Source organism: Odocoileus virginianus, unplaced genomic scaffold, assembly GCF_023699985.2.
Source record: "Odocoileus virginianus isolate 20LAN1187 ecotype Illinois unplaced genomic scaffold, Ovbor_1.2 Unplaced_Contig_21, whole genome shotgun sequence".
NCBI lineage: Eukaryota > Metazoa > Chordata > Mammalia > Artiodactyla > Cervidae > Odocoileus > Odocoileus virginianus.
Window position 1 is genome coordinate 504,654 of NW_027224338.1, and position 72,089 is coordinate 576,742.

Here is a 72,089-nt window from a genome sequence, read left to right on the forward strand (position 1 = left end):
AATGAAGCTAAGTAATGGATTTCCAATGTGCACGCACACACACACACTCACTCACTCAAACATGAAAGGTAACATTTGCAATAAAGCATACTATAGTTCTAGTTCCAGCATTAATCAGAAATCTCTTACTTGATTTCTTTTTCCTCTTGAGTATGGATGCAGGCATGCAGGTTAGAAATTACATGTATGGAATGAGCATATTCTACCAACTAAAACTTTGATTTCTGCCCTCAATAGGACCATCTCAATATATGAGCACTATTGCTAGAAATAAGTTGTCCACAGTAAAGGGAGTACATTTAAATCTTTAAGGTGGAATTCCTTTATGACAAGGATATTAACCTTGCACCCTTATGAGCAAGCTGATAAACTATACTAGGAGTTTGGGTTTATCTTTAAAATCACCTTCTAACTAGGTTTCAGAGGATCTGATGTAAATGATAGGTATCTGAATCATGTAATGATAAAAGAAACAAGATGCAATGCAGTTCTATCATACTTTTGAAAGATTTGCTGTTTCCCTCCCTGATAAAGCCTTACATATGAAACATTGAAATTAACTCAAATTCACATTTTTCCCTCTCTCATACTTATTTAACCACAAAGTTATTAAACAAACTAGGCATTTCACCTTGAAACAATAGCAAGACTGAAAGGAACATAATACTATTGCAGTTACAGATAAGCTTCACCATACCCTTGCACAAAAAAGACATAAGTACAAACATCAAAGTCATAACTCATTTATTGAATGAATAGTATATTTAAGAATACCAATAAAAGGAAACTAATTTTGCAAACTACAATTTTGAAAATAAAGCCAATATAACAGGAACAAAATATACATAATATGAGAGGAATGTTTGATTTTGACCCATAATGCATTCCTTATCTTTACAATAACCTAAATGTCTGTTAGAACAAAACTGTATACCTTGGTCTAACTTTAGTGCTTCTTAAAAAAGCAACAACATTCTAGAACACTTTTCTTTTGCTTTGAGATATTTAAGATTCACACATTTGTTCAAGTACATAGATTCTGATTCAACAGTAGATCTACATATCTTGTTATTCTCTTAATATCTTGAGTAACATGTACTCCTGAGCAAGTACTATCTGAAATTCTAAAACTGCTGATCCTTGAAATAAAATGTACTTCAGTTGTGGGTTTTTAATAAATTGAGATGAAAGTAAAACTCACCCTTCCCACCCCTCCTCCCCCCAGGAACAAAGAGCTCTTATTAAAGTATAGAAACTCAAGTCTATCTTTCTACTCTAAAGAACATTTCTTACTAACATTTCTGGTAAGGCAATAAATGCTCCAGAATAATCTTCAATATATGCTTGCAAAGATTACACTGTTTAATATCGATAACAAAAACGAAACAAAAAAAAGGGAAAAAAGGAAAAAAGAAAAAAATGCTTCAAAATTTTAAGCTAAAATATGCATAAAGGACAGTCATGGCAGTATTTTTTGAAATGATGTAAATGTTATATACTTATCAAATAATGTCATGCTTATTAAAACTACAGTTAAGGACTTAAGAGATGAACAGTAAATACACTGCTGAGGTCCATTTTTCTAAATATTCATACCACAATGTAATTACTACCCAAAAGATGATGATGCTACTTGGGAACATAAGTACTGTACAATTTTTACATTGTAAGGCACTTTTACTCAGCATGTGACGAAAACATGGATAGAGAATCAAAATATTGGAAGTTTACAACCAAAGGTGATTTTTCATGTGACTTCAATTTACACTTTAATTTTTAATGAAAGACTGTTTAGCCAATGACACCACAGTGAGAAAAATAGGTAGCCAGCCACTTATCTAGCCAACCAAATGGTAAAGTGCTATTCTGGTTGCTAGTGGCAGAGAAAGGGTTGAAGAAACCCATACAAAGTCATACACTTTATTACATAACAAATTCATTAACTGACAGCTATAGTATTTGAAGTCCATTACATGATTATTGACTGGCCATTATTACCCCTTGGCACCTTCCATTTTTCCTAAAAATATCATTACAGTAGTTGTCCAAAAATGAAGGTGCTCTATTATTCCATGGGTAAGTCTATGGCACACAATGTAAAAATGATCTAGACACAGTGATTCAAAGATTTAAAATAATGGGTTTCAAGCTGCTGTAAGGAAATAAAGTACAGATCCTTTGGGAAAAGTCACATAGCTTGGTAAACAAACATCTAGATCTGTCGTTGCACTTCAAGTCATGGTGAATTTTGAAAATTCATCACATACATACACAAAAAAATCCAATGGTATATTTAGAGCAAAAGGAGAACAACGTATAGGGCAATCCACTACTAAAGCTAGTTTCCTTCTAAAATAATAAAAGATGGTTAAAATAAAGCAATCATTGAGTCCCTTGATTTAAGTAAATGTGTGAATACACACTTGACAAATGTGACTTTAAGGGACTAGCAGTTAAAAAAAATCAGTCATTAAGCACAGTGTAATTTTCCACCTGTTACATTTTTAAAATGCTTTTCCATAAGCTGCGGAACATCTCAATGTACAGTCAAGTTAATATGTTTACTTCTTGTTGGCTAATCTGCTTTAATGTGGTAGGTTAACTAATAAATCAGAAATCAGAATCCCTACCCTTGATACTGAGGTGTTATGGTAATATTAGGCAGAACACAACTAAAGTTTTTTGGTTTTGCCACAAAGAAATAGATAAATGTGCTTCAGCAGGTAAGTGGAAGAAAATATCACTAGCTAGAAATGCCAGTGTGAAAATCCTTTCTAAAAAGCTGGGTTCTTAGGCTTTGAAAAACAATTCTGATGATCAATAAAACAATACCGAACGTTACCAGAAGAAAAATAGGTCACAGAAGCCTATTTTATAGATAAGCAAAGCAATGAATGAAAACATTAAAAATATTAAATAAAGTTTCTAAAATAGTGGTCACAAAATTAAAAATAAATACTGTTTTATGCAAAGACTGTTTTTTTTTAAATTGTACAGCACATGAGACCTCCTTACATACTTTGGGCCAATATATGAAGTGTTCCACAAAAACACGGCACTTGAGAGGAACAAGTTTCAGACATGGTGGCTAAAGTCCTTAGTAAGTGGTAACCCCTTAAATCTTAAAGAGGTTTCATTTGCTGTTGCCAAATGTTAGTTTAAACTTGAAAGGATCCAATCATTTTGCTAGAAGCTCTTTGTATGACATGAAAAGAGAAGAGGTTTACTGTCAAGAGAATTTTGGCATAAGCACTGGAGCTCAAAGCTTATAATAACCAGTTGCCCGAGTCCATGCTGGTCAGTGAGAACAACTTTAACAGGAACCAAATGAAAAGCTTTAGCACACTTCTTGGAAGAGGTTTTTTAGCATGTGCTGTCAAAGCCAAGAGAAAAAGAAGGTTCTCTTCATTTCTAGCCTCCGTTACTTGAGCGTGGAAAAAAAATCCAAAAATTCCCATGTGTTGCCACCAGAGGCGTGTTTGCACTGTAAAGTGAAATTTGCTTACATTTTCCCTTGAGTATGAATCCACTAAACAAACTTAGACACTCTAAACAGTAGAACTTTGTTCAGTCCAGAAATATAGCTTACTTCATTTCAATGTCTGCTTTAACTGTTGACACTATACACAGGGTTAATAGTGTTTCAATTGCTTCCCAGAAACTGCAAACTACAGCTACATAATATCAACATGTCAAACTCTGCCATCTAGTGAAGGCTCATAAAACAAACAAGATGCTTTTAGGCAGTTCAATGAAGAATCTAAGAGTTGGGCAGTAAAAAGTTACAAACCCTTTTTGATTTTAGAAAACAGTGAAAAAAGAATAGTAGTTATGGATGTCTTATTCATTCCCAGTTTTCTAACTCTGTCCCATGAACCTGTTTAAAAGATGATAAAAAAATGTAAAATATGATGCTTGAGGGGAGCACAATAAATAAAATGTTATTGAGGAGTAAGAATATCTTATTGGTTTGACACTACAACTACATTTATTGATAAAGTGGATAGCTTGTTTTTACAGTTACAAAATCAGCTAGTTAAAAGAAAAAAAAACTATGCAAGCCTACACATCCTCAGCATTCTAGTAACATGCTTAACTAAATATAATAGCATTAAAAAAAAACCAAACTGCACATTATTAGTTCAATATATATTTATCAGTGTGTACTGTATTCTGACAACACAGCCAATATAGTTAACTTTCATACCTAGTTTCCATTAAGCTGCTGCTGAGTTAGTTGTTGCTGATCAATTTCTACTTTTCCTCGGCTTTTACTCTCTCGTTCTTCATCTTCTTCATCTCTCTCATCATTTCCACTATGATTTTTACAATATAGTCTACAATGATGAAAGATAAAAATCTCAAAATGTTTGTCATTATTGATGAGAATATATTTACATCATTGGTGGATGAGGTTGATGCCCATTTAAAATATGGTCTTCTCATCCATGCTTAAAAACACTCCACAATTAGGTAAAGGTTCATTTCTATTTAATAGAAAGGAAAGCACTCTATTAATGAGATACAAAAAGTTCATCTGAAATAAAACCTCTGGTTTAGAATGAAAGCTACCACAGATGTCCAAATATAAGGCAATTCCTCACTTTGCCCAATGAGATTAAAAAGGTTTTCAGCCAACATAAAAATATCAATTTTCAGTATATATGTGAAAGTGTCAGTTGCTCAGTTTTGTCTGACTCTTTGTGACCCCATGGACTGTAGCCCACCAGGTTCCTCTGCCCATGGAATTCTCCAGGCAAGAATACTGGAGTGGGTAGCCATTCCCTTCTCCAGGGGATCTTCCCAACCCAGGGATCGAACCCAGGTCTCCTGCATTGGCAGGTGGATTCTTTACCATCTGAGCCACCAGGGAAGCTTTACTATTGGTGCTTTACCATATACGCACCAATATATTTTGCATAATCGATCATCTTCACCATAGTCAAAGAAGGGTGGGGGATGATCTGAGCTTAGTTATAGGTCAATTATACACAAGATGACAAGATGGAACAATGCTTAAAAAATGTTCAGTAGATGCCCTCTTGTGGGCAGCAATGGATAAAAGATGATCACGTAAGAATTCATCTGCCACAGACAATGTGAGAGTAGCTTTAACATGAAAATTTCTAACAAGTGAGTAGAATAAACGGCAGAGGTGTGGTTGGGGGGCAACAAGGATAATTGACTTATGACATAGTTTTGCTCATCACTTTTTATTCTTAAAACATTTTCAATAATTTTCAAAGAACTATGGAGAATCTCTACTCTTCAAACACTGCACATTAGGAATCACTTTTTTTTTTTTTTTCTCTTTTTTTACATGTATTCCCCATCCCAGTCCCCCCTCCCACCTCCCTCTCCACCCGATCCCTCTGGGTCTTCCCAGTGCACCAGGCCCGAGCACTTGTCTCATGTACCCAACCTGAGCTGGTTATCCGTTTCACCCTAGATAATATACATGTTTCAATGCTGTTCTCCTGAAACATCCCACCCTCTCCTTCTCCCAGAGTCCACAAGTCTGTTCCATACATCTGAGTCTCTTTTTCTGTTTTGCATATAGGGTTATCGTTACCATCTTTCTAAAGTCCATATATATGTATTAGTATATTGTAATGGTCTTTATCTTTCTGGCTTACTTCGCTCTGTATAATGGGCTCCAGTTTCATCCATCTCATTAGAACTGATTCAAATGATGACTTCAAATATCAAGAGTGAGACTTCTATATAGTGTACCTGTGAAGTATCATCCTCCGAAATGCAACCTGAATCTAATTAAGCCATTGAACCAAGTTATAAATACAGGAAATACAGAGGGGTAGGAAATGAGGTATATGAAACCATCAACAAGCAAATAGATAAAATCTAGAACATGGCGCTTTTCCAGGACAACTTATCAGGGTTCTTCAATAAGTAGGAGGAAAAGGCAAGGGTGGAGTGGGGACTGTTCTTTATTGACAGACTTAAGAGACTTGGCATTAAATACTATGTAAGGACTGTGAATTTACTGAAATTTGAACAAATCAAGGCCAAAAGAACATTTTCAAGACAACTGGGGAAAGGTGCAAGTGGACTGGGTATAAAATGATACTAAGAATTTACTGTTAATTTTTTAAAGTGTGATAATAATCACATAGTGATACTAAAGTATATAAGGATAAAATGACAGAAGATCTGGGATTCTGCTTTAACATACCTCAAAAAGAAAAAAATGTAGATGAAACAACTGTGGCAATAGCTTGGTACCTGCTGAGACTAGGAGTTGTGTAGTTTCAGAAATTTTTATAACAGAATTTTATCTAAAAGATAGCTCAAAAAAAATTAAAAAAATAAAAGATGAGCTCTTTCTTTGTTAGAAAAATATTAATCTTTTCTGGGATTATTTTTCACTCAAGGACTATTTCCCATAGGCCTATTATGTGTCTTTCCCCCGTGTGGACACCCAGTCCACAGGTGTCAGCCAGTCAAAGAAGATCTCTGCTGTCGCATAACTTACTATTTTATGGTGGGAAGCTGAAATTTTAGAAAACTATATATTTATATAGCTTAGAAATATAATAAAACAGGATACAAAGATCACTGTATAATCTTCCCTGGCCTTTTTAATATGAATATATTCACGATATATCCATCCTAAAGGAAATCAGTCCTGAATATTCATTGGAAGGACTGATGCTGAAGCTGAAACTCCAATACTTTGGCCACCTGATGCAAAGAACTGACTCATTTGAAAAGACCCTGATGCTGGGAAAGATTGAAGGCAGGAGGAGAAGGGGACGACAGAGGATGAGATGGTTGGATGGCATCACCGACTCAATGGACATGAGTTTGAGTAAACTCTGGGAGTTGGTGATGGACAGGGAGGCCTGGTGTGCTGTAGTCCATGGGGTCAGAGTCAGACACGACTGAGTGACTGAACTGAACTGATTCGTGATCCAGAGAGGACTGGTAAAGAAAGAAGGGAAGGAAGCCATTTCATGCAGAAATATTCCTCCTTTCATTTCCTCCTATCTGCCCATTCTTCTCTCCCCAAACTACTCGGTTATGGATTTATTTGAACTCAATGGGCTCCATGAAAAAAGCTAGACTCCACCTTCTAATTTTAGAAACAAATTTCAATGTGAAAAAATAAAAAGAACATTTCAAATCATCATAGATCCCAGTCCAAATATTTTTGTTCAGAGATGACCACTGCAACATGGTGTTCTAACAACTAAAAAAAACACCTAAATGTCTAAAAGAACAGATTAAACAAGCTAATACACCTATTCAATGGAATACTAGACAACCATTAAAATGGTGATGTACTACTGTTTAACCCATCACAGAAAAAATGCCTCTACTAAAGATACAGGAAGAGAAAGGCCATGAGAAAATACTCAAGGAGAAAATAGCTGAAAACTTCCCTAAAATGAAGAAGGAAATAGCCACCCAAGTCCAAGAAACCCAGAGAGTCCCAAACAGGATAAACCCAAGATGAAACACCCCAAGACACATATTAATCAAATTAACAAAGATCAAACACAAAGAACAAATATTAAAAGCAGCAAGGGAGAAACAACAAATAACACACAAAGGGATTCCCATAAGGATAACAGCTGATATATCAATAGAAACCCTCCAGGCCAGAAGGGAATGGCAGGACATACTTAAAGTAATGAAAGAAAATAACCTACAACCTAGATTACTGTACCCAGCAAGGATCTCATTCAGATATGAAGGAGAATTCAAAAGCTTTACAGACAAGCAAAAGCTGAGAGAATTCAGCACCACCAAACCAGCTCTTCAACAAATGCTAAAGGATCTTCTCTAGACAGGAAACACAGAAAGGTTGTATAAACGTGAACCCAAAACAACAAAGTAAATGGCAACGGGACCATACCTATCAATAATTACCTTAAATGTAAATGGGTTGAATGCCCCAACCAAAAGACAAAGACTGGCTGAATGGATACAAAAAGACCCCTATATATACTGTCTACAAGAGACCCACCTCAAAACAAGAGACACATACAGACTAAAAGTGAAGGGCTGGAAAAAATATTTCACGCAAACGGAGAACAAAAGAAGGCAGGAGTCGCAATACTCATATCAGATCAAATAGACTTTCAAAAAAAGAATGTGAAAAGAGACAAAGAAGGACACTACGTAATGATCAAAGGATCAATCCAAGAAGAAGATATAACAATTATAAATATATATGCACCCAACATAGGAGCACCGCAATATGTAAGGCAAACGCTAATGAGTATGAAAGAGGAAATTAATAGTAACACAATAATAGTGGGAGACTTTAATACCCCACTCACAACTATGGATAGATCAACTAAACAGAAAATGAACAAGGAAACACAAACTTTAAAGGACACAATGGACCAGCTAGACCTAATTGACATCTATAGGACATTTCACCCCAAAACAATCAACTTCACCTTTTTCTCAAGTGCACACGGAACCTTCTCCAGAATAGATCACATCCTGGGCCATAAATCTAGTCTTGGTAAATTCAAAAAAATTGAAATCATTCCAGTCATCTTTTCTGACCACAGTGCAGTAAGATTAGATCTCAATTACAGGAAAAAAATTGTTAAAAATTCAAACATATGGAGGCTAAATAACATGCTTCTGAATAACCAACAAATCATAGAAGAAATCAAAAAAGAAATCAAAATATGCATAGAAATGAATGAAAATGAAAACACAACAACCTAAAACCTATGGGACACTGTAAAAGCAGTGCTAAGGGGAAGGTTCATAGCATTACAGGCTTACCTCAAGAAACAAAAAAAAGTCAAATAAATAACCTAACTCTACACCTAAAGCAATTAGAGAAGGAAGAAATGAAGAACCCCAGGGTTAGTAGAAGGAAAGAAATCTTAAAAATTAGGCCATAAATAAATGCAAAAGAAACTAAAGAGACCATAGCAAAAATCAACAAAGCTAAAAGCTGGTTTTTTGAAAAAATAAACAAAATTGACAAACCATTAGCAAGACTCATTAAGAAACAAAGAGAGAAGAACCAAATTAACAAAATTAAAAATGAAAATGGAGAGATCACAACAGACAACACTGAAATACAAAGGATCATAAGAGACTACTACCAGCAGCTCTATGCCAATAAAATGGACAACTTGGAAGAAATGGACAAATTCTTAGAAAAGTATAACTTTCCAAAACTGAACCAGGAAGGAAATAGAAGATCTTAACAGACCCATCACAAGCAAGGAAATCGAAACTGTAATCAGAAATCTTCCAGCAAACAAAAGCCCAGGACCAGATGGCTTCACAGCTGAATTCTACCAAAAATTTAGAGAAGAGCTAACACCTATCTTACTCAAACTCTTCCAGAAAACTGCAGAAGGTAAACTTCCAAACTCATTCTATGAGGCCACCATCACCCTAATTCCAAAACCAGACAAAGATGCCACAAAAAAGAGAACTACAGGCCAATATCACTGATGAACATAGATGCAAAAATCCTTAACAAAATTCTAGCAAACAGAATCCAACAACATATTAAAAAAAATCATACACCATGACCAAGTGGGCTTTATCCCAGGAATGCAAGGATTCTTTAATATCTGCAAATCAATCAATGTAATACACCACATTAACAAATTGAAAAATAAAAACCATATGATTATCTCAATAGATGCAGAGAAAGCCTTTGACAAAATTCAACACCCATTTATGATTAAAACTCTCCAGAAAGCAGGAATAGAAGGAACATACCTCAACATAATAAAAGCTATATATGACAAACCCACAGCAAGCATTACCCTCAATGATGAAAAATTGAAAGCATTTCCCCTGAAATCAGGAATAAGACAAGGGTGCCCACTCTCACCACTCCTATTCAACATGGTTTTGGAAGTTTTGGCCACAGCAATCAGAGCATAAAAAGAAGTAAAAGGAATCCAGATAGGAAAAGAAGAAGTAAAACTCTCACTGTTTGCAGATGACATGATCCTCTACATAGAAAACCCTAAAGACTCCACCAGAAAATTACTAGAGCTAATCAACAAATATAGCAAAGTTGCAGGATATAAAATTAACACACAGAAATCTCTTGCATTCCTATACACTAACAATGAGAAAACAGAAAGAGAAATTAAGGAAACAATACCACTCACCATTGCAACAAAAAGAATAAAATACTTAGGAGTATATCTACCTAAAGAAACAAAAGACCTATACATAGAAAACTATAAAACACTGATGAAAGAAATCAAAGAGGACACAAACAGATGGAGAAACATACCGTGTTCATGGGTTGGAAGAATCAATATTGTAAAAATGGCTATTCTACCCAAAGCAATCTATAGATTCAATGCAATCCCTATCAAGCTACCAACGGTATTTTTCACAGAACTAGAACAAAAAATTTCACAATTTGTATGGAAATACAAAAAACCTCGAATAGCCAAAGTAATCTTAAGAAAGAAGAATGGAACTGGAGGAATCAACCTGCCTGACTTCAGACTATACTACAAAGCCACAGTCATCAAGACAGTATGGTACTGGCACAAAGACAGACATATAGATCAATGGAACAGAATAGAAAGCCCAGAGATAAATCCACGAACCTATGGTCACCTTGTCTTCGACAAAGGAGGCAAGGATATACAATGGAAAAAAGACAACCTCTTTAACAAGTGGTGCTGGGAAAACTGGTCAACCACTTGTAAATAGAATGAAACTAGAACACTTTCTAACACCATACACAAAAATAAACTCAAAATGGATTAAAGATCTAAATGTAAGACCAGAAACTATAAAACTCCTAGAGGAGAACATAGGCAAAACACTCTCCGACATGAATCACAGCAGGATCCTCTATGACCCACCTCCCAAAGTAATGGAAATAAAAGCAAAAATAAACAAATGGGACCTAATGAAACTTAAAAGCTTTTGCACAACAAAGAAAACTATAAGCAAGGTGAAAAGACAGCCTTCAGAATGGGAGAAAATAATAGCAAATGAAGCAACAAACAAAGGATTAATCTCAAAAATATACAAGCAACTCCTGCAGCTCAATTCCAGAAAAATAAATGACCCAATCAAAAAATGGGCCAAAGAACTAAACAGACATTTCTCCAAAGAAGACATACAGATGGCTAACAAACACATGAAAAGATGCTCAACATCACTCATTATCAGAGAAATGCAAATCAAAACCACAATGAGGTACCATTACACGCCAGTCAGGATGGCTGCTATCCAAAAGTCTACAAGCAATAAATGCTGGAGAGAGTGTGGAGAAAAGGGAACCCTCTTACACTGTTGGTGGGAATGCAAACTAGTACAGCCGCTGTGGAGAACAGTATGGAGATTCCTTAAAAAACTGGAACTAGAACTGCCATATGACCCAGCAATCCCACTGCTGGGCATACACACCAAGGAAACCAGATCTGAAAGAGATACGTGCACCCCAATGTTCATCGCAGCACTGTTTATAATAGCCAGGACATGGAAGCAACCTAGATGCCCATCAGCAGACGAATGGATGAGGAAGCTGTGGTACATATACACCATGGAATATTACTCAGCCATTAAAAAGAATTCATTTGAATCAGTTCTAATGAGATGGATGAAACTGGAGCCCATTATACAGAGTGAAGTAAACCAGAAAGATAAAGAACATTACAGCATACTAACACATATATATGGAATTTAGAAAGATGGTAATGATAACCCTATATGCAAAACAGAAAAAGAGACACAGATGTACAGAACAGACTTTTGGACTCTGTGGGAGAAGGCAAGGGTGGGATGTTTTGAGAGAACAGCATCGAAACATGTATATTATCTATAGTGAAACAGATCACCAGCCCAGGTTGGATGCATGAGACAAGTGCTCGGGCCTGGTGCACTGGGAAGACCCAGAGGAATGGGGTGGAGAGGGAGGTGGGAGGGGGGATTGGGATGGGGAATACATGTAACTGCATAGCTGATTCATGTCAATGTATGACAAAACCCACTACAATACTGTAAAGTAACTAGCCTCCAACTAATAAAAATAAATGAAAAAAAAATAAAGATACAGGAAGTGGAAAACAGGTTATAAAATATTATATATAAGGAAGTTTTGTTTTTATAAATGTATACATGTAAATAATCACATAAATGTCTAGAAGAAAACATTCCAAAAGATTTAAAAGTTATCTTTGATGCTAGAATTAAAGTTGATACTAAGTTTTATTTTTATCTATAGTTTCCATTTTCTTTCTGAAATGAAAATGGATAACTATTGTGAAAATAATATCTAAATAAAGTTAAAATTTAAATACAATAATTCTCCATATATTTGATTTTAAATATGTTAAATGAGCTTGTTATTTTAAAATATTACTGGGGGACTACCTGGTGGTCCAGTGCCTAAGACTCCATGCTCCCAATGCAGGGGTCTGGGGTTCAATCCCTGGTCAAGGAACTAGGTTTCCTATGCCACAACTAAGACCCAGTCCAGCCAAATAAAATAAATAAGTAAATAAAATTAAAAATAAAATATTGTTGGCTACTTCAAAAATAATGTATTGCTCATGAACTATATAAAGGAGAATATAAAATTGTCTCTTCTCCTTCCCTATGCAATGAATAAGAGGTAACAACTAGTACATTTGCTGACTATGCTCCTAGAAATTTTTCTATGTATAAAAACCATGCGACTTCCCTGGTGGTCCAGTGGTTAAGACTCTGCTTCCAATGCAGGGAGCATGGGTTTGATCCCTGGTCAGGAAGCTAAGATCCCACATGCTGTGCAGTGTGGCCAAAAGCAATCCTATAATGTGATAGGATCCAAATATAATTTGGACAAATAGGCTTTAAAAAATCCACATATCTTATATACATGTATACATATATCTTGTATGCATGTACTTTTCATATGCTAAAATAGAATTATGCAACTTTTTCCCCCTGACTGTAAATACCTCTTTCACAACTCTACACATGGCTCTACTTTACTCTTTAACTGCTGCATAGCATTCCACTAGATGCTTGTATGTACTAAAATTCATTTACTAAGTCTCTTGATGGAATTCTGATCTTTTTCTTTCTTTCTTTTCTTCTTGCTATTGTAGGTGAAAAGTTAATAAAAATATTTCCCCTTTCTACATGAGAATTTCACCTTTGGTTAACTCTTTAGCTTTGTTCCCCTGGCAACTTAACAAATATTACTGTGTCACTACTTTACTAATCTACGTTATCCCCCAATGGGTAGACTATATCTGGACTGGGGGCTTCCCCGATGGCTCAGCGGGTAAAGAATCTGCCTGCAATGCAGGAGACACAGGAGACACAGGTTCAATCCCTGGGTCAGGAAGATCCCCTGGAGAAGGAAATGGCAACCCACTCCAGTATTCTTGCCTGAAAAAAAAATCCCATGGACAGAGGAGCCTGGCAGACTATAGTCCAAAGGGTCACAAAGAGTAGGACACGACTGAGTGACTAAGCACATCACTGAAACGTTAAAACTTCTCTAAGCAGAAAGCCTCCAACTCTGTGAACATTTCCCTTTCTAAAATTAGTTTTAATGGCGTCCAAGTCCTTACTTGGATGAGCGTGGCGGAGAGGAGCTACCCCGCACCCAAGGTCAGGGGTGGTGGCGAGAAGAGCTACCCCACACCCGAGGTCAGGGGTGGCGGAGAGAGGAGCTACCCCACGTCCGAGGTAAGGAGCAGCGGCTGCACTTTGCTGGAGCAGCCGTGAAGAGAGACCCCACATCCAAGGTAAGAGAAACCCAAGTAAGACGGTAGGCACTGAGAGAGGGCATCAGAGGGCAGACAGACTGAAACCACAATCACAGAAAACTAGCCAATCTGATCACATGGACCACAGCCTTGTCTAACTCAGTGAAACTAAGCCATGCCATGTGGGGCCACCCAAGATGGACGGGTCATGGTGGAGAGGTCTGACAGAATGTGGTCCACTGGAGAAGGGAATGGCAAACCACTTCAGTATTCTTGCCTTGAGAACCCCATGAACAGTATGAAAAGGCAAAAAGATAGGACACTGAAAGATGAACTCCCCAGGTCAGTAGGTGCCCAATATGCTACTGGAGATCAGTGGAGAAATAACTCCAGAAAGAATGAAGGGATGGAGCCAAAGCAAAAACAACACCCAGTTGTGGATGTGACTGGTGATAGAAGGTTCGATGCTGTAAAGAGCAATATTGCATAGGAACCTGAAATGTTAGGTCCATGAATCAAGGCAAATTGGAAGTGGTCAAACAGGAGATGGCAAGAGTGAACATCGACATTCTAGGAATCAGTGAACTAAGATGGACTGGAATGGGTGAATTTAACTCAGATGACCATTATATCTACTACTGTGGGCAGGAATCCCTTAGAAGAAATGGAGTAGCCATCATAGTCAACAAGAGAGTCTGAAATGCAGTACTTGGATGCAATCTCAAAAAGGACAGAATGATCTCTGTTCGTTTCCAAGGCAAACCATTCAGTATCACAGTAATCCAAGTCTATGCCCCGACCAGTAATGCTGAAGAAGCTGAAGTTGAACAGTTCTATGAAGACCTACAAGACCTTCTAGAACTAACACCAAAAAAGATGTCCTTTTCATTATAGGAGACTGGAATGCAAAAGTAGGAAGTCAAGAAACACCTGGAGTAACAGGCAAATTTGGCCTTGGAGTAAAGAATGAAGCAGGGCAAAGGCTAATAGAGTTTTGCCAAGAGAATGCACTGGTCATAGCAAACACCCTCTTCCAACAACACAAGAGAAGACTCTACACATGGACATCACCAGATGGTAGACACTGAAATCAGACTGATTATATTCTTCGCAGCCAAGATGGCGAAGCTCTATACAGTCAGCAAAAACAAGACCAGGAGCTGACTGTGGCTCAGATCATGAACTCCTTATTGCCAAATTCAGACTGATATTGAAGAAGGTGGGGGAAACCACTAGACCATTCAAGTATGACCTAAATCAAATCCCTGACTATACAGTGGAAGTGAGAAATAGATTTAAGGGACTAGATCTGATAGACAGAGTGCCTGATGAACTATGGATGGAGGTTTGTGACATTGTACAGGAGACAGGAATCAAGACCATCCCCAAGAAAAAGAAATGCAAAAAAGCAAAATGGCTGTCTGAGGAGGCCTTACAAATAGCTGTGAAAAGAAGGGAAGTGAAAAGCAAAGGAGAAAAGGAAAGATATACCCATTTGAATGCAGAAGAGTTCCAAAGAATAGCAAGGAGAGATAAGAAAGTCTTCCTCAGCAATCAATGCAAAGAAATAGAGGAAAACAATAGAATGGGAAAGACTAGAGATTTCTTCAAGAAAATTAGAGATACCAAGGGAACATTTCATGCAAAGATGGGCACAATAAAGGACAGAAATGATAAGGACCTAACAGAAGCAGAAGATATTAAGAAGAGATGGCAAGAATACACAGAAGAACTGTACAAAAAAGATCTTCATAACCCAGATAATCACGATGGTGTGATCACTCACCTAGAGCCAGACATCCTGGCATGTGAAGTCAAGTGGGCCTAAGGAAGCATCACTACAAACAAAGCTAGTGGAGGTGATGGAATTCCAGTTGAGCTATTTCAACTCCTAACAGATGATTTTGTGCAAGTGCTGCACTCAATATGCCAGCAAATTTGGAAACTCAGCAGTGGCCACAGGACTGGAAAAGGTCAGTTTTCATTCCAATCCCAAAGAAAGGCAATTGCCAAAGAATGCTCAAACTACCGCACAATTGCACTCATCTCACATGCTAGTAAAGTAATGCTTAAAATTCTCCAAGCCAGACTTCAGCAATACGTGAACCATGAACTTCCAGATGTTCAAGCTGGTTTTAGAAAAGGCAGAGGAACCAGAGATCAAATTGCCAATATCCGCTGGATCATCGAAAAAGCAAGAGAGTTCCAGAAAAACATCTATTTCTGCTTTATTGACTATGCCAAAGCCTTTGACTGTGTGAATCACAATAAACTGTGGAAAATTCTGAAAGAGATGGGAATACCATACCACCTGACCTGCCTCTTGATAAACCTGTATGCAGGTCAGGAAGCAAGTTAGAACTGGACAGGGAACAACAGACTGGTTCCAAATAGGAAAAGCAGTACATCAAGGCTGTATATTGTCACCCTGTTTATTTAACTTATATGCAGAGTACATCATGAGAAACGGTGGGCTGGATGAAACACAAGCTGGAATCAAGATTGCCTGGAGAAATATCAATAACTTCAGATATGCAGATGACACCACCCTTATGGCAGAAAGCGAAGAAGAACTAAAGAGCCTCTTGATGAAAGTGAAAGAGGAGAGTGAAAAAGTTGGCTTAAAGCTCAACATTCAGAAAATTAAGATCATGGCATCTGGTCCCATCACTTCATGGCAAATAGATGGGGAAACAGTGGAAACAGTGGCTGACTTTATTTTTCTGGGCTCCAAAATCACTGCAGATGGTGATTGCAGCAATGAAATTAAAAGACACTTACTCCTTGGAAGGAAAGTTATGACCAACCTAGACAGCATATTAAAAAGCAGAGACATTACTTTGCCAACAAAGGTCTGTCTAGTCAAGGCTATGGTTTTTCCAGTAGTCATGTATAGATGTGAGAGTTGGACTATAAAGAAAGCTGAGTGCCAAAGAACTGATGCTTTTGAACTGTGGTGTTGGAGAAGACTCTTGAGAGTCCCTTGGACTGCAAGGAGATCCAACCAGTCCATCCTAAAGGAGATCAGTCCTGGGTGTTCATTGGAAGGACTGATGTTGAAGCTGAAACTCCAATACTTTGGCCACCTGATGTGAAGAGCTGACTCATCTGAAAAGACCCTGATGCTGGGAAAGATTGAGGGCAGGAGGAGAAGGGGATGACAGAGGATGAGATGGTTAGATGGCATCACCGACTTGATGGACATGGGTTTGGGTGGACTCTGGGAGTTGGTGATGGACAGGGAGGCCTGGCGTGCTGTGGTTCATGGGGTCGCAAAGAATCAGACACGACTGAGCGACTGAACTGAACTGAAGTCCTTACTGGCAACACACACAGGTTAACCAGGAGACGAAACTTCCTCTGTAAACTCTGCCTCTCCCCAAATAAAAGCAAAATATTTAAATTCTCTAAAGAACCACAGATAGAAAATGGAGAGCAGTTTATCATTGGAGACCTAAACCTTAATATAAATATTTTACTACTAGTCTCCTTGTGAGGACTGAGCGGACAACAGTGTAAGAACATGTATGTGCAAAAAGTTTCATTGCATTATTAGTGATAGCAGCAATACCCACTAAGGCATCTTCTTAGGTTCTAAGATTCCAACAAAGATATGGATCTATCTTCAGTGATATTTATCCCTGGGCCAGTACCATACTATTTTCACTACTATACTATATGATTGGCCTTGATATATAACAGGAAGATTTCTCTTCTCAATTGCATTAAACATTTTCTTGGCTTCATGTGATAAAGATTAGTTGGCCACTCCAGTATTTATCCCTGCCCTTACCTACATAGTACTAAACCATATTTTGTTTGGGTAGCAATGTGTCCACTAAGTGTATTTCCCAGATTCCTTTGGACATGTGACTAAATTCTGGCAAATGAGATGCTGAATGTATGGAAATTTCAGGAAGGCTGATTAAAGCCTGACTCAGGTAGAGCAACAGCAACTTTGTCCTTTCATCTTCCTTTGCCCCTGTTTCCTTCAGCAGACGGCAATGGGAAGAAGGAAATGGGGACCAATGATAACACTGAAAAGCTGCCTACCACACCTGCATTGCTTTCCCCTGGACGTCTTTCAGGAGAGAAACAAACTTCTATCTTGTTTAAGTTTCTATTTCTTTTTCCAGTTATATAAGGTAACAATCATTACTAACAGCAATACTACATTTACTTTTTTAGATAAAACTATCAAAAAGTTGGATTTAATTAAAATTGTATTAAAATATATAACTTGGGAAGAACAGGTATCTTTCAAAGTTGAGTCTATCAAGGATCATAATATACTTTGTCATTCACTGGGGTCCTGTGTAAGATGCTATTTTTTAAAACAAAGTTAACCTTTGGTATATGTGTGTGTGTGTGAAGAGGGGTAAGAGTTGGGGGGGGGGAGTGGGAGACAGTTTTCCTTTACATTTTTTAACTAGCTATTTGTTGTTTAGTTGCTAAGTCGTGTCTGAGTCTCAGTGACCCATATGGACTATAGCCTGCCAGGCTTCTCTGTTCATGGGATTCTCCAGGCAAGTGTACTGGAGTGGGTTGCCATGGAACTGTGGGGGTTTTTTTGTCATGGAATTCTTTTTAAAAATTCATCTCATATTCAGCAGCCTTACTGAGTGAGCTCTTATAAATTTTTAATAAATTCAGAGTTGATTTCTTTGGATTTTCTTGGTAGACAATGAAATCAGTAATATTGACAATTTTTCTCCTTCACAATATTTACTATACATTTTCCTTCCTTTCCTACTTGTACCAGCTTAACCCTCCAGAAGAACAGTGAAAGTGACATTGGTAGTTGGCACCCTTGTCTTGTTGCTGATCTGCATGAAAGTGTATTGGTATGCTGCTGCTGCTGCTGCTAAGTTGCTTCAGTCGTGTCCGACTCTGTGCGACCCCATAGACGGCAGCCCACCAGGCTCCCCCATCCCTGGGATTCTCCAGGCAAGAACACTGGAGTGGGTTGCCATTTCCTTTTCCAATGCATGAAAGTGAAAATTGAAAGTGAAGTCGGTCAGTCGTGTCCGACTCGTTGCCACCCCATCGACTGAAGCCCACCAGGCCCCTCCGCCCATGGGATTTTTCAGGCAAGAGTACTGGAGTGGGGTGCCATTGCCTTTGAGTGGTTCTCAATTAGAGATGAACTTGAGAATCACTTGGCGAGTCATAAAATACATGGTTTGGGCCTCAACCTACTATGAGGATAGGGCCCAGATATGACCATTTTTAAAGAGGGCTCTCTCCACCTCCAGAACTGAAGGATCAGTTCTGGTTAAGAACCATGGTCCTTTAAAGTAAATGCCAAAGCAGCTGTTTTTTCCTCTTAACACTCTTAGCTTACAACCAAGAGTACTTTTGCTACCTTACTTTAAAATTCAGAAATGGATGTTGAATGGTATCAAATGTCTTTTCAGTTTCCACTAGGAAAGTGCTAGGATTTTTCTTTATTAATTATAATAGGTCACATTCCTAATTTTGAATAATCTTTAAATTGTTAGACTACAGCCCTGGATTTGATTTTCTCTAATATTTTATTTTGGATTTTGGTACATATATTTATAAAAGTAAGATCAGTCTCTAGTTTTTAAATTTCTGTTGTTAAATGGTATCTTTGTCAGGTTTAGTGTCACAACTATGCAAGTGTTACAGAATGAATCAAGAAGTTTTCCATTTTTTGCTATGTGCTGGACTTTTAAAAATAACATTGGAATTATCTGTTCCTTAAAGCCTTGATAGAATTTATTCGAAAAACATGTGCCTTTATTATTAAGCAAAGTTTGGCCAAGTTTATAATACAGCATTAGCACCTCATGCAGTCACCCAAATGGCTTGGTGACTGCTGACACAAACTGCTCTGTCCATGAAGTAGTTGACTCTGGGTCATTGGTTTATTGCACACTGGGAATGTGAGACCAAAGAAGTCCTTTACAACTTGCAAAGACAAACCAAATAAATATTCAAGGATCCCTATCAACTTATTCTCCATTTGATTAAACAATAGGAACCATTATAGATTCATATTGATACCACTAGTCCAATGCAGCACAAGGTAAGGAGAAGACCATAAAAAACGAAGGTAACATGTAATTCCAAATCTCCAAACCTTACTCTTTCATCAGTCTTCCAAGAGTACGTTTAGACTTCTATCTTCACAACTACTATTCTAATCTACCAGCGATTCTCACCTGGACTTTCAGCAGTAGCCTCCTACCACCATCCCTCGCCCACCATTTGCACCCTGGCTTTTGTACCATCTTAGGGCCTTGCACACGCTGTTTTCTCTGCCTAGAACACCTTCCCAACATCCACATCCATTTTGCCTTTCATATCTCAGCTCAAGCACTATTTCCTTAAGGATATTCCTAGACACTCCTCCACTACAGACTAGGTTAGCTCTTCCTTGTTATATGCTGTCACAGCACTTTGTAACAGAACTTTTACATCAGGGGTCCCAACCCCCACCAGTACCAGCCCATGGCCTGTTAGGAACCAGGCCACACAGCAGGAGGTGAGCGGTGAATGAGGAAACCAAGCTTCATCCGTATTTACAGCTGCTCCCCATTGCTTGCATTACCACCTGAGCTCCGCCTCCTGTCAGATCAGTGGCAGCACTGAATTCTCATAGAAGGGCGAACTCTACTGTGAACTGCACATGCAAGGGATCTAGGTTGCACACTCCTTATGAGAATCTAATGCCTGATGGTTGGAGGTGGAGATGAGGTGGTGATGCTATTGCTGGGGAGTGGCTGCAAATAAAGATTATCATTAGCATGATAAATGTAATGGGCTTGAATCATCCTGAAACCATTCCCCCCACCCCCACCCCCAGTCCACGGAAAAACTGTCTTCTGGTTCGGAACCGGAAAGCTCGTGCCAAAAAAGTTGAGGACCAATGTTATACCATTTATAAAGTTTGTGATTGTGTATTTATTTATGTGGCCATTTGATTGATATGTTCCTCCCACTAGATTGTGAGCTTCCATGAAGACACAGTCTGTGTCCATTTTGATCACTGTTGTATGCCCAGCTCCTAGCCCAATGCCAGGCACATAAGAAGCATAACAAACAGTGGATAACCAAATGCTAATCCAGCGATGTCTAGGCAGAGGAAAATGCCATTGCAGTACTCATACAGAGTCCTCAGTATTCTATACTTGGCTAAACATCACCTAAGAAGAGTGAGCAAGTAAATTAATGTCATCTATTTAAGGGCAGTTACTTACTGACAAGTTTAGGAAAATGGACAATTGTTGTTCTCTTACTTGTAAATTCCTCGTGACATATTTTCAATGTATTTAGCTTTGTCTTGTACTCCACAGTGGTAATGGTAAGTCTTAACACAGGCTTTTATTTCACATCCAATAGTAGCACCGGGCTGACTGCAAAGTGTACATTTCTGTTTAGGGGAAGAGAAAGAATAATTATAAGCAGTATTTCTAAGTTTATGCAATCTTAGTTTTTCTATTTTAGCCATATTTCAGCAAGACATTCCATGTTACAAAGAAAACAGCCAGTTTTTCTATTGAAGGAGAGTGCACTGAACTTCTAGTATAGCATATATATTAAATAATGTTGCAATCTAAATCATACTTTGACTTTCTAGTATGTAGTCACCCCTGATGTTTCCATTATTTAACTCTACTAACCATCAGCAATCTGACATTGAAACACAAAAGGAACACTCCTTAATACTGGTAAACACACATAAAAAATATGTTCTATATTTTAGTGGTTGGCTTCTCTTCCCTGCAATCAATCCCTTTCTTATTATGACCAGGGGGAAGAATGAGAAGATAGGAAAGCAATGCCCCCCAGAGAGGGATTGCTGCCAAGTAGGCAAAAGGGCAGAAAGGGACTAAGGGGCTGAAATTCTTGTAAGACTTAAGGTAATTGTTGGCAAAAGACTTTCATAGTCAAAGAAGTTTGAGAAATGCTAGTTTTAAACAGATTACTTGATTGCAGAACTTCTGACAGCCTTTCCTCCAGGAGGGAGGGTAGAGTAAACAGTTTCCAAGTTTATTGAATTCCAGATGCCCTTTTAATTTTGGAGCAGTGGGAGAGCATCTTGATAGAGTGATTTCCTTTGGAGCACACATGAGAAAATGCTAGGTTAATGCTGACACTAACAGTCAACAATGTAGAAGTAAGCAAGCTGATCAAGAGAACTGAATTGATATCCTAGTCACCTATTTGACTTCAGATGTATAACGTAACAACATTGCTCAACATAATGTGATTGTTTTCCCCTTTATTTTTTTTTAGTACTCCACATTCTGTTTTAAAGGAGTTTCCTTTTTTAAAAGAATAATCAAAGTATCAAGAAAATGAACTGGATTTAAATGGAACAGATGATATCAATAATCTTTATACCTCCAAAAATGAAGTTCCACAGAGAAAAAGTCATTTCTAATCAATTCAGACAAAGATCAACAATGTCTGAAACAGATCAAAAGGGAACTTCACAATGGAGGGATTGACTTACCACCTGAATCCAAGGATCAGACATTATGACCTGTCTAATGTGATAAAATATGGACAATATAGTCCCACTTGTGGAGTTACCCCCCAAAATGTTGAAAACTGAATCTAATCAGTTTTTTACATCTAACTTCCACTTTAAAAGAAAATCTGGTGGATAGAGGGACAAGTTAAATGGCATTGTGAAAAAGCAAACAGACAAATAAAACATGTGGGATGTTCTATAGGACAATTAATTCATTTTCTTCAACAAGTCAATGGCATACAACAAAACAGAAACAATAAAGACAGGGAGGACGAAGTGCCCTAAATTACTTAAGGGATATGTAACAACCAAATGTAATGTGTGAACCTCCTCTGATTCACACAAGCCAACTTTAAAAAGATAGCTTTAAGACAACTAGGGAAATACAAATACAAGCTAGGTGTTAAATGATACTGAAGACTCACTGTTAATTTGTAAGTTGTAATAACATTGTGGTTAGGTAAGAAAATGCCCAAGTTTTAAGAGATACATACAGAAATATGTAGAGGTGAAATGATATGAAGTCTCAGTTCTGCTTTAAAATACCTCAAGCAACAAGAATAAAAGGCATAGATGAAATGAGTACCACAAATTCTTGATAACTGACGAGTCAAGGTGATGGATAGACGTGTGTTACTAGTCTTTCTAATTTTGATGTTTGAAAATTTTCACAAAAAAATTTTTTAAATAAAATCATTTCTAGAGACAACTGCTGTCTTAAATATTTTGCATTCCTAGGACATTTTATAATATTCATAAACTGTAAAGGAGTAACTGATCAAATAAAGATGCCAATATTTCTTAAAGCTATTTATTAGTAATTCAGTATGTTTAAAAACATTAGACTTAGGCACATTTTATAAAGGAAACTTTAAAGCTATGATAAACATATTAAGAGACAACTGTGTATGTGAACTTTAAACAGAAAGCTCTGAAAAAAATCTTTTCCTTTTATTTAAAAAAAAAAAGAATGAATAACAACATGGGGAGGTTCTCAATACTCTATTGGGGTCATGAAATTTTTCTTAAAAGCGAACTTAAACAATTTAACATTTTAAACTTAATAAGGTGTGTCACATTCACATCCTCATTTATTTTATTAAAAGACTCTCAAAATACCCTGAAATATAAATCTCCATATAATTCTCTTAAGTAATGAAGTTACATAGAAAGAAGAATAACTTTCAGTAACATCAGCATCCTTTATTATATTACAAATGAGTCAAATATATACTTTGCTTTAACACATGAACTACTTTATATTAAAATTTTTGGAGACTGGATGAATTTAAGATGTGTTCTAAATTTAAAGCACAAAGTCAGAAGAGTAACGTTGCATAGCATAAACATAAAAGCACAGACCATTCTTTTGCCTCGTTTAATCTCCTGAAGTACAGTTTTAATATCAAAATCTCCAAATTCTGCTCTCGAAGTTGTGGTAAGCTGAACGGTGCCAGAAGAAAATAACTAGAGAAGAAAAATGCAAAAACATGTAATATTCAGAATCCTTGTGAGAAAAAGATTAAACAATGTGTGCAAGAATGTGTTATATTATTTTAATATCCTGAGAAAGATGACTTTTCCTTAATCAAGTACTGACTCAAATATATTTTTAATCTATCCACATGTCTGACTAAAATATAACTCAAAATAAGAACAACTGAATAAAACTAATGTTGCCAGTAGAGAAACAATATTAAATGCTTCATTAAACAAGAAGAGTTCAGCAGTGTCATCCTGTCATCTCAACTATTTTACATTTCCACAAAGTTTAAAAAAATAGTTTCAAATGACAAATTTCAACCACAGATACAGATAAGAATCACCCATAGATTTTTTTTTCAAACTAGACATGTTTGGGATCTACTCCAGGGATATATATTTTGGAAAAACCTCCTCAGGTAAATTTGATATGTGTCTCTGATTAAGAACTCCTGAAATAAGTAATATAATTTAAAAAAAATTTTTGGCCATATCACATGACTTGTGGGATCTTCCTTCCCTAACCAGGGATTGAACCCAGCCCCTTTGCAGTGAAAGTGTAGAGTCCCAACCACTGGACCAGTAGGGAATTCTATAAATAATATAATTTTTAGAACCTAACCATCAATGGGATGAGTAATTTCAATACAACCTATTTCAAATATGCTTACATATACCATATGTCAGACCTGTATCTAAGGATGCAAAGATAAGATACAGTTTTTACCCACAAGGAATTAAGGCTCATAAATGAATAACTGCAATACAATGTAAGAAGTATAATAAGAGAGATTTTTACCAGGTTATAGTGGAGTCTAAACATAGCTTCCAAGACAAGTTTATAAAGGTGATGTTTTTAGTTCTAAGACTGTTAATTATGGATTATCTGGAACATAGTAACTACAATCAGGATTACTTTAAATCCCACTAAAATCATAAACACTATATATTTTAAAATCTAGAGTCTATGAAGATTTGGGATTATAGAACATAATCTAAAAGAGACACTCAGAGGGCTCAAACAAACCTTGTGTGCACCAGGACCCAGAGACCCCACAGAGACTGAGACAGAACTGTGTTTGAGTGTCTCCTGTGGAGGTATGGGTCAGCAGTGGACTGCCGCAGGGGCAGGGGCTCTGGGTGCAGCAGACCTGGGTATGGCATAAGCCCTCTTGGAGGAGGTTGCCATTAACCCCACCATAGAGCTGCCAGAACTTACACAGGACTGGGGAAACAGACTCTTGGAGGGCACAAACAGAACCTTGTGCACCAGGACCCAGGAGAAAGGAGCAGTGACCCCACAAGAGACTGACCCAGACTTGCCTGTGAGTGTCCAGGAGTCTTGGCAGAGGCATGGGTCAGCGGTGGCCTGCTGCAGGGTTGGGGGCACTGAGTGTAGCAGTGTGTGCATGGGACCTTTTGAAGGAGGTCGCCATTATCTTCATTACCTCCACCATAGTTTGGCCTGAAGGAGATAGGTTCTGGGTGTTCATTGGAGGGACTGATGCTGAAGCTGAAACTCCAATACTTTGGCCACCTCATGCGAAGAGTTGACTCATTGGAAAAGACCCTGATGCTGGAAGGGATTGGGGGCAGGAGGAGAAGGGGACGACAGAGGATGAGATAGTTGGATGGCATCACCAACTCGATGGGCATGAGTTTGAGTGAACTCCGGGAGTTTGTGATGGACAGGGAGGCCTGGCGTGCTGCGATTCATGGGTGGCAAAGAGTCAGACACGACTGAGCGACTGAACTAACTAAGGAACTAAATAACAGGGAGGGAACACAGCCCCACCCATCAACAGAAAATTGGATTAAAGATTTACTGAGCATGGCCCCACCCATCAGAACAAGACCCAGTTTCCCCCTCAGTCAGTCTCTCCCATCAGGAAGCTTCCATAAGCCTCTTATCCTTCTCCATCAGAGGGCAGACAGACTGAAAACAATCACAGAAAACTAACCAATCTGATCACGTGGACCACAGCCTTGGCTAACTCAATGAAAAATGAGCCATGCCGTGTAGGGCGACCCAAGACGGATGGGTCATGAGGGAGAGTTCTGACAAAATGTTGTCCACTAGAGAAGAGAATGGCAAACCAAGGCAAGGTATTCTTGCCTTGAGAACCCCATGAACAGTATGAAAAGGCAAAAAGATAGGACACTGAAAGATGAACTCCCCAGGTCGGTAGGTGCCCAATATGCTACTGGAGATCAGTGGAGAAGTAACTCCAGAAAGAATGAAGAGACGGAGCCAAAGCAAAAACAACACCCAGTTGTGGATGTGACTGGTGATGGAAGTAAAGTCCAATGCTGTAAAGAGCAATATTGCATAGGAACCTGGAATGTTAGGTCCATGAATCAAGGCAAATTGGAGGTGGTCAAACAGGAGATGACAAGAGTTAACATCAACATTTTAGGAATCAGTGAACTAAAATGGACTGGAATGGATGAATTTAACTCAGATGACCATTATATCTACTACTATGGGCAGGAATCCCTTAGAAGAAATGGAGTAGCCATCATACTCAACAAAAGAATCTGAAATGCAAGTACTTGGATGCAATCTCAAAAATGACAGAATGATCTCTGTTCGCTTCCAAGGCAAACCATTCAATATCACAGTAATCCAAGTCTATGCCCGACCAGTAATGCTGAAGAAGCTGAAGTTGAACAGTTCTATGAAGGCCTACAAGACCTTCTAGAACTAACACCCCCCCTCCCAAAAAAAAAAAAAAAAAATGTCCTTTTCATTATAGGGGACTAGAATGCAAAAGTAGGAAGTCAAGAAATACCTGGAGTAACAGGCAAATTTGGCCTTGGAGTACAGAATGAAGCAGGGCAAAGGCTAATAGAGTTTTGCCAAGAGAACACACTGGTCATAGCAAACACCCTCTTCCAACAACACAAGAGAAGACTCTACACATGGACATCACCAGATGGTCAACACCAAAATCAGATTGATTATATTCTTTGCAGCCAAGATGGAGAAGCTCTACACAGTCAGCAAAAACAAGACTGGAATGCTGACTGTGGCTCAGATCATGAACTCCTTATTGCCAAATTCAGACTTAAATTGAAGAAAGTAGGGAAAACCACTAGACCATTCAGGTATGACCTAAATCAAATCCCTTATGATTATACAGTAGAAGTGAGAAATAGATTCAAGGGATTAGATCTGATAGACAGAATGCCTGAAGAACTATGGACGGAGGTTCATAACACTGTACAGGAGGCAGGGATCAAGACCATCCCCAAGAAAAAGAAATGCAAAAGGCAAAATGGTTGTCTGAGGAGGCCTTACAAATAGCTGAGAAAAGAAGAGAAGTGAAAAGCAAAGGAGAAAAGGAAAGATATACCCATCTGAATGCAGAGTTCCCAAGAATAGCAAGGAGAGATAAGAAAGCCTTCCTCAGTGATCAATGCAAAGAAATAGAGGAAAATAATAGAATGGGAAAGACTAGAGATTTCTTCAAGAAAATTAGAGATACCAAGGGAACATTTCATGCAAAGATGAGCACAATAAAAGGACAGAAATGGTAAGGACCTAACAGAAGCAGAAGATATTAAGAAAAGGTGGCAAGAATACACAGAAGAACTATACAAAAAAGATCTTCACGACCCAGATAATCACGATAGTGCAATCACTCACCAACATCCAGACATCCTGAAATGTGAAGTCAAGTGGGCTTTAGGAAGCATCACTACAAACAAAGCTAGTGGAGGTGATAGAATTCCAGTTCAGCTATTTCAAATCCTAAAAGATCATTTTGTGAAAGTGCTGCACTCAATATGCCAGCAAATTTGGAAAACTCAGCAGGAATGGAAAACGTCAATTTTCACTCCAATCCCAAAGAAAGGCAATGCCAAAGAATGCTCAAACTACCGCACAACTGCACTCATCTCACACGCTAGCAAAGTAATGCTCAAAACTCTCCAAGCCAGGCTTCAGCAATATGTGAACCATGAACTTCCAGATGTTCAAGCTGGATTTACAAAAGGCAGAGGAACCATAGATCAAATTGCCAACATCCGTTGGATCATCAAAAAAGCAAGAGAGTTCCAGAAAAACATCTACTTCTGCTTTACTGACTATGCCAAAGCCTTTGACTGTGTGGATCACAACAAACTGGAAAATTCTGAAAGAGATGGGAATACCAGACCACCTGACCTGCCTCCTGAGAAATCTGTATGCAAGTCAGGAAGCAACAGTTAGAACTGGACATGGAACAAGAGACTGGTTCCAAATTGGGAAAGGAGTACGTCAAGGCTGTATATTGTCACCCTGCTTATTCAACTTATAAGCAGAGTACATCATGAGAAGTACATCCTGGGCTGGAGGAAGCACACACTGGAATCAAGATTATGGGGAGAAATATCAATAACCTCAGATATGCAGATGACACCACCCTTATGGCAGAAAGCAAAGAACTAAAGAGCCTCTTGATGAAAGTGAAAGAGGAGAGAGTGAAAAAGTTGGCTTAAAACTCAACATTCATAAAACTAAGATCATGGCATCTGGTCCCATCAATTCATGGCAAATAGATGGGGAAGCAATGGAAATAGTGAGAGATTTTATTTTCTGGGGCTCCAAAATCACTGCAGATGGTGACTGCAGCCATGAAATTAAAAGACGCTTGCTCCTTGGAAGAAAAACTATGACCAACCTAGACAGTATATTAAAAAGCAGAGACATTACTTTGCCAGCAAAGGTCCATCTAGCTATGGTTTTTCCAGTAGTCATGTGTGGATGTGAAGTTTGGACTATAAAGAAAGCTGAGCGCCAAAGAACTGATGCTTTTGAACTGTGGTGTTGGAGAAGACTCTTGAGAATCCCTTGGACTGCAAGGAGATCCAACCAGTCCATCCTAAAGGAGATCAGTCCTGAATATTCATTGGAAGGACTGATGTTAAAGCTGAATTCCAATACTTTGGCCATTGATGCAAAGAACTGACTCATTTGAAAAGACCCTGATGCTGGGAAAGATTGAAGGCAGGAGGAGAAGGGGATGACAGAGGATGAGATTGGTTGGATGGCATCACTGACTCAATGGACATGAGTCTGAGTAAACTCCAGGAGTTGGTGATGGACAGGGAGGCCTGGCATGCTGCAGTCCATGGGGTCACAAAGAGTCGGACACAACTGAGCGACTGAACTGGGGATGTAATGTACAGCATAGGAGACCTAGTCAATAATATTGTAGTAACTTTGTATGATACATGGTAACTAATCTTATTGTGATCATTTTGTAATATATAAAAACAATGAATTGCTATGGTGTATGTCTGAAACATATAATATTGTAAGTCAATTATACTTTTAAAAAAGATTTGGGAACATATGATATGCTATTCCTAATTCTAAAACACCAATACTGTGGAGGGAAGTTCTATATTTGGTTACTAGCTAAATGCCTTTCCAAAACTTGGATTTAAAAGCATATAAAAAGAACCATACTTACCATGCACTTATAATGTGCAGCTGCCTTCTTGGCATTAAATATATGCAGTTTGCCTCTGGCTTCATTTTCTTCCTCCCCTACATGACAAAATCCACATTTAGGCCTGGTGTCACTAGGGCTGCTTCTATGTGGAGACCGATCTCTCTGCAAATGTGAAAGAAAAAGAAAAACTTGAAAAAAATCCATAAAAAATATGCTACCAGTACCTCAAGCTTAGTTGACACTTCAAATGATTAACTTCACCTATAAACACAGGTATACTCATGTTGACACAAAAGTAAGAATCCAACATTTTTCTACTTACATAGGAACTACTTTCCATTTCATCTGTTCCATGGGAGGATGTGGACCTGGTATCTTCTGACAGTCCTTTAAAATTAGTTTTTCGTGGCCTTCCTTTGCGGCTTTTCTTTTTACTTTTAGGTGATGAAGGCTCCAGTTCATGTTCATTAAAACTTTCTTCTAAATCAGCTGCTTAAAAATGAAGAAAAGCTTTATTCACATGGACCAATCTTAAAATGAGCATTAGTTCTTGGGTCCTTAGAACATACGTTTCTCCTCAGAATATCACCTCAGGATATGAGGAGAAATGGTCTGTGGTATGTTTGATCCCTAACATTTCATACAAATGCAATGAAAATCAAATACAAAGAAATAGTTTTATTACAATCATTGTATATTAATTATTTCCATCAAATTTATAATTCTATGGAAACAAGTTTTGTGATCCCGACTGTGCACATAATTCAGTAAACATTTCCAAATACTAATAAGGGAAATTTTAGAATTAGATCTTATTGGACTTCCTTCGTGGCACAGTGGATAGGAATCGCCTGCCAATGCAGGGGATACAGGTTTGATCCCTGGTCTGGGAAGATTCCACATGCCATGAAGCAAGTAAGACCATGAGCCACAGCTACTGAGCCCACAATTTAGAGCCCGTGAGCCGCAAATACTGAAGCCTGCACTCTCTAGAGCCTGTGCTCCACAAGAGAAGCCACTGCAGTGAGAAGCCCACACACCACAACTAGAGAGTAGCCCCACTTGCCACAACTAAAGAAAGCCCATGCAAAGCAACGAAGACTCAGTGCAGCCAAAATAATAATAATAAAATAAATAATTTTTTAAAAAAGAATTAGATCTTGTGTTGTTTTTGTTTTTGTTTTTGAACCATAGGTTTCAAAGAGTTTTCCCTCACACTATTGGTGAAATCAGAAAAATTACCCAAAAAATAAACTTACCATAACTTGGAAAACTAAATGAAAATAAAGTAGATATAACATGCATGTGTGCTCAGTCCCTCAGTCATGTCTCTTTGTGACCCCATGGACTGTAGCCTGCCAGTCTCCTCTGTCCATGGAATTTTCCAGACAAGAATACTAGAGTGGTTGTCATTTCCTTTTGCAGGGGATCTTCCCAACCCAGGTATCAAATCTGGGTCTCCTGCACTATAGGAGGATTCTTTATTGACTGAGCTACCAGGGAAGCTCAGTCACCTCCTCCAGGGGATCTTCCCAATCCAGGGATTGAACCTGTGTCTCCTGCATTGGCAGGTGGATTCTTTACCACTGCACCACCTGGAAAGCCCATGGTATATCTGTGCTGTCCAATATAGCAGCCACTGGCAGCATGCATTTTTAAAAATTTAAATCATTTATAATGAAATAAGATTAAACCATCAGTTTCTCAGTCTGACTGACCACATTTAAATATTTATTAGTCACATGCAGTAAGATAAGTCTTTACTGGACATCACAGATATAGAATGTTTCTATCATAGCAGAAAAGTTCTACTGGACAGCACTGTTATAGATAGCTCTTTAAACTAACATGAAAATCAAAAGACCTAATTCAACAAAGAAGTCATTTACAAATGAGCTAACCAACTGATCAAGTAAACAAATATTAAGCCCTGGTGGCTCTCAGATGGTCAAGAATCTGCTTGCAACGCAGGTGATACAGGAGACCGGGGTTCAATTCCCGGATTGGGAAGATCCCCTGAAGAAGGAAATGGCAACCCACTCCAGTATTATTCCCTGGTGAATTCCGGGGACAGAGGACCCTGGCAGGCTACAGTCCATGGGATCACAAGAGTCAGACACGACTGAGCGACTAACACTTTCACTTCCAAAGTATAAAAGGAATTTCTAACGTAAGTGGTAGGAAAGCTATGTTGCAGGCTGTCTGTACATACTTTAATGGATTAAATAAAATTAATGTAGAAGTTTCAGAACTGTACTTCCCAGAAATTTTAGAAGAATTTGTACCACTAATAGAGGTGTTTTATTTGGTTATTCACCACAAAAATTTTATTTATCGAGGGCATACAGTATATAAGACAATGTATTTAGTATTCAAAAGATATAAAAACCAAATATTCAGTCTTAGAGTCAAACTATAGAAAGTTTTAGGTACAGTTCTAATACCTATTTTGATTTTTCTTTTACCATAAATTATTGACTATAATTCCATAGACTAATTTCTCCATGAGAAAGCGTATTAACTCCTATTCTCAGATGCTGATCTTTCCTAATAAATATTTAAGGAGTTTTTCTAAAGCAAGAAATGCACATTCATTATGATAAGAAAAGGGTAATTTAAGCAGTGTACTTGCACATATAAACTCAAGGAACTGAGAGCATTAGATCATTTGCAAAAAACAGTTACTAAAACTTCTATCAATGTAACTTCACCTAACTATGGTAGAATCTGAGAGAAGAAAAAGGGGAGGGGGAGAGTTTTATAGGCGAAAATCTGGATAACTCTCCCTGTGAAGACAGACAAGTCAATTAAAGATATATTCTAATCTTAACACTATAGCAAATTTAACATCAGAACATACCACCTACTTTCTTTAAAACATTTAATCTGAGAATTCTTAAGACACAATTTCATTAAAGCTATTAGACTTACCTGTATATACCAAAAATTAAAATGAAATATCATAACCAAATGTTTCAATCATCCTGGTACATACTATATCATATATGTAAAATACATAATATTCTGCCATTTACAATGAAAACAAAAATCATTAGCACTATAATAACACTACATTGTTAAATACCTATAAAGAAATTACTTAACTGATTTTATTATCAGGCCAAGATGTCTAGCTTTCTACATGGCATATCTGTCTGTCCTAAATATGAAATCGTAATTCAGTATAAAATTTCAGGGGACTTTAATAGCAATAGTAAAAAAAAAATCACACAAGATTGACAAAATTTAACTATATTAGACTCATAAACTTCTGAAAGTAAAAAAAATACATGATAAATTTAAAAGGCAAACAATAAACTGGAAAAATATCTTCTGTACTTATGACAAAGGATTAGTATCTTTATGATCTGATAAGCTCATAAAAGATTAAGAACCTAACAGAAAAATATGATCAAAATAAACTGTGATCAAATAATTCAAAGAACATAAATAGTTAAATATACTTTGAGAAAATTTGACTTTTCTAGAGTCAGTGTAAATTAAGTGATATATCATTTTCACCTATCAAAATAGCAATCTTTAATTATAAAAACAATAAATCCAACAAGAAATGGGTTAGAAATACAAACATAAAAGAAACCGCACAACTATACTGAGATAAATGATACTCTGGATGAACCGGATCAAGATTAGAATGGTATCAGTTCTTGCTAACCTTATTTAATGAAATGTTGTGAAAAGACAGAACTTAAGTTGATTCCCCAGCTTTCTGGAACAGTAAATGTATAATACTATCTTTTTAAAAAAGATATCAAAATATACCATAAAGCAACAGTACTTAAAAACACTGGCATAGGAATAGACACATATCAGCAGAAGAGAAAGCTAGGGTGAAAACAAACTTATATGGACATGGGAAATCATAGTATGATAATGGTGGTATTTCAAATGAGTTGGGGAGAGACATAATGGCACAAATGGCTACCTGTTTTCTAAACACTGAGATTCCTATTCTCCTACCATATGAAAAAATTAAGAGATGGAGCCAAAAAAATCTAGTACAATAACAAACTATAAATGTAATAGAAGAAAATGAAGAGAATTTGGGGGTTAGGACACCTAAAAAGCCATTTAGTGGCAGGGAATTAATATCTATACTTTACAGAGAGCACTTCAAATCAATTTTGAAAAGATAAACCTAGAAAGAAAAACATGTAAAAGATAGAACTGACAGTTCACAGAAGAAATATAAATGACCCAAAAAATGGGCAGAAGCACAACCTTATTAGTGATAAGAGAAATGGAAATTAAATGAGATAATCAGATGGGTAAAGGTTACAAGGCTGATAATACCCAGCAGAGGTATAGGGAACTGGACACTCTCATACAATGCTGATACATATTATAGTACTTATTTCCAATGTTAAATGCATAGACTCTCACCTGCCATCCCCATTTCTAAGACTTTATCCTATAGAATCACTTGCATAAGTACATAAGCACATATGTATAGGGAAGATCAAGGCAGTTTTATTTGTATGTGGAAAAAATAGATATGTGAGTTTTTAAAACAGTTTGTTTGTATTTATTTGGTTGCACTGGGTCTTAGTTGCAGCATGTGGGATCTAGTTCCCTGACCAGGGATCAAACCCAGGGCCCTTGCGTTGGGAGCACAGAGTCTCAACCACTGGAGCATCAGGGAAGTCCCAAGGTGATTTTTTAAAGTAGAGAAATCTATAAGTAAACTACAGTTCTATTTATTCTATGGGATATAACACAACTGTTAAAAAGAATGAGGTTGATCTGTATACAGACAGAGAAGGGTGTCTGATATATCACAGAAAGAAAAAAACAAGTTGCACAACATCACCTATATATATACTATAATGCCATTGTATTATGAATAGTGCATATATGGATACATATGTAAGATTGTATGTATGTAAGAAAGGTTCTGAGAAGATATACAAACCATTATTAGTAGTTACTCAAAGAGTGTGATTCTGGGGTGAAGAGGGGGCTTTCTGAATTACTTTAATAGTACTATTGTACTATTTAAATTTTTTTTAACAATGGGCAGTATACTACCTTTGCATTTAAAAGAATTCATAACATACAATGTGGTGAAAGGATGGGGTAAAGTCAGCCACTGCTGATGGGAATATAATCTAGCACAATCTTTCTAGAAAGTAGCGTGGCAGTGTGGATTAAGAACCTTAAAAAGATTAAACCTTTTGACCCCAGCAATACTATTTTAGGGAATTTATTCTGAAAATTATTTGCACATGAAAATGTGAGTAGGAAGCTAGTCACAGCACCTTTGTTTAAATTTTTCATGGTTGCTTACTGGTTTTTTTCCTATTCAAAACTGTGAGAATACTTTAACATTTTTTAAAGTTATCATTTTTAATAATAATTGTAAAAAATTATCTGCATGAAAGAAGGAAAAATTTTCCTTTCCACCTTCCAATTCCAACTGCTCTGCACTCCCAGGCCTTGACCTAATTTTCTTGCTTCCCTTTCTTCATATTTGCTCCCTCCCTTCTCAAGGTACTACTGTTAGGGCTTCTTTTCTCAGTCTCAAGGATAGAGAGCTTGGTTTTGAATCCTGGATCTGTTGTCACAGATGTCCTTGGACCTGAGACCTACCTCAGAGGGTTCTTGAATTAAAAGAGTTAAGGTACTTAATCTAGAACAGGGCCTGGCACATAGACACTCTCAATAAATGTCAGCTGTTATTTTCTATGCATATGCAAATCCAAGCATACTGCTCTACATCTTGCCCTTTTCCATCTAATATATAAATGCAAATACCCAAAATATAAGACCTAACATTTGAGTTTTTACTATGCCAGATGTGCTATACAGTTTACATGCATTATTTCATCTGAGTCTTGAAACAGCCCCATGAAGTTATGTCAGTCATCATCTCCATTCCCCATTTTACAGATAAGAAAAGTAAATTCAGAAAAGTTAAAATTATTTTGCCCAAGATCACAAAGCTGGGGAAGAGCAGAGCTGGGACAGACACGTGTCAGTGAGTAGAAGTATACTGTAGAAGTATTAATACCGACTATCGAGGAAATAAACATTTTCATATGCTCCTGCAAGGTAGAAAACTGATAGCTATACATATGCTTAATGTATGCATATTAATGCTCTTGAAGGACAAAAAAGAAACTGATCCTAGATGTTGCCTTCAGCGAAAAAATTTGGAAACTGAGAAACAAGGACAAGGACGAGAGGAAAGCTGCCTTTCTAGTACTTCATAAATCTATTCTATGCACCTAAATTGAAAAGGTTTTTAAAGACCTTGATACCACATTAAGATCTCCCTAAATTTCCACTGAATAAAAGTAATGAAGATTGGAAATTGCCATCATCCTGGGTGATTTCACTGCCCACATGGACAATCCAAGCAACACGCAGTCATTCATTTCCTTAATCTTCACTAATGTCCTCCATCAACCACCTAATCCCTATAATCACACCCAGATACCTCATAATCACTTAAAAGGATTCTATCTCTGAAATCATTGCTTCATATCATGGGACCACAGATGATTGCTTTCCTAAGTAGTTTCATTCTCACTGTTCTTCAGTCTTACCAGGACCTCCAGTCTATTAATTCCTTTCAGTTTATTTCTCTCTAGCAAATATTCTAAACTTCCTATCCCTTTACTTCTTTGTTGAACTCACTTGGAAAAAATCCTGATTCTTTTTTTTTAAGGAGTTAATCAGAAATTAAATTGCCATTCATTTCATCCAGTATGATTTATCTGTTGGTATAAAGAAAGAAAGTGAAGTCGTTCAGTTGGTCCGATTCTTTGTAACCCCCTGGACTGTAGCCTACCAGGCTCCTCCGTCGATGGGATTTTCCAGCCAAGAATCTTGGGAGTGGGTTGCCAAAAATCCTGATTCTGAATGAAGCAACTAGTCACTTTCTCTGTGCTACACCCAGGATCCCGAATTGCTGAAGGAAATGTCACGCAACCTTTTTTAATCATTTTATAAATTCAGGGTTACTAACCTCAACTGTTCCAATAAGGTCTGTAAACTTTAAATTTCTTTAGGTAAACTTTCTCCCCTGGTCTTCACAACTAGTATTTTAAAATTCTCTCCTTCAACTGCCAACACTCACCCATCTCCCTATACTTTCCCTCACAAACAGACCTAATAGGAACCACCTATCTTCCTTCTCTATTACAGTGGAAAGGTTCTCCTTATCACAGGGCAATTGTTCCACCTGTGCACTCAATCCTCCTCCTTGTACCTTCAATCTCTTCTTGTCCATTGAATCCTTTCTTGAAAGCATTAACAACTAATCCCCCTCCCCGCAAAGGCCAACTAAGTCAAAGAAACCAATCTGAAAAGGTTACATATTGTATGATTCGAAGTATATAACATTCTGGAAAAGGCAAAAGTATGGAAGATGGTACAGAGATTCTCAAATTTAATATTTCAAAACACAGTTCATGTTATATCAAGCTAACATAACAAACTGAATTATGATATTTATCACTTTAAGTATTAGCAAAGTAGGTACTGAGCCACAGATGGCAAATGATCAAGAAACTGCCAAAGGTATCAATTCCTCTTTGCTCTATAGACTAGTGCTGTACAGTTCTCAAAGACAGTCCCTGAAATACAATCCTATAACCCCCCACCATAAATTACAATCATAAAGTAGAACATATGTTTCCCATTAGAATAATGGATAAGTGGAAGTTCTGTTTCTGACAAAGCAACCAATATCTAATAAATTCAAGCTAGATAAATGTGATAAAGATCTAAGTTCAATAAATAGAAATTGCCATATTTTTAAATTGCACAGTTATGCTCTCAAGTTCTACAATATGAGTATATACACACACTACATATGTCAATAATACAGGGAACCCCAATGTGCTATCAAAGTATACACCGAACCCAAATTTCAAATCAATTGTATCATAAGTTTGAATTGTAGTATTCCTGCCAGTTCTATTAAAAGAAAAGTCCTCTAGAAAAGTATGAACTTAAATCTTCCTCATTAAAAAGTTTCTCAAAACAAAACAGTGGTTAAAATTATTTCCCTTTGTGTAGCCTGCAGTGACTTATCTCCACCACTAGATGGTACTATCAGCTTCAGAAACTGAGGGAATAATCATTGTTGCCACCCTTAAATACCCTGCCCCAGTATGCTGATAGACTTGCATTTGTCAGATCATTAAGTCTCAATCCTTGGTTTACTACATATGCTCACTAAAATTTTGAAGAGAATCAAATAAATACATTGTTAAAATCTGAAGCAATGAAAGGTGAGAAAGCTTATTCTTAACCTTTCACTAAAGGTTTTTCAACTCAATTCCAGAACTAAATGAAAAAACTGGAGGAAAACACTATAAAGTTTATCAGTTGCACTTTATCAATTAAAAAACATTCTGTTCTTATGTTTGTACAATATGTTTATCTTAATGATAAGTTTTTGCTAAAGACAATCTTTAACCAGCACTTCTAAAGTATTTAGATTAAGCTGGTACTAAAGAGAAAACAATACTATTTTGTATTATAAAACCAAGACCTAAGAAATCAAAAAGGGCCACAAATTTTAATGTGCTAACACTGATAATTAGGTAAGTCTTTATAAAAGAGACAACTTCCTAAAACAGCAGGCTCAAATCATTCTTAATTCTAAGCAACATGCTCTCAGAAGCTAACAAAAATTTGACGAATGGATGAGGAAGCTGTGGTACATATACACCATGGAATATTACTTAGCCATTAAAAAGAATTCATTTGAATCAGTTCTAATGAGATGGATGAAACTGGAGCCCATTATACAGAGTGAAGTAAGCCAGAAAGATAAAGACCATTACAGTATACTAACACATATATATGGAATTTAGAAAGATGGTAATGATAACCCTATATGCAAAACAGAAAAAGAGACTCAGATGTATAGAACTGACTTGTGGACTCTGGGAGAAGGCGAGGGTGGGATGTTTCAAGAGAACAGCATTGAAACATGTATATTATCTAGGGTGAAACAGATCACCAGACCAGGTTGGATGCATGAGACAAGTGCTCAGGCCTGGTGCACTGGGAAGACCCAGAGGGATCGGGTGGAGAGGGAGGTGGGAGGGGGGACCGGGATGGGGAATACATGTAAATCCATGGCTAATTCATTTCAATGTATGACAAAAACTACTGTAATGATGTAAAGTAATTAGCCTCCAACTAATAAAAATAAATGGAAAAAAAATAAATTAAAAAATAAATAAATAAATATTGGTTAGAAAAAAAAAATTTGAAAGATCTCTAATCTAAGTGGAAGGATAGAACAATTTCATATTAAATCTGAGCTTTCCATATTGCTAGTAAGAGTATCAAAACCATCTGTATGAGAAATTTGAAACAAGTCAGAATTCAGTTTCAGAACTTTCCCATACCTTTTAAAGACCAACTATACAGCTTGGCTAACTATAAACATGACTGTCCTGGTTTTGTACAAATTTAAGTGAAAACAAACCATAAAATAATTTTAAAGGTTTGTATTTTTAAATTGATTACTTCTTATGAACATGTCTGTATTAAGAGAGGTGAAAGTACTACAATGTGAATAAAAATTCAACAGATAGCTTGTTTATCACAAAATGTACCAGTATTTCTAGTCCACGTTTTCCTTATCTGACAGTAGCAAGGACTCTATAATTATTACCTTTACAATCCACTAACATAGTTACCTGAACACAGAAACCCATAACCACTAGCATCATTTCCCCCTAAAGATAAATATATTCTCCATGTACTCTTTACAGGAATTTTAAGGTAAAAGTTTTCTTTAAAAACTCAGATCTTTTTCACTATTAGTTTAATGTAAACTTTTCACATTAGTTTATACGAATGCTTTTCTCTGTCTTTTTTCCCCACTGTTCTGGTTCATTCATAACTTGAGTAATTTTTATAGTGCCTTAACTTAATTAAAAATGAACAAACGTGTTCTCTATACTTAAATATCTTCATTATAAATCTTAATAATAGGAACAAAAATTCACTTGCAGATATAATAAAACTGCTCTCAAAAGGCTTTGAACCTCTGTAGGAACTGGGTTAAGTATTCTTTCTTTAAAAAAATAACTGAAAAAATAAATAAATAAATATAACTGAAGTATAGTTGATTTACAATGTTGCAAAAAATATGGAATGCTTCATGAATTTGCATGTCATGCTTGCACAGGGGCCATGCTAATCTTCTCTGAATTGTTCCAATTTTAGTATATATGCTGCTAAAGCAAGCACCTGAGTGCTTTTCTTAATTCTTCAAATAGCATTCAATTTTAAGACACCTCTTGTGGTGAAAATTAATATAGTATAATTTGCTCATATTTCACTCAAATTCCCTCTTGAAATTAAAAAGTGGCGGAATGACGTACCTTCAGAATTATGTGCAGTTTTCTTGTGTTTTCGACAATAAACCCTACAAAAAATGAAAAAAATTAAAAATTACCAAGTGAACAAACCAACTCACTTTTCAAATTAAGAATGAACAGTATACTTCACCCCATTCACTAGATTCCAAAAAGCTTATCATTCAACTTTCTATGCTATTTCTCAAAGCAGTCAATTCCCTACCAAAAAACACCCTTTACAACGGATGATGAGATGCTTGGAATCAGGCAAAAGTTTTTTACAAAGATCTAAAGCAAGTATGACTTTTAAAAGAGCTAAGAGAAGTTAAATAATTACATGTATATTCCTTGTGAAGGTTTCTCTCGTATTTGAGCTTTATCATGCAACGCACAGTGGTAGTGGTATGTCCTGTGACAAGTTTTCACATCGCATCCAATCGTCGCTCCAGGACAATGGCACAAAGAACACATCTACAGAAACAATGAAATATCACTGTCAGTGCGTGGTTTTGCTACCAGCTATGATATCAAGTTAGGGGCAGAGCAAATTTCTGTCAAGGAAAAGAAACTGGTTACTGAAAAGTTCTCACTGTACAGCAAAAACCACTACAATATTGTAAAGCAATTAGCCTCCAACTAATACAAATAAATGAAAAAAAAAATAAAATTACAGTTAAAAAAAAGAAAAGTTCTGTAACTAATATTGTTATTTTTCTTATTTTTCTCACCTAGAAATAATTCAAACAACATTCCACTGGGAGTATTTTGTCCCAGGTTAAACAATGACAAAATTAATGGAATATTATTGATGTCTATTGTTTTCCTGTGGTCAAGAGAAGATCTGAAATGCTGCAGGAATGTAAACTGTAGACCTTTTCACAATCCAGATCTTCCTGGAAATGAGTAACTGGGGAAAATGGCTCATACCAGAAAAAAACTGTCCTTCACATTTCCACTTATCAGTGAGAATTTTTAGAAAAGAAATCTCACATACTATTTGGGAACCTTGTAAAATCAATTTCAAGTGAGGGAGGGAAAGAAGATAAAAGAATTAGGTAGATTTTTAAATCCCTCGAGCCCTAAAAATATTCTATGATGTCAAACTGATTGTGAAAACATGCTCATCTATTTTAATTTAATCTGTTACTTACCTCTCACATTATGAATTCAAGCAAATAGATAAAACAGATGCTTTCGAAATATTTTAATATAATTTACCTCTGACTTTACTGGATAATTCATACTGTTTAACTAGCTCAAATCTAAATTTAGAAAAAAATTCTTTAAGAAAAGTACATAACGATGACTGTTAGTGGTTTTGATTAACGTATCACAGTATACTGTACTACAGTAGTGGTTTAGTCGCTAAGTTGTATCCAACTCTTGCGACCCCATGGACTGTAGCCTGCCAGGCTCCTCTGTCCACGGAATTCTCCAGGCAAGAATACTGGAGTGGGTTGCCATTTCCTTCTCCAGGGGATCTTCCCTACCCAGGAATCAAACCCGGGTCTCCTGCAGTGCAGGCAGATTCTTTATCGACTGAGCTACGAGGGAAGCCCATACTGAGTGGACTTTTAATGAGGCTCTCTCCTAAGCTATAAATGCCATGCCAAAATAAATTCACAGTAAGGTAAATCTTAAAAACTGTTCACGTGTTTCTTGGTAGGGATGCCTCATTGGGAACTGTTCTCATTCCTCTTTACTTGGCCCCTAAGTAATTTTGGTGTACCAAGAGGCTAATGTAAATTCTAATAAAATACCTTCTATTTCTCTAAGCAAGTCAAACACTCAACCTTTCATTCAAGCTATCATTTAAAAAAGACTCCCATATAAGTCAGAAACAGAAACATTCTCAACACAGGTACTTCCCAGAAAACATGAGGGCCAGTGCCCATTATTAATGCTAAAGAAATACACCACTTCCTTAAATAAATACAGAAACTTCAAAGCAATACTGTAAAAAGAAATACTGTGCCAAATTATCAAGCAGGGAAAGTTGTTAAATCCTTTTGGGTGGCTTATAAATTGTTAAGGACATGGAACATTTGTACTCAGCTTGCTTATGAGGTTCTATTATTTTAGTAAATTATACTTCTAATTAAAAAAATAGACTTATTATAGAAATTGCAGAAAACACAAAAGAGCACAAAGAAAATTAAAAAATCATTCATACCAACCAAGTATAGACACCATTACAGTGTTGCAATGCTTATGTGAAAGTATTTTTCTCTGTAATTCTATACATATTATTTTGTCACCTGCTTTTTAACTTAATAAATTGAACATTACCACTACTTCATTAAGAACTGCACTGCAAGTAGCTCATTTTGAAATTACACTGAAAATGGGTTTGCACAGGTACATTTTGAAAATACTGAATGCAATGAGCAAGCGAAAATAAAAGGAGAGGTACTGTTAAAAATCCTGTACCAGCTCAGCACTGACACACATATAGTGAGATGCGCACTTGCAGATACTGCTGGAAATTGGTATACTCTCTGGACAGCAACTTGCCTTATTTATCACAGAGCTTATTAAAAGTTTATATACTCTCTGATCCAATAATTTTCCTTCTATTAAGCTAGTCTACAAATCAGACTTAATTTATATGCAATCACATTCACTGAAGAATTATTTAGAATAACTCCAAATGTAAAACCACCTGTGGAAAACAGCCATTGAAAAATGTTTAAATAAGTTATAGTACAACCATATGTAGGAATGTTCTTTACTCTTTTCAAAAACATTTTAATGGCATGGGGAAAGGGTTATGCATAATATTAAGTGAAAAAACAGGACACAAAGTTAGGTATGCAAATTATGACCCCAATTATGTTTATAACCTTATTCTTTGAAAATAGATGAAAGAAAACATAGTGAAATGCTGAGTGGCTATCTCTAATTGGTTTTCTGTCTCATAATTTCCTACATTTTCTGATTTTTCTACAATGGGGAAATTACTTTTATATATGAAAAATTCTTTTAAAACCATGGGGAATACTCCAGCAAATGATTTCAATCCCCATCTCTCAGTTTATTGAGAATGAGAAGGAAACCAAATACCAAAATATATCAAAATGTGTTTTGGTTGGTTATAAATTCAAACCTGCCTAGAGTATAACCAGTTAACTACAGCAACTCAGGACAAATAAATTTTTTGAGTGAGAAAAAGCTTATTCTCATTTTTATTTTGTCAGTTTCTCTCAAGGAAGAAAGGAAAGAGGAAGATACACCAATAAAAATGTTTTGAGAGAGGAAGATTCTTCTCAAGGTTAGGAGTAGGAATTTTTAATTAGAATTTATAGGAAAAAGAAAAAATTTACAAGATTTTATGCAGCATTCATATACCAGCAGGTATTTCTGCTTGTAAATACATTCTGGGAAGGTACAAAGAAAACACCAAAATATCCATAATAAAACTAAGTATGAAATGTAAATCTGCTTATGCACCTGTGAATACAGAATGGGAACACTACTATTAGGTTCAAGATATCATTGCTATATTGCAACCCCTGAAATAATACTTGAACTCCTATGGGACTTAAGATAGAGCATTCATTTTGGCTCTTACCATTTTACTTCTTTGTATGACTAATTATCTTTGTAAATGTACAGATTTTATCCACCCATTGCTTCTAGACCAAGTCTTTTAAAAGATAAACACTGTGACTACCAAGTAGTACTCAATAAACATTTTGATTTTAAGCTTACTATGTTACTGAAAATTTTAATATCATATACCATATTTTTTCTCATTCATGTTTTTAACACCTGCAGACTTGACATAATTATCTCCAAGTATGTCTAAAAAATATTTTAAAAGTCTGATTTGAAAAGGTAAAATTGAGAACAATTCAGTTGAAGGGGCAGAGAATGAGCAGAGAGAATGAGGAAGAGATAAAAAGACAATTAAAGATATAAAAATCCCAATTAAAGTTTGGAAACTAGATAGGTGGCTAGTATACTTTTCTTTTAAAACATATTATGGAAAATAAAATAAAGAGGACTTCTACCGGAAAAAAAAAGTTGAGTAATAGGAAAATAACCCCTGCCCTGACACAGCAAGGCACTAGCTGGTTGGACCAGAGTGATGTTATCCTGTGTTCCTCTTTACACAAAACATTGATCTGCCCTTCAATCAGTTATAGGCTCTATTGGGCCCTCATCAGAAGAGTGTTAACCTGCCATTTAACATCATGCTTGCACTGCAGTCAGAGTGCTCTCAAATGTGGAGAAATAAAAGTTAACCTGATGGGAACACATTTTTCAAGGACAATGGTGGACTTCTTCCTCCTTGAAGAAAGGTCTTTTCCCACATATCAAATACACATGTCAAACATTCTGTTGAAGGCCAACTTCCTGTCTTCAGGATAGGTATAATGTCAATTCTCAGCTTATCCTGCCTATACCCTGATTTCAAGTTCTTTAAATAGAGGTGAAAATTTCTTTGTTGTTAATGATTTTTCTTTTACTTTTATCCCTCTATTCAGTGTGTTATCTAGTAGACCTAATAAATTCAACAATTTGTCTTCCAAAATAGGGAGCTTAGAAAACAAGACTCAACAGATGTTTGCATAACACAGTATCTTTCTTAAAATTTTTAATAAAAAGTACATATATTCAGGATATACAGCATGTTTTAATGTACATATAGTGAAATAATTACCACAGTTGAGCTAATTAACATACCCATCTCTCCAATATAGATGCCATTTTTTGCTGCATTGGTATAAGCCCCAGAAGTCTACTGTCAGCAAGTTTCCAGGATACCACAGAGTATCATTAACTATGGTCATCATGTTGTACAGCAGATCTCTAGACTTATTCATCCTAGATAAGTGCAATTTTGTACCGTTTGACAAACATCTCCCATTTCCCCAACTCCTCCTGTCCCTGGTAACCAGGGTTCTACTCTCTGGGAAGCTATACTATATTAACATTAAGTTGAGCCATACAAGCAGTCTCAAGGAGCTAATACACAAACAAAAGAGGAACGAAGTCATGCATGAGAAGAAATGAACAGAACTGAAAGGACTATGACTTAGCTAAAGTCCTGCAGGAGTCTAGGTTGGAACTTATCTGCTCCTCAGTCAACTGATCGAGGCCAGGACTGAAATTCACTCTACAGAAGGAAGAAGTCTTAATTAATAAAAGGAAAAATACTGCTTTGTTAGTAGCTATGGGGGAAACTCAGGGAAAAACTCAATTAAGACCACAGGCAGAGACAAGGGAAAACAAGTGAGATGCCAACTTCTAGGACACGTAGGAAGAAAAGGCTCTTGGAGAAAAGTTCTAAGACTTAGTTTGCCTAGCTCAATTGCTGTATATCTACTATGTATGTCAGTAACTAACCATAAGTGTATAGGTATAAATTCTCACAGCCAAGTAGTTACTACTCTCAAGACACTTGTTCCAAGAAAACTGCTATGAATGTACAGAGAATGCAAGAGATTTCAAAAAAACAAAAAATCTGTAAGGAAAAAAATTACCAAAAGCACTTGGAGTTGGGACTAGGGTACCTAGGATATTTTCACAGGAGATGAGACAAAAATTAAGTGAGAGCAGTTTACCTTACACTGGTGTTTGTCACTTTGTATTTTTTTAAATAACAGAAAACACTACCTCTAGTTATTAATAATAAAATAATTAGGTCTAAATGGAAAGCTAGAAAGCAAAACTGAACTCTTAAAGTTGTCTAAGTCATTTAAAAAATGACTTGATAGATTAGGACCTGAAATTCTCCAAGTGCTTCTAAAAAACAAGGCCACTGAAAAGTACTTTACTAGAGTGACAGACTAAATCTAAGCAGTTACTGAATAAATAATTTCAGAAGTCTTTTAGAAATCAGAGAGCAAGGAACTAATAAGTAAGCCTATCAGGCTCTTACTTAAGCTAGTCTCCTGACCTTGCTCTCAATAACACATACTCCAACTCCATCCAACTTTATGAATCATCATTATGAGGAATATAAATTCTCTTATTGGAGCTTTTGAAATTTGTTTTATTTATCTGAAAGATTCAGATTCAGACTTTTTCGGAGCTCAGATCTTTATGTTTAAGCTCTTCTAAGATATAGGTCTTACTGGCTGAGGGTACTCTAAAGTGCCATACTGCTTGCTATACTTAATCTGTGAATACCAAAAATCCATGCTCAAATAAGTACCAAGACATCCCCCCCAAATCAGACATAGATTATTTTATATTATTGGTTGCGTTATCTTCCATTACCACAAGTAATTACATAATGACATAAATTTACAGTATTCTCAATTGCAATGAAGTATTAAATGAAGGCAAAGAAGAAAAAAACTCGAATTTTTTAAAAATTAGTTTATTCAGTAATAGCCAAAGACCTGATTTTCTCCATCATTAGACTTGAAGTTTCTCTTTGGCCTCACATTTATTCTCTTTAATCACCTCCAAAGTAAAACAAAGTTCATTTTTTAAATAAATTACAGGTAAAATATCTGTGCACATTTAATCTGCATGCCATAATCTGAGTTTTGAAAATAATTCACATTTATACGAATACCTTCATGTTGCATGTTCACTTAGTTACAGAGATGACAATGAAGCCAGGGAAATCTTCTGGAAAAAATTTACCTGTTTTCCCCCCAAAATACTCTAAGGCAGGGATCCTGCCAAGCCCAATTTGGCCCATCACCTGTCTTCACAAAGAAGTTTTACTGGAACACAGTCACACTCACTTCTTTGGGTACTGTCTATACTGCAACTGAAACAATATGGCTAGCAAAACCTTAAATATTAATTATCTAATCCTTTATACAAAGTGCAGCAACCCCTGTCCTAAGGAAATGATCCATAACTGAGTGCTGATCAAAAATCATTTGGGAACCTTTTTCAACCTACCCACCCTCCTTTCTGATTGCTGGTTAAGTATCCCTGATCTAAGGATTTAGTAGCACCATTAAGTCACTGGGCATTTTCTGCTTCTTTGTATTTAGTAAGCAGTGGTAACATTCTATACACTTTGGGTGCTTCATTTTACCCTTACTGAATGCCAAATAAGCCACATACTCTAAACAGCACTGGAGGTGATATATGTATAATTATGGCTGATTTGCACTGTTGTATGGCAGAAACCAACACAACATTGTAAAGCAATTATCTTCCAATTAAAAAATAAATTTAAAAAAATAGCACTGGCATTTACTACTCTATACTTGTCAAAAGTACTTCCTCCTTGAAACTCTTCCCTCTTTCAGTTCTACAGTATCATTTTCCCAATGGAACATACTTCAAATGTCACTCTCTCTGAAGTCTTCTGATTTCTCAGGTAGAATTAATTATGGTCCTCTCTCCCAGATCTCCTGTGGTATTCTTTACATTCTAAGGCTAAAGTACATATGTTCATGATGGCATACAAAGTGTCTAACACTGTGCTTGGTACAAAGCAGGTGCTCAATCAAGTATCTGATAAATGGACAGACAGATGATTTCTAGAGGCCTTGATGAATATAATGCCTAAGGAAAACAACAAAAATTTAACACCCCACTGGGAGAGTGACGGTTGAAGAAACATGGAAACGCCCTTGTCTGAGGCATACACAGCTCTTCACCATCCAGAACAAATAAGCAACCTGATCTTTCCCTCTAGATTTCTCCCATTCCTCTTCAAACAGCTAGAATTGCAAACAACACTAAAACTGATTAGCCAAAACAGAAGAATTGTATGCCTATACTCTTATCTCCATGGTCAATTTACACCTAGCCTATTATTAAAGCTTCACACTATTGTCCTATTGAAGCCCTTCCCTCCTTCAAATTCAGCCAACAATTAAGGAGTGCCCACTTACTAGAGTACAATTGAGCACAAATGAGATGTCAAGCACCGTGCTAAGTGTTTTCCAGGCATTCCCCAGCCCCCACCCCCTCTTAATCCTATGCTAGGCAAAAAGAATGCAGTCTCTGCTCTCCCAGAGCTCACAACACAGTGAAGAAAGGCTTGCCCACGTGTAACAAATACAATGCAGGGTGTTAAACCCTATGTCAGAGATGAAGGTTGAGTTGGACTCAAAAACCAAAGTTCTGAGAGGCAGCTAGGAGATGAATAACATCAGTACATGGACAGCAGTGGGGGACAAGTGGAGGATATTCAGGAAACAGCTAGAATGAGATAGGGGACGAGATAAACAATGGAAATGGTGGGTTAAGTTATGACTTCTGAAGGGTAGATACTCTATAGGCAGAAAGGAATCAGTAAAGGTTTAGAGTCAGGGAGTGAGTGATATTAGGTTATAAAGGTAGAGATCAAGTAATTACCAGCAGTATGCTGGAAGGATGGAAAGAGGAAGACTGGATATAGGGTCACAATAAGAAAGAAGGCTGAGACATCCCAGAAATAGAATCGATGTGAGTGATATGGAAGAAGGAAGGTAAAGGATTCAGAAAGAGAATCGGGTTTTAGGGCAGGGAGATGATGAACAGTGGAACAGACATGTTGAGTTTAAGATGCCTGCAGGACATCTAGGTATAGCAGACAAGTATGCTGCCACTATTGTATTTCATTTTCCACAATGTATATCACTTGTCTCCTGAAAAATCCCGCTTTGCCCTTCCCTTCCCTCTGAGTTGAAATTCCTGTCTAATGTTTAAAGACACTGCAATCATCCCACCTTTCTCAATTCTAATCCATTACTGCCAGTCTCAATGGCCCATTATCGAATAGTTAACCTATTTCATGGACTCATACTTTTTTTCCCTTTTAAATCTTACCATCTCTGGGACGTAGTCTTAGCTGCCTAAATTGGCATGACTCCTCCCACACAAAATAAAAAGGTGTATCTATAAATTGTCATACTGCAGATTCACATATGCAGATCATATCTAGATTATGATCTCTCAAAACCAGATATCCTGTTTCTCTGGGGTGCCAAGCACTCAACTGGTAGTGAGTAAATAACAAAGTCAATATGTAGAATTGTTGAATTGGTCTTTTTATTTTCAGGGGCTGCTAAAAATATCTTGTAGGTAACAGAGACTCAGAATATTCTTAGATAGTATGTAGGTAGGATTTTTGTTCTAAAAACTAACAATGCTATTAACAAACTATATTAATAGCAGCCTGATAATGTCCTAAATTCAGTATTATTTCCACTTTTATTAGAAAACTATTAAGCTTTAATTTTAAAATGTGATTTTGGGTTAGGGAGCTTAAAAAACAGTCTAGTATAGCCTAGTGATTAAGAATTCTGGCTTTGGAGTTAACTGGCCCTGGATTCAAATTCTAGCCCTGCCACTTACCAGCTATATGATCATAGTCAGGTTACTTCTCTGAGCCTCAGGTTCCTAATCTGTAAAGTGAGAATAAATACCTTCCTATCTCACAATATGACTGTGAGGATTAAAAAGGATCATGTATTTAAAGTACTTAGCCAAGTCCCTAGCACATCTAAATGTTCAATAAATGTTAGCTATTTCTGCTACTGAACAAGAAAACAGGAAAAATGTTCAGAGGATTTCTCAAGACGTGAGAAAACTTTAGTTTAAAAAGGGGAAAGTTTAGGAATGATCTGAGGATAGTCATCAAGTATATGAAGGACTTTTCATTCTTAACACACGAAAAAAATACTTCCCTTAATGGAAAGAGACAGACCTAGAATAAATGACTCTAAATTAAGATATTTGATTTATATAGAAGGACAAATTTCTCAATTGTGAAGAGTGTTATATAATACTGGTCTTGTTTCAGCTTGCTTGGGTAGAAATCACAATTTCTTAATATATTTAAACATAAAATAGACAAAAAATATCTGTCACATGGCTTGTAGGTAATCTTGCCTAAGGGGAAGGAAAGCGAACTAAATGGCTTCTTAACCCCTTTCGGTCTTAAGAGTCCTTGATTCCACGGCTGATTCATGTCAATGTATGGCAAAAACCACTACAATATTGTAAAGTAATTAGCCTCCAACTAATAAAAATAATTGGGTCCTTGATATATTTGACACAGGTACCAATTAAAACAGTTAATTATTCGATGTAGATATCTTTTTTGGGGGGGGGTGGATTTTAGTTCCCTAACCAGGGCTCAAACCTGGGCCCAGCACTGAAAGGGAGTTCTGATCACTGGGCTGCCAGGGAATTCCCCCATAGATACTCTTAAGATCTCACCACCTAGCTCCATTCATCAAGAGTATGTTCTTCAATATTCCTCCCAAGTGTCTCCTTAAACAAAACGAAAACAGCAACAATAACTCATAATTTTACTTGGAAATTTGCATTTCTTGGCTAGATAGCTAAAGAATAAGAATAAATGGTACAGATGTTGTATCTCCACATATGGATTCAACAGGAACTAGAAACCATTCTGGAAAAAAGTCTGTCTTAAATGCAAAAAGACTTTCAAATTATAAAAACCTTATATGCTGGCAAATGTCTTGATGTAAAAGAGATAAACATGTTCATGCAGAATGGCTGTTCTCTCCAATTCTTGTGGCTGACATGATAATCTTGGGAAATGGACTATGGCAGCAGGAACACAGAAACTAGTCACCTGTACCTGCTTCTTTTTTGTGGCTTCCCATCCTCTCAAGACTCGGACGCACCTGACCACCTATATATTTACACCTTACATCCCAGCCTCTTCTCTTTATGGTTTGCTTTGGGGCAAGCACGAGATACAGACTGGAACCTGCCTTAAAAGCACCTATGGACCAGCACTCTTGCTTTTCATTATTTTCAGTGTGTATTGACCCACTTCTCACCTAGAAATCTAGATGAACAAGAGCCAGGGCAAACAGACTCACAAGATAAAATGCCTTAAAAAGTGAATTGTGAAAAAAAAAAAGTGAATTGTGCTTAGTTGCTCAGTTGTGTCCAACTCTTTGTGATCCCATGGACTGTAGTCCACCAGACTCCTCTGTCCATGGGATTCTCCAGCAAGAATACTGGAGTGGGTTGCCATGCCTTCGTCCAGGGGATTCTGCCACATGGCAGGTGGATTCTTCACCATCTGAGCCACCAGGGAAGTCCAAAAAGTCAATTAGGGAAGCTGATTATCTAGTTTTTATATAGTTTACCTACTTACATGAAACTCTTCACTTTTTGTCTTTCTTTCTGATTTATGCCCTTTTAATTGCTTAGATAAATCTACACAGGGAAAAGTAAAGAAGAAAACCAAAATCTGGAATTTTGGTTTCTTGATAATATTTCATGTAAAAATGATAGTGGAAGGGCCAAAACTAAGGGCTAAAAGGAGACTTAAAAATTATTTCAAAATTTAACATATAAATGCTACTCTAGTCCTAGGCCCTATGTAAATTATTTAAATTCTGACATTTTAAGAGAAGGAAAGGGAGCAAAATTATATACCTGGCTCAAAAGTTCTCTCCTTCTGCCACTATTACTCAAGGCTGGATGCCCACAGCCTCAAAATTTTGGCTACAAAACACCTTTTCTAAGGAACTTCCCCGGGCAGTCCAGTGGCTAAGACTCCGCTATATCACTGCCAAGGGAGCCGGTTCAATCCCTGGTTGGGGAGTGTCAAAAAAGAAAAGAAAAAACCTTCCCTAAGGTAACTCTTTACATCTTTTATAGCACATTTGAGTTATGCAACATCACTGGATAGCAAGCAGTGATACAGCATTATCCATTTATACTGCTGGTAAAAATACAAATAAGATAATGACTTGTCTAAAGTTACATAATGTATCAGTGGCTGCTATTAACAAAACAGGACTCATGAATTCTCAACCCAGTAGGCTTTTCATTAGTCTATAACAACATTAGCAGGATCTTATTATTACTTATGAACAATAACTACAACAGGGCTGCATTTTTCAAGTCTTAACTATGTGTCATACACCATTCGAAGTCCTGTATAGTTTCTTTTTAATTCTCACAATATCCCTGGGAGGCAGAGCTATCGTTATCTCCTTTAGGCAGGTGAAGAAAACACAGCAGAGAGAAGTAAATAACTTGTGCAGGGTCACGCAACTAGTCAGTAAGAGAGCTGGGATTCAAATCCCAGTCTGTTACTATAGCTTGTGGTCTTAACCTCTAGTACTGTTCTACTCCCTAGATCAAGGAATAAGCTTAGTTATTTATAACTCACTAGGGCAAAAAAATTAACTCCCTACATCTTGCCATTAAAAATTATTCAAGACAATTTATAACAGTGAAATCTGTACAAAGTTCTGATGCTTTCTGCACAAAGGGGAAATTTTACCTAATTTGAATAAATTAAATCTCCATTGAATTTAGCAATACTGATAGATGTATGTTACTGCTGCTTATAAAAATAGGAATCGCATTTGTTAGTAACACAGTAACATCAGGGACTAAAACTGCTCCTGTTCTGACTAGAGCAGCCCTGTAGAATAACAACAATGCTAACAAGTCAGGGTGTAGACACATTTTCCATGAATATTCATCATGCCAAGGAAAAACAATGGGTGATAAGGGTTACAATACAACTAGTTTCAAGTAAATAGTATTCTTTCTTCATATGCAAACTGATTTTTAAGGACTCGGAAATAAAAACATCCTGCTCCGGTTCTCAAAACTCAGCAAGCACAGTAACATGAAGAAATCTCAAACCACCAAATGAAAAAAAGATTACATTTTTTTAAATTGAGCATTCTATTGTTATCTGTAGTTTTGGGGATGGGAAAGATAAACACTGTCATGGTTAAGGTCTCACTGCAACAACAAAAATGTCTGACCTCTGAATTCCCATTTCTGCCTATAGTGACTCTAGAGTTTAAGACTATCCTAAAAACAAATCTCAAATATTCTCTTTGAACTTCTTCATACTGCTTTTATTTTTAAACTATAGAAAACTGACTACTTTTCAAAATAGATTATTCCCGATATCAAAATGACAGCCCTCCTTCCCATCAGATTCTTTATGAAATGAGATTACTCATTGTCTAAGGACATAGATATATGTTTTGCCAAACCCATCTTTAAAATAATGAAACACTTGATAGTGAAGCTACTGAAGGTACATTTACCGATTCTATAAAGAGCTCAGAAGAGAAAAATAACCAAATAAGAAACTGTTGCAAAAAAGAAAGAAATTGTTGCAATGTAAACTACAATGTATCAAATACCACCTGAGACAATATTACTTTTCCACCAGAACAATACAGTATCTTGCCAAACTGGTTACTTGGTAGTGAAGACAACTGCGGGTGAAGTTTCTGAAAACTGGTGAAGTTTCAGAAAAACTGGAAAATTCACCAAAAGTTATCCAAAGTCATAAATACTGTGTTGTATAACTGAATCACAGTAAAATATGCTGTTCAGACACCGCTAACATTTTCTTGTTGAAAGGGTTCTGTCATCTTCATTTGTAATGATCACAACTACTTTATCATGTAAAGTAAAAACATTTCAGAATTTTAATTATGAAAATAAACTTGAATTCTGACTTTAACATGAAACATTCAAATTAAGCAAACTGCTTGTTTCTAAGTCAACACAGCCCCCAAGAAGATTTTGATACTTTTTGGAAAAAAAAAATATACATATACATATTGATTTACTCCTTTTTTGTTCATTGGCAGACAAGTTAAAACTAGCCTTGCAATTTGCTGATTTGGGGGAAAAATAAGACTGCAATTTTTAAAAAATTACACTCAGTTAATAAAGCAATATACTTTAAAATAAGCAATTTCCTTCTTAATGAGCTTAAAATAAGTTTTATTCTCAAGAGGCAGATATAGCAACTTACCAGCTTTGTGCCTCTTTTAATTTCCTTTTGGACATCTTCAATAGAAAATCCACCAAGACTTTCATTATCAGAGTGTGACGACACCAATGCAGACGAAAAGAGCTATAAATTACATTTAAAAGAAATTAAGGTTCATATAAAAAGAAATTACAGTGAAACATAATTTACAGTGAATAAGATGCTAAATTTAAAAGGAAATATTAAAGTAAAAATGACACAACATTAGTGAGGAACCATTTCTTAGATGTTTAACTGGTTTTGTTGTTGTTTTGTTTGGTATTCAGGAATATTCATTGTTAAGATTCTCCTGGTTTCAGGTCTCTCGGTTGCTGCGAGCATACTTACCATGCACTTATGATGTGCTGCCACCTTCTGGTTTTCAGATATTAGTAACTGTCCACATTCCTTGTCTCTATTTGACTTACAAAAGCCACATTTGCGCTGTCTTGTAGGCCCTTTTTTCTGTTCAACAGAGCTTGACATGATTTTTAAGTTGCCTTTAGAATGCCACTTTATGCCTCAAGAAAAGCTACAGAGGATAAGAAGGGCAACAAAATGGTTAACTTATTTTAAAAATCAATTTACACATTCATGTAAATTGTTTAATATTTAACCTAGGTTTTAATATATATAACTAAAAATAACTACTTAGTATAGACAAATTAACATTGAAACCTCTGTAATTTTAAAAAGTGTACTATCTATGCATAAAGATAAATTAATGAAGCAACTGGGAAAAATCAAACTGCTCTCAAATTAAGGGACATGTGAAATAATTAGAACTACTTCTGCATGGATAAAGAAAACATGAACAAGGTGTGAAATTAAAATAGTCATCTGCTGACATAATTAATGAAAAACATTTTTCATGTATACCGGGGTGCCCCTTCAAAGAGACAAAGAATTACATATCTAAGAGCAGAGCAAAATCCACTGAGAACTACACAATATCCAGAGCGAACAGAACTCTTTAATTGCACAATTCTGTAAAGCTCACATATTCGTAATACAACAAATGAGAAATGAATTTTACAGAACCATGACTTTGGAACACTTATTTTTAAAATTTGAGTTCTTTTCAAGTTTTAAAAAATCATTTACACATCTTTATTCGTTTTTGCTCTTGTATTCCTTTTGCAAGTAAAGGAAAACTTAAGTTTTACAGCAGTCTATTAAAAAACACAGACTTTAAGAACCAATCATTTATAAAAACAACTATGTTATCTGACTCTGAGACTGACTCCAAAAGTCTGCTTATTAAAGTTCCAAACTGACAGTGGTGTTCTATATGCAGTAACTTTCATACTTAAATTAGTAATACTGTATATAAAGGCTGGGAAATTTTTCTGAATGAGACTTCAGTTTAGTCAAAATTATAATTATAGGTAGTATAGTCAAACAAAAAAAGGGAAGAAAAGTTCTAACATGGAAGGTTTCAGATTTAGATCATCAGTCTCAACATGGATTCTTCAGAAGAACAAAAACAAATGTAAAATCAGTTATTTGAATTGTGCCGTTTTCCCAAATCAACAGGACTAAGCAGTTCAGGACCCAGGTTACCGTAACACACATTACAACCAATGAAATCTCCAATTTTTATCCTAAAACTTCCTAAATTCTTTCCATTATTTCATATATTTGAACCTTTTCATAAAATGCTGAAAAGATGGACTCAGTAACACTGCACGGTGGTTTTCTGAGGAGCACTTGTTCACCCACAGAACAGCAGCAGCTGGATGCCAGCAAGGTGGTAGCTGCGAACCATTCAGTGCTCCACAATACAAAAACACAAATACTTAAAACTGAACATAAAGTCACAAAGAAACAGGTCTTCTCATCCATTTATATCTAGGTTTTCCTGTGTAAGGAAACTTCACAGGCCCTGACAGTCTCTGCATTGATGGGTTTAACAAACTCTTAATGCTATCAACAATTTTAAATACCTCCCTCTTTCAAATGGCATCGGATACTTTACAACAGTACTGTATTCACAGCACTGGCTATAAACTGTGAAACTGATTGAAAACAGGCAGCAAATACTTTTAGGATTAAAGAAAAAAAAAAGAACATAACAGAAACAAAAGAAACAAAAGGGGAAGTGTGTTTGCATTTGCTCAGGCAAATATGTGTTCAGTTGCTTTATCAAGAATATAGCTGCCAACATCTTTAGAATTAAATATGCAAAACACCAAAATTCATAAATAGCACCAGAATTTGCTACTTGAGTTCTAAAGTAGCTTTCTTTACTACTGTGCAATGAACAGTAAACACTCTGAAAGCACTGTAATGTATTCAGCATTTTTTCCGGTCATCCTTGGCCAGTTGAAAGGATGGCACCACTACGAATCCAATCTATAGAGACATCTTAATGTGTAATTTCTGTACAACCCCAGCATAAGCTATAAAATCAGCTTAAGATAAATTCCTAGATTAGAATATTACTCTTTATTCTTAAAATTAATTCTGAAAATGGTGTCCCCAAAATTCTACCCATATTGAATTCCACCTCTTTCCGTTTATAAACAGATAAATATCTCATCCTAATTTTGAGAACCTACTTTACTAGATATCAAAAACCCCAAAATCTAAAAGAGAAAAAAAGGTACACTTTATTTTGCATTAAAAAATATTCTAGTGTATCTTTTCTATAATCAGTTTAGATAGAATTTGTTAACTGAACAGAAACGCACACAAAAGTGCACCAAACCAATTAAAAACTTTCCCCAACGTGCAATGACTAAATGGATTTTTCCACTAAAATTCAAATAATGCATCTGTGCATATCTTGCTAATTTTTTTTACAACCTCCTTGTAAAACATGAAGTGGAGAACATCATGGAAACAATGACTCCTAGCAAAAAATGTCTTTATCATAAAAATATAGATTTCTATCTAATGCTGTCACATTTGTGGTTTCTACTTAAGGAGAAAAAGGGCATTCCAAGGACCAATATTAAATTCATAATGATCCATACAATACATTGCATTTTAATTCTAGTCTAAAAGGCTTTTCCGGGCATGCAGAGATCAAACTTTGATGCTTTCGCCCAACAATGAAACCTTTTCCTTAAAAGAAATACAGCATTATGAATAATGCTACAAAGCAGAAATAAATAGGCAAAGATACCAGCCTGAGAAACATTGTCTGAAAAATAGAAAAGCCTGATTAGTTAGGCTGAAGCAATCAGTGCATTTCTAATTTTCCAAGATGCTGTAAAGCACCAAGGTGGCAAACCTGAAACATCAAGGAGAGCCTTCAAGAACCAACTCGAGAGCTCATTCAATGTCTGGTATCTGAAAGACCATTTTCATAGAAAAACAAAACAAAAACTGCAGTTCCGGAAGATCAAACAATTCCACACGCAAGCAAGTTGAAATATACAGATCAAAATATATATAAACATGATCCAAGAAGCAGTATTTCTATCAGTTACACTGGAGAGAAATTAACGAGTAAGAGACGAACCGGAAGGGCACCTGAATTTGGTTGCACGATATTATTACATGCTTCGCACTGTTTTTGCGGTTATTCAAAAGGAAACTGAAGGAATTTTCCAGTTGTTTCAAACCCAAGGGTAGAGAAAGAATTTGAACTGTATGAAGAAGACCTGATATTACGTAGGAAGCCGATGAAAAGAAAAGGCATTTCAAAAATAAAGGATTTTTCAACTTCCACGCAGAATATCGAAACGAAGAAATTTCAAAAGAATGCCGAGCTGCTCGTCCATATAATAAAGGATGGTACAGAGAACGTACTGGATCCTCTCCGTTATTTATTCCTCAATACACACTAGACTCCAAGATCTCCCTCTAATCAAGCGCTAGATAAACTCGCAAAACTATCTTCCACTAAAACACTTTAGCGGGTTCCTTTCGGTCGTGAAGTCAGGGTCCCCTAATTGTCCTTTTCCAATCCTCCTGGATCCAGGAAAAGACCACCCTACCACTTTCTTGAACCCTCCTCCCCCCAGGAGTTCGCCCTCTAACAGTCTTCGTTTCGTATCTCAGTTTCACCCCCAATTCCCCCCACCCCGGAGTTTTTCCTCATTCCGAAAGGCTAACCTTCTTGTCATCCTAACAATTTTTCCTCTGACTCTTCCCAGACTGGGAGTCCCCCTCCTCCCCAAATATGTCCTAAGCGATGGAAAAGACTAAAAATTCCCTGTATTTTGTCCTCCTTAAATGTTGCGCCCCCTCCCCCGAAGTCTCGGCTTAAGCCTAACGTCTCCCTCCGCTCCTCCGAAGCACTTTTCTCAGCAGCCTCTTCGCCAAGCGCCTTCAATGAGTGGCGCTTCTGGGGTCCCTGACAATAAAGCGAGACCACCAAGAGTCCCCCTTAACAACGGGCAGGGGCGGCGGCCTGGCCACCGCCATCCTCCTTGTCTTTCCCCGCTGGGCAGAGAATGGGGGGCCCCAGGGTACCGTGGGGACTCACCGGCGGGGCCCAGAGGCGAAGGGAAGGGGAGAAGCGCCAATAAGGGGAAAGAGAAAGAAGTCGATCTCGGTTCTCCGGCAGCGCCTGAGAGCGGGGCTCTGTCGCCGGAGGTTGTTTCCTTTCATTCGAGGAGAGACGGGCTCGCGGAGCGCCCTTACGTCGCCCCCCTCGCACGCAACGACACACTCGGCGTTAATACGTCTCGAGCGCGCCGCGGGCCCTGATTGGCCGCAGAGGGGACAGCTGAAGCCGCCCAGCCAGGACGCATGTGTAGAAGCCACCCCCAGGATGGATCCGGGCAGCAGGCCCCACCTCCTGCTCGCGCGCGTACCTTCTATTCTCCGGTCCACCGCTCAGCCAAGTGTTTGGGGGCAGGATCCTAGGAGATGGAGAAAGAGATTCAAAGATATCGCTGTGGGTTGGGCGGAGAAGGGACTGGGCTGGGACTAGAAACCGTTGGCCAGGGGCCCTGGGTAACCAGTTTTCAACAGTGATTTAAGTGGGTAGGCCTTATCCCTTGCACTTGTTCACTGAGGCCTTTTCACATCCATTATTTCATTGTACTCTCGTGGCATATCTTTTAGGTCCTCCATTCTCTCGTTTTACTGCCAGGAAAAACTGCGAAGCTGGTAGTGGAGTCAGATCTGCCTGGATTTCAGTCTGTGGGCGAATCATGTTTCACCTCTGTGCCTTAAATCTGTGTGTATCTTTAAAATGGGGATAAAAATAGTAGCTCACGGGTTTATTGTGAGGTAGAAATGAAATAATGCCAGTAAACCCTGTATTAGCATCCCTGACGTATACCAGGCCCTGTATAAGTTCTGAGATTTTCACACACAGAAAAGATAAGTGATTTTCTTCATAATTTGCCCAGGTGAACCCGACACCTAAACTGAGCACTTTCCTCTTTAATGTATGACGCCAGACTGCGTGGGTTTGAATCTCAGCTCCCCCCACTTCTGGTTCAATGACCTTGAGCACGTTGAATTACCTGTGTCCCTCAGTTTCAAGACATCGAAAATGGAGATCACAGTGGTATCCATCTTATAGGGTTGTTAAGAGAAATGGATTGATATAGGTAAATCACATAGAATAATGCTTGCGCACATAGTATGACATAGGGTCAGCTTTTGTTATTTTTCTCCTGGGCTCACAGACTGCTAACTAGTGGTTTAAAGGAACAACAACAACAACAACAAGCCCTAATAAACCGATGAAAAATTAAAGATGTCCTTCAAGTAGCTATTTTTCCCGTCTTAAAAAAAAAGAGAGGGGAGCAGTGGATTTCCATTGTTTTGATCCTCTACCGTTTCAATGCTGTTTCACCTTTTTTTTTTAACCCGACCTCAATGGCAGCGTTAAATTGTAATCCTCAAGAAAACAGTAACCGCGTTTGATGTAATATTGTATCCCGTTTGAAAGTGTTAGTTGCACAGTCCTGTCCGACTCTTTGGGATCACATGGACTTACGCCTGTCAGGCTCCTCTGTCCGTGGGATTTTACAAGCAAGAATACGGGAGTGAGTTGCCATTTTCTTCTCCAGGGGATCTTCCTGACCCAGGAATGGAACCCGTTTTTCCTGCGTTGCAGACGGATTCTTCACCCGCTGAACATGTACCCAATAAGGGTAGACAAAGGAGGACCCTTTGTCCTTTCATCCAGGCCCTGTACCTTTGAAAGGGGGAGACTAGAGATTTACATAAGATCCAAAACGTGTATTCCAAATATTTACAGTGTGTTTGAAAACAGGTCCCACCCCCCTTCCCCAACCCCTAGCATCATTTTCCACCAACTTCACACACTTACTGATGTGAGGATGAGACTGATGATTGTGTAAGTGACAAAATGTAGTGCCTGTGCAGTATGTCATCATTTTAGATTTCCTCACAAATCCCCGTAGTTTGCTCTCTTTTTTTCATTCTCTCATCCATGCATTCCTTCTAACACAATTTGCTTGAGTAAACATCTGCACAGCTACTAAGTTCCAAACACAAGAAGAGGGAACATTGTTAGTGCAGTGGAATATGTAAGCCCTGACCTTGAACTCATGGTCTAAAAAGGGAGACAGACAAGCAAACAAAAACATTATGATGTGAAATATGCTATGTTAGGTGTGTGCCTCCTATAGACATCCTCTGTTATGTACAAAGTATTATGCTAATGTACAACGCAGCTGTGAATAAGACACAGTGTTTGCCCTCAACTCTTAACAGTGTAACAAGGTTAAGATGAACAGCTGCGATAGGAGATAGACTATAGCAAGTGCCTTTACATTGGAAAGAAAGTGCAGGGAGAGTTGAGAAGAAGAGATCAGTGACCCCAGTTAGTTTCAGGTCCCAGGTCTGGTAACTAGTTCCAGTTAGCCTGACTGATAGATGCACCCTGTTATTTCAAGGGCTACAGAAAGGAGTAAGATGGTGATAACTTGCTCTTGACAATGCCTGAGGATGGAACATTGGATCTCTTAATCTCTTACTGATTCACCAGTACACCCCCACCCAATACTCTTTTCCTTTCACTTTTTCTTCAGGCTCTGGGTCTGGTTTTTTGTACCTGATTCTCAGCAAATTCTTTAACTTCCTGACTTATTTAGTGTAGGGCCATCTGAGCTATGCTACTTTATCTTGTACACCCATCCTCTCTGGCTTCCTTCAAGATGCAGAGAGAGAATCGTCCTTCCTGCTTTTTAAAATTAAAGCTGTAGTTTTAATCACATTGTTTCTGTACTCTGGAGGAACTGATTCCCTACTTATTTTCTGCTTCAGCAGCATCAATTGCCCTGCTCTCATTTACCTTCACTGTCAGACTCTACCTTCACTGGTAGACTGTGTTATTTCCCTCAAATTGCTCTCCCATCACTCATTCAGCAGGCATTTGCAGATATTTTCTGTATGCCAGGTATTATGCCAGACATTGCATGTTTGAAAAGGAATAAGACACAGCTCCTGCCTTCAAGGAATTCTCAGTCTAATGAGGACAGAATTTTTCTGTCTGTAGGTGAAATGCTACAATAGAATTACATACCTCCAAGATTTATGGACTCTGTCCAGTGGAGCAGGAAATACATCCCTGCAGAGGAAATGTTTTGAGTTGAGTCTTAAAAGACAGGTCCTGGTCTAGAAAAATCTGGATCCCATCTTCATGACTCTTCTATCTTCATTCTTTACATCTTTGTTACATCTGACTCTTTAGGCCATTTACTTGTTCTGAAACTTTCACCTTCCTTGTCTTGTAACATGGACTTTGACTCTGGCTTTCTGGCTGTTATTTCAGTCTCTTTTATAGGTTTCCATTCTTCTCTTTTTAAATGCAGGCTTCTCCCTAGACAGAATCCTATACCCTCCCCTGGTCTACTGTTCTATAAGCCCATGTGCATGCTAAGTCGCTTCAGTCGTGTCCAACTCTTTGCAACCCTGTGGACTGTAGCCCGCCAGGCTTCTCTGTCCATGGGATTCTCCAGGCAGGAATACTGGAGTGGGTTGCCATTTCCTTCTCCAGGGGCTCTTCCCAACCCAGGGATTGAACCTGCATCTCTTATGTCTCCTGCACTGGCAGGCAGGTTCTTTACCACTAGCGCCACCTGGGTTGAACCCAGGTCTCCCGCATTGCAGGCAGATTCTTTACCAGCTGAGCCACAAGGGAAGCCCAAGAATACTGGAGTGGATAGCCTATCCCTTCTCCAGTGGATCTTCCTGACCCAGGAATTGAACTCGGGTCTCATGCATTGCAGGCAGATTCTTTACCATCTGAGCTATCAGAGAAACCCTCTATCAGCCCAGCCAGTCTTAAACTTTGGAGGTGAGAATTACCTGAAGAATTTGTTAAAAATGCAGAGTTTTTGGCACCCCTCCTCTGAAGATTCTGAAGGTTTGGGTCCAGGAATCTGTGTTCTTAAACTGGCCAGATAATCTGATGTGAATATGCTGGGGATCACACATTAAGAAACTTGCCTGCATTCTTTTTTTGTAGAACAGATACAACCTCTTGACTTTCACTACTCTGTAAATAACCATTTAGCAACTGCGCTTGCTCTGCTTAGATCAGCCCTGTCCTTGAGCTTAAATCACTAAGTCCAGTACAGGCAAATTCATCCTCTCCAGCAACTACAAAGTACTTTTTCTTCCATCTTCAGTGTTTTTGTGTAAGGTACCACTAGCATTTCTGCTCCTGCCTAAACCAAAGGCTAAATTCACCTAGTGCCATGACCTCCCTTCTAGCCGTAATCAACACCAGTGGATTATGCATTCATTCATTCATTACCTATTGATTACCTACTACATTGTTAGATAAATATGGACATGGTCCACTTGGGTCGAGTAGGGGAGACAGCCAGTAATCAGTTAATCACATAAACCAATGTAAAATTATAATTATGACAAATTTTGCACAACTTGTTCAAAAAGAAGCAAATGTCCCTTATATGAAACTGAAGTCTATTTGCATTTTGTATGTTGGATACATAATTTTTTATTCTTTATTTTTTAAAGTGAATGGATTAAGCATTTTAAATGTTTCTGTGAAAAAAATGCAATGCTATGTATTTGTGTGAGATGCTGCATAAGAGTCAGAAGACCTGAGTTTGAATTGCTGGCCTGCCGCTAACTAGCAGAGTTACCTCAAGTTATTCATTTGGCTTTGTTTACACATCAGTCAGGTGAGATTACTGTTACTTGAAAAATTGATTGCAGGTTACTTGCAAGGACAGATAATGAGGTACATGAATGTTCTTGCCCAATAAATATGAAGGACAATTTTGTATCCCTGAACTGCCGTATCATCTGCTTGATCTACCTGCTAGTGGAGGCTCCCAGCATTTGGCCACTATACTCTTCTACTTAGTTTTTGTTGGTGGTGTTGTTTCAACTTCCACTTAGTGTGTTGATGAGCCTTTCTAATATTGTTAACTCTCTCCAGCCTATGGAGCTATTCTGGTACCTAAGTGAGGAGGGGGGCGCCTTGAGGGAATTTGTATAGATCTCTTTCCCTAGTTTAGCAATTTGAAGCTGAGTGTGGAGAATGGACAAGGGAAAAGAGAGTAGAAAACGGAGAATGGGAAAGAGACTGTAATGAAGGATGGGAAGAAGTGAAATTGGAATGGGATGACATCATCTCAAGAGTTTGTTAATAATACAGCAGCCCACAAAAATAATAATAATAATAATAATAATACAGCAGCCCAAGCCCCTACCCCAATAATTCTGGCATAGGTATGAAATGAGGCCCAACAACTGTATTTTTAGCAAACTCCCCAGGTAAAAAACTGTGATAGATACAAAAGTTTGAGAATGACTGACCTATAGCCATCAAGCTGAAAGCAAGGAAAAAAACACATCACTTGGGCAATTCATCAGTTTCACCTGACTGCCCAAGAGATTTCATTCTGATAAATATCATTCTTAGACATTGATGTTAGTGAGGACACGTGCTTATAACTGGCTTTGCCATTGGGTCCCAGGTGATCTTGAACATCGTGGTTCTGTGGCCCTATTTTGGCTATTGGCTAAATAGCATGATCAGACAAGTCTACACTAATCTCATATATTATAATAATGTTTTAAAACAAGAAGAATTGTATATGAATGAGATTTGTGGGGAGCTAATATTCACAATGAGATGTAGTCTGAGCCAGGAGACAAAAACCAAATGGTATGGACAAAAATTCTGGTTTCAGGTTAACTTTTCAGTGCCTTAGTTTCCTCATCTGTACACTGAAGATGATGGAAGTGCCTGTCTCAAGGATTTTTTTTAGGATGGCTGGAGATAATCCACATATAGCAGCTGGCACAGTTCCTGGCCCACAGAGCTCAATAAGCATTAGAGCTAGCTTTATGGCCAGCAGTATGGAGTGTTCCACTTAATGAGCAGCTGTAGTTGTCTTCAGTTTTTCTGATAAGTGGAATGGAGAGACAAAAGGCTTTTGTTTCCTTCTTTCTGCTGTATTTGCTTCCTACAACTCCTTTGACAGCTTTCTTGGACTTGCTAGGATCTAGCAGCCTTCAAACTCTGGTTCAGTTGTCAGCCCTTAGCTTCCCGAAGCTTTAATTATCCTTCCACTGGGCAAAGCTCCCATCCCCTGTTTCCACAGCATCCTGGCCAGACCTTGATCTCGTCATTTTCCACCTTGTATCGGAGTTATTCGTACTTCTGTCTTTTCCACTAGACAGTGAGCTCTTTGGGAGAACAGGCCATGTCCTATTCATTTTTCTACCCTTTGCACCTAGCACAGTGTTTTCTGAACTTTCTCAGAGGAACATGCTAGGGAGCCAATGGTCACTACTTTGGGAAGACTTTTTCCTGTCTGAGACTCCTGTCTTTATTATTTTATTTATTTATTTGGCTGCACTGGGTCTTAGTTGGGGCATGCAGATCTTTAGTTGTGACATGTGGGATCTAGCTCCCCGACCAGGGATTGAACCCAGGCCCCCTGCATTGGGAGTGCAGTCTTAGCCACTGGACCACCAGGGAAGTCTCTGAGACTGCTATCTTGTACTCTGGGCTTTGGCTCCTACACCTTTCTGTTGTGCTGAGAATCATTCAATGCAATTTAGCAATTAATTATATATTGTATACGCTATGCTATTTTAATTGCTTCATATGTTAATCTACCACCTATTTCCTCTTCCCTCAGGCATTAAGAGAAGACAGGGCCATAAATGGGAAGTGGATAATCTAGCTGGAAGCCACACCCAGTTGTCAGTCAAGTCTGCTTATTTGAATGCCCAGGATATCCTGGATGATACTATCAATCACCAGAGGTGAGTGCAAATGAAAAAGTATCATAATTTACCACAAGTGCCTGGAACACTTAGGCACTCAGTATTTGTTAAATGAATGAGCAATTTTGTGAAAAACAGTAGTGTAGTTGATTAGACTAGAAATCAGGAGCCCTGGCTTCCAATCAGATTTCTGTCACTTCATTTTGAACTTGAAAAGTCACTACATCTTCTGGGACACCTTTTCTTGTTCTAAAAAATATGAAATCAGACTAGATTATCTTTAACATCTCTTCTAGTTTTAATATGCAGTTCTTCTGCCCACTAGTTAGGCTCCTCAAGGGTAAACCTGGTAGATATAACCTCTTCCCTTCTCCATAGCACCTAGCACACTGGTGAGCACACAGGAGGACTTGAGAAATACTCAAAGTCAGAAACTTCACCAAGATATTTTTTTTACCAAGATATTTTTTTTGAAAGCACAACTGATGGACTCCAAGTGTGCCATGAAACATGCCTCATCTCTAAAAATGGGACCTAAAAAATGTAGGAGAAAACCTGGAAACCTGAATTATTGCATTGCAAAACCATTAAAATATTTATGATTTGAAATCCCAATTTAGGCTCCAGTTGACAATCAAGTGATTTCCTTTCCTTAATCCAAGTGAAAACTTGAGTGCATGTGGGGTACAATTACAGCTTGATCTTAGACTCTGTTCTCTCTCTTACTTGGTAATCATCCACCCCCACCACTTTATTTACCACCCACTGGGATTGACAGCACACTCATTTAGCTCTCTAGCCAAAACATCTCTCTTCTGAATTCTAGGGCCATATATCCAACTGCCTATTTGAAATTGCTTAGTCACCTCAAAAGCATCTCAGACTCAGTATCTCTGACACAGAACTCGTTATCTTCTCCGTATAACCTTGGTACTGGTCCACTGTTTGCTAACTCACTGACTGGTACCTCTGTCCACCAGTTCTGCAGGCTAGAGATCAAGAAGTCATCCTTGACACCTCCCTCTATTTCACTCCTCACACTCATCTCTAGTCTATCAACAATCATGGTAATTTTGACTCCTAATGATCTCTAAAATCAGCCTACTATTTATTATCTCGACTGCCTCTACCATTTCCAACCTGGACCACTCCACCAGTTTACTGACTTGGCTATCTGATTTAATTTTCTCTTCTAATCTATCTCCAACACTCCTGCAAGTGTCATTAATTCATTTATTCACCAAAAAAATATTTATTAAAAAAAGAAAAAGAGAAAAATATTTATTGAGTACCTACAAATGATGTGCCAAGCACTCAGGATATAGCAGTGTAGAAAACAAGCAAAAATCCCTATTTTCATGGAGTTTGCATTTTAGTAAAAGAGACACACACTAAAAATAATATCTAGGGACTTCCCTGGCAGTCCAGTGGTTAAGACTTCGCCTTCCAGTGGGGGTACAGGTTTGATCCCTGGTCAGGGAGCTAAGATCCCACATGCCTCGTGGCCAAAAAAACCAAAACATAAAACAGAAACAACATTGTAACAATTCAATAAAAGATTAAAAAAAATAAAAATAATATGGAGAATATATAGTATGGGGAATTTACTTCCAGCATGATGAATTAAGAAAGTTAACAAGTCTTCTCCGCCCAAAGCAACTATGAAGCTTTACAAAACTATCAAAAATAGCCCTTTCAGTGCTCTGGAAAGCTTCCAAAGACATAACAGGGTGTCCAATTATCCTGATCTTCTTGGTTCTGTCCCAGTTTCAGCACTGAAAGTCCTGAATCCCAGGAAACTCTTCTCCAGTATGCAAAATCAGTTTTCAGCAATGGCTGCTCAGGTTTGAGGGAAAGGTACCAAACTCATACTATGGCTCCAAATACAGGGGCTGAAAGCAATGCTATTTTCAGTGTCCAATGAATATGGTATCAATTATCTACCCCTAGTCACTGTTGCTGTTTTTAATCCTGACCACTGATGTTGACAACCATGATTCGCTGTTCATAATATCCCATTATTCATTGTTATATCAGAGAGATGTAACTTTACATTTGCAACTTATATACATTGTAGTCATGGTTTGTAATATTCTGTCTTTGAATTTGCCTGTGGATTAACTGTTGTGATTTGTATGGAGATAGTGGTACTGTAATTAAAAAAAAATTATTTTGTATTGGGGTATAGCCAGTGTTGTGTTAGTCTCAAGTGAACAGTGAAGGGACTCAGCCATACATATACATTTATCCATTCTCCCCACAATGGGTTTCCCTCATAGCTCAGTTGGTAAAGAATCCACCTGCAATGCAGGAGACCCCAGTTTGATTCCTGGGTCAGGAAGATCTGCTGGAGAAGGGATAGGCTACCCACTCCAGTCATTCTTGGGGGCTTCCCTTGTGGCTCAGCTGGTAAAGAATCTGCCTGCAATGCGGGAGACCTGGGTTCAGTCCCTGGGTTGGGAAGATCCCCTGGAGAAGGGAAAGGCTACCCACTCCAGTATTCTGGCCTGGAGAAAGTCACAGAGTTGGACATGACTGAGCGACTTTCACTCACTATTCTCCCCCAAACTCCCCTCCCATCCAGGCTGCCACATAACATTGAGCAGAGTTCTATATGCTATTCAGTAGGTCCTTTAAAATAGCAGTGTAGTGGTACTTTAATTTTAAACTTTATGAACATTGTGTTCCAAGTGTTCAGATAAAGAAAATGAGAACAATTACAATACCAACTGTAGCTTGACCCAGAAATTACCGAAAAGGAAAACTAAATAAATGACTATGTTATTCTGATGACAGATGGAAGGACACATACAAATGGATTAGGGAGGTAAACAATGAAAACAACATACTGGATAATAAACTGAAAAGAATTTGGAACTGAGCATGGCAGAGAAGGAAATGTGTAAGCACATATGGAGATTGAATCTCACAGGTGAAGGGTAAGACAGACAAGTGCTTATAAATCAGTCAAAGGCTTTTGGTCTTCCAAAAAGACACTAATGTTTGGTTGAAATTGGTGGCCGCTAATTTACCCTAGGCATATCATAACAAGTATATGTTAGTCTATCATTCCTATCATTGCTCTTTGAATAAAGTTACATTTCCTGATTCTAAGACAGCAACTAAAATGTCCTGTGGGTGAACAAGAGGGGAAATTTTGGGATAAGATGTTTGTCTCCGAGCAGTCTGCAGTTGATTTTACCGAGGATCTTACCAAGGATCATGCTTTATACAGTAAATCAAATGATGTATCAAATTATGGCAACTGAAAAATGTTCCTCCTAGCTTTTAGGTACTTTGATTTGAAAAGGAGGATTTCGACTCATCTTCTTGACTTCTTTGAAGATCATAATGAAGCTTCAAAAAATAATAAAAATAAAAGATTGTTGATATCTATCTTTGATCATTGTTCTGCATATTCAGTAGACAGTGCCAATGTAAATTTTGGAAAGCAGATGGTTTTAGAACTAAAAATAAAATGTCACCCAGTAAAAGGCAGTCAAGTTAAACAGTGCTTCCTCAATTTCTTATGAAAATTCTAACTTATTTGGAATCCAATTTTGATTTCACAATTTCAAATTTCCACTGTACTTTTTTTACCCTGAGAACAAGGGTTAACTTATGAGTAAAAAATTATAGACATTTTAGGCATGGATAAGCCCATACAATGAATTTATAGATGCAAAAGACCTGAATGGCAAACAGCTAGTCTAACAAAAGTAGCTTGAAGATACAAAGTGAATGAATGTACATTTTTGGAGAGTTGGAAAATAATTCCTGCAAGCCTAGCAACCTGTTTCCACTTAGTAAAATCTATGTATTCTGTGCTCAACACTTTTGTTGAGATTATTTTAGCTCTTACAGTTAAGTCTTTGATCAATTTTTGGTTAATTTTTGCATATGGTGGGAGGTAGGGTTCTAACTTGATTCTTTTGCATGTGGATATCCTGTTGTCTCAACACCATTTGTTGAAAACGCCATTCTTTCTTCATTGAATGGTCTTGGCGCCCTTGTTGAAAATCAATTGACCATAAATGTGAGAGTTTATTTCTGGCTTCTCAATTCTGTTCCATTGATCAATATGTTTATTCTTTTGTTATTCTCACTGTCTTCATTATTAGAGCTTTGCAGAAAGCTTTGAAATCAGGAAATGTGAATCCTCCAACTTTGTTCTTCTTTTGCAAGGTTGTTTTGGCTATTCTGGGTTCTTTGAATTTACAGATGAATTTTAGGATCAGCTTATCAAATTCTGCAACAAAACCAGCTGTGTTCTTAATAAAAGATTATGTTGAATCTGTAAATCAATTTGGGAGGTATTTCTGTCTTTGCAATATTAAGTCTTCTGATCTATGAGCATGGGGCCATTTTTAATATTTTAGGTTTTTTAATTTCTTTTTTTAATCCAATTTATTTTATTTACCATTTTAAAAATTTTAATTGGAGGCTAATTACTTTACAATATTGTGGTGATTTTTGCCATACATTCACATGAATCAGCCCTGGGTGTACATGTGTTCCCCATCCTGATCCTCCCTCCCAAGTCGCTCCCCATCCCACCTTTCAGGGTCATCCCAGTGCACCAGCCCTGAGCACCCTGTCTCATGCATCGAACCACAGTTTTCAGTGTACAAGTCAGCACGTTTTTTGTTAAATTTATTCCTAGGTATTTTATTCTTTTTGATGCCATTGTAAATGAAATCATTTTATTTTTTTAATTTAAGTATAGCTGATTTACAGAGTTGTGTTAATTTCAGCTGTACAGCAAAGTGGTTCCATTATGCATATATATACATTCATTTTTTTATATTTACATTCTTTTTTATATTATTTTCCATTATGGTTTATCACAGGATATTGAATATAGTAGGACCTTGTTTTTATCCATTCTATATGTAATGGTTTGCATCTTATGGAATTTTTTTTTTTTTTTTTTTTTCAAAAAATATGGAACGCTTCATGAATTTGCGTGTCATCCTTGCGCAGGGGCCATGCTAATCTTCTCTGTATCGTTCCATGGAATTGTTTTCTTAATTTCACTTTCTATTTGATCATTGCTAGTATATAGAAATACATGTGATTTTTGTATCTTGGATCTGTGTCCATGACTTTGCTGACTCATTTATTATTTCTAGTAGGCTTTTAATGTGTTTGTTAGAATATGCTATATATAAGATCAGTTCAGTTCAGTTCATTTCAGTCGCTCAGTTGTGTCCAACTCTTTGTGACCCCATGAACTGCAGCACACCAGGCCTCCCTGTCTATCACCAACTCCCAGAATTTACTCAAACTCATGTCCATTAAGTAGGTGATGCCATCCACCCATCTCATCCTCTGTCATCCCTTTTTCCTCCCGCCTTCAATCTTTCCCAGTATCAGGGTCTTTTAAAATAAGGGAGTTCTTCACATCAGGTGGTCAAAATATTGGAGTTTCAGCTTCAACATCAGTCCTTCCAATGGATATTCAGGACTAATTTCCTTTAGTATGGACTGGTTGGATCTCCTTGCAGTCCGAGGGACTTTCAAGAGTCTTCTCCAAAGGGAACCCTCTTACACTGTTGGTGGGAATGCAAACTAGTACAGCCGCTATGGAAAACAGTGTGGAGATTTCTTAAAAAACTGGAAATAGAACTGCCATATGACCCAGCAATACCACTTCTAGGCATACACACTGAGGAAACCAGATCCGAAAGAGACACGTGCACCCCAATGTTCATCGCAGCACTGTTTATAATTGCCAGGACATGGAAGCAACCCAGATGCCCATCAGCAGACGAATGGATGAGGAAGCTGTGGTACATATACACCATGGAATATTACTCAGCCATTAAAAAGAATTCATTTGAATCAGTTCTAATGAGATGGGTGAAACTGGAGCCCATTATACAGAGCGAAGTAAGCCAGAAAGAGAAAGATCATTACAGTATACTAACACATATATATGGAATTTAGAAAGATGGTAACGATAACCCTATATGCAAAAAAAAAAGAAAAAGAGACTCAGATGTATAGAACAGACTTGTGGACTCTGTGGGAGAAGGCGAGGGTGGGATGTTTCAGAGAACAGCATCGAAACATGTATATCTAGGGTGAAACAGATCACCAGCCCAGGTTGGATGCATGAGACAAGTGCTCAGGCCTGGTGCACTGGGAAGACCCAGAGGGATGGGGTGGAGAGGGAGGTGGGAGGGGGGACCGGGATGGGGAATACATGTAAATCCATGGCTAATTCATTTCAATGTATGACAAAAACCACTGCAATGCTGTAAAGTAATTAGCCTCCAACTAATAAAAATCAATGGAAAAAAAAAAAAAGAAAAAGAAATTGTCAAAAAAAAAAAAAAGAGTCTTCTCCAACACCACAGTTCAAAAGCATCAATTCTCTTCAGCACTCAGCTTTCTTTATAGTCCAACTCTCACATCCATACATGACTACTGGAAAAACCATAGCTTTGACTAGACTGACCTTTGTTGGCAAAGTAATGTCTCTGCTTTTTAATATGCTGTCTTGTTGGTCATAACTTTCCTTCCAAGGAGCAAGCATTTTTTAATTTCATGGCTGCAGTCACCATCTGCAATGATTTTGGAGCTCCCCCCCCCCCCCCGCCAAAAAAAAAATCTGCTACTGTTTCCACTGTTTCTCCATCTATTTGCCATGAAGTGATGGGACCGGATGCCATGATCTTAGTTTTCTGAATGTTCAGCTTTAAGCCAACTTTTTCACTCTCCTCTTTCACTTTCATCAAGAGGCTCTCTAGTTCTTCCCTTAAATCTATTTCTCATTTCCACTGTATAGTTATAAGGGATTTGATTTAGGTCATACCTGAATGGTCTAGTGGTTTTCCCTACTTTCTTCAATTTAACCCTGAATTTTGCAATAAGAAGTTCATGATCTGAGCCACAGTCAGCTTGTTTTTGCTGACTGTATAAAGCTTCTCCATCTTTAGCTGCAAAGAATATAATCAATCTGATTTTGGTATTGACCATCTGGTGATGTCCATGTGTAGAGTCTCCTCTTGTGTTGTTGGAATAGGGTGTTTGCTATGACCAGTGCGTTCTCTTGGCAAAACTCTATTAGCCTTCACCCTGCTTCATTCTGTACTCCAAGGCCAAATTTGCCTGTTACTCCAGGTGTTTCTTGACTTCCTACTTTTGCATTCCAGTCCCCTATAATGAAAAGGACATCTTTTGGGGGTGTTAGTTCTAGAAGGTCTTATAGGTCTTCATAGAACTGTTCAACTTCAGCTTCTTCAGCATTACTGGTCGGGGCATAGACTTGGATTACTGTGATATTGAATGGTTTGCCTTGGAAACAAACAGAGATCATTCTGTCATTTTTGAGATTGCATCCAAGTACTGCATTTCGGACCCTTCTGTTGACTATGATGGCTACTCCACTTCTTCTAAGGGATTCTTGCCCACAGTAGTAGATATAATGGTCATCTAAGTTAAATTCACCCATTCCAGTCCATTTTAGTTAGCTGATTCCTAAAATGTCAATGTTCAGTCTTGCCATCTCCTGTTTGACCACTTCCAATTTGCCTTGATTCATGGACCTAACATTCCAGGTTCCTATGCAATATTGCTCTTTACAGCATCAGACCTTGCTTCCATCACCAATCACATCCACAGTTGGGTGTTGTTTTTGCTTTGGCTCCATCCCTTCATTCTTTCTGGAGTTACTTCTCCACTGATCTCCAGTAGCATATTGGGCACCTACCGACCTGGGGAGTTCATCTTTCAGTGTCCTATCTTCTTGCCTTTTCATACTGTTCA

At 37.5% G+C, this 72,089-nt stretch overlaps 1 protein-coding gene, 1 non-coding gene and 1 pseudogene across 3 annotated transcripts; all 3 read right to left on the reverse strand.

Moving 5' to 3' along the window:
• Positions 1-1,740: 1,740 nt before the first annotated feature.
• PHF6 (PHD finger protein 6) lies at positions 1,741-57,774 on the reverse strand. 2 transcript variants are annotated; one of them, XM_020874065.2, is made up of 11 exons: positions 57,601-57,774; positions 53,511-53,694; positions 53,166-53,267; positions 39,807-39,940; positions 39,494-39,537; positions 29,440-29,606; positions 29,136-29,279; positions 23,557-23,661; positions 20,954-21,087; positions 4,208-4,337; positions 1,741-3,877 (listed from the first exon to the last, which is right to left on the reverse strand). In XM_020874065.2, the coding sequence occupies exons 2-10, from the start codon at positions 53,646-53,648 to the stop codon at positions 4,208-4,210; spliced, it is 1,098 nt and encodes a 365-aa protein (XP_020729724.1). In that variant the 5' UTR covers positions 53,649-53,694; positions 57,601-57,774; the 3' UTR covers positions 1,741-3,877. The 2 variants fall into 2 exon arrangements, with proteins under 2 accessions (XP_020729724.1, XP_020729723.1); XM_020874064.2 differs by having other exon boundaries at positions 29,440-29,609.
• Positions 39,253-39,355, reverse strand: LOC139034050 (U6 spliceosomal RNA). The gene has a single exon (XR_011486522.1). It is a non-coding gene; the product is annotated as a U6 spliceosomal RNA (small nuclear RNA).
• An 11,480-nt stretch (positions 57,775-69,254) lies between the features above and the next one.
• On the reverse strand, positions 69,255-69,353 carry LOC139034051 (U6 spliceosomal RNA; annotated as a pseudogene).
• Between the last annotated feature and the right edge of the window lie 2,736 nt (positions 69,354-72,089).

Excerpts from the sequence above, each read along its gene's own strand:
- PHF6 (XM_020874064.2), bottom strand. The coding sequence starts at position 53,648 with ATGTCAAGCTCTGTTGAACAGAAAAAAGGGCCTACAAGACAGCGCAAA. Across the intron at positions 53,268-53,510 it reads CAGCACATCATAAGTGCATG|CTCTTTTCGTCTGCATTGGT; the intron begins GTAAGTATGCTC and ends TGTAATTTATAG. Across the intron at positions 39,538-39,806 it reads CCTTCACAAGGAATATACAT|GGTTTATTGTCGAAAACACA; the intron begins GTAATTATTTAA and ends CATTTTTTGTAG.